The sequence below is a fragment of the Physcomitrium patens genome, chromosome 1 (genome assembly GCF_059467195.1).
Source record: "Physcomitrium patens ecotype Gransden chromosome 1, ASM5946719v1, whole genome shotgun sequence".
NCBI lineage: Eukaryota > Viridiplantae > Streptophyta > Bryopsida > Funariales > Funariaceae > Physcomitrium > Physcomitrium patens.
This window is the reverse complement of record NC_143410.1, coordinates 2656258-2728346: the sequence shown is the minus strand read 5'-3', so window position 1 is coordinate 2728346 and position 72089 is coordinate 2656258. Positions and strand designations below refer to the sequence as shown.

General features: G+C 31.7%; 1 protein-coding gene across 1 annotated transcript; it reads right to left on the bottom strand.

The window, feature by feature from the left end:
* Positions 1-28355: 28355 nt before the first annotated feature.
* On the bottom strand, positions 28356-38913 carry LOC112283647 (chromatin-remodeling ATPase INO80). Its single transcript, XM_024522668.3, has 23 exons — positions 38779-38913; positions 38354-38651; positions 37273-38135; positions 36953-37135; positions 36654-36854; positions 36321-36431; positions 35570-35979; positions 35323-35431; positions 35034-35114; positions 34693-34865; positions 34466-34591; positions 34056-34217; positions 33627-33684; positions 33103-33330; positions 32792-32938; positions 31896-32531; positions 31432-31689; positions 31046-31153; positions 30734-30828; positions 30336-30492; positions 30009-30215; positions 29493-29693; positions 28356-29278 (listed from the first exon to the last, which is right to left on the bottom strand). The coding sequence occupies exons 2-23, from the start codon at positions 38445-38447 to the stop codon at positions 28895-28897; spliced, it is 4992 nt and encodes a 1663-aa protein (XP_024378436.1). The 5' UTR covers positions 38448-38651; positions 38779-38913; the 3' UTR covers positions 28356-28894.
* Positions 38914-72089: the final 33176 nt, after the last annotated feature.

The following is a 72089-nucleotide window of genomic DNA, read 5'->3' as shown; positions in this document are numbered from 1 at the left end:
TGTTATTTGATCATTATTGAAACCTTCATAACTTCCTTCAGACAGAGCATTTGTAACATCATTAGGAATTGTTTCTACCTCCAATGAAATCACCAAACATCAAAAATTTCTACCTAGGTCGTCATACCAAATGTATTGTATCTCACCATCTATTTGAGGAAGAACATATTATTCTTGAAGGTATCAAGGATATGAATCTTGAAGAAAGAAAATCCTCAATATATTCTTGTATCACTGAAAAGTGATATAATGCTAAACTAGAATGGTTGTTGCCAAAAACAATAAGACTAGAAAGACTTGGAATAAGACCAAGGACTAAAAAGGCATTGATAAGAGTGAAGAAGGCTTTATACTTACCTCCATATATACTCTTAACTAAGAGCTATGTGGCAATGTCCTATAGGACCTCCAAAATGTGTTGACTTTACAAGACACATATCTTAACTTGCAAGGCAAGTTTTTTAGATGTGTGCTATATAATTAGTTTGTTTTGCTGTCGTGATGTAAGACAACCAATAAGTGAAAGAGTGTAGAAATTATTATAATGTAAGAGATCTTAGTTCAAAGTATTAGAGAAAATTATCTTAAAAATATAATTAATAGTCAAAAGGGTAGTAAAACTAAAAGGTACCAATGTTGCCTTTTTAGAAAGGTGACTTCTATTTATTTTTTAGGACCATAAATAAAGCAAAATAAAGTAGATTGAAAAAAATAAAGATATAGGCATCTTTAGAAAGAAGTTAAGAGTAAATTCTAATAAAAATTACCTAAAAAAATTAGATGTTGATACCTAAGGAGGGCCGGTTATCAACTTGGATCAAAATCAAACCTTGAGGCACAAAACCAAGCACCTATAGCAATTTGGAGGTTCTTTTGTAGATTAGAGAGTGGGATTTGATAGCAGATTAGATAAGGTTTTTATAAGCATTGGTTTTGGATGATTTGGATTCATAATGACTTTGTAAGAGCTTTATAAAGTCAAATTTGTATTTTGATGACTTGAATTTTGTGAAATAGAATAGGTTTAATATTTCTAGTGATTTCAAGAGTTTTGTAAAAGATCTATATAAGAAATTTTGTGGATTAATGGTCATAGTTGTGCTTAATATGTGTTGTAAATCTTAGCTTGATGAAACAGCTAAATTGAGGGTTATTGAGGTTTAAGTAGGTCAAGGTGTCAGAAAATAGAATTTTAATTCCAATGAGGATTTTTAAGATTTCTTGCAATCTACTAGTTGAATTGGAGTGAAATTTATGGATAAAGATAATGTAATTTTTTTTCTATGTATATAAAAAATTTGAGATGAATCAAATTGTGAAAATGAGAGATATTGACTCTAGGAGATTGACATCAAGGTTGGAAAAGGAGGCTGGCCAATACCCGAGCACATTTTTGAGATTATCATCTATTGGATAATTTTGATCATTTTAAAAATTTTTTTGCTTGTTTTTAACTTAATTTTTAAGAAGTGTGTAAAATTTGAGTTAAGATCAATGATTCATTTATTAATTATTGAAGTTTAAATTTGTTATAGAAATAACTAGGATTTGGTTAGGGTTTGGTTTAGGGTTTAAGATTTAGGATTTGGTTAGGATTTGATTTAAGATTAGGATTTGGTTAAGATTTGATTTAGGCTTAGGATTTGGTTAGGATTTGGTTAAGATTTGATTTAGGCTTAGGATTTGGTTAGGATTTGGTTTAAGATTTAGGATTTAATTTAGGATTTAGGATTTGATTTAGGATTTAGGATTTTATTAGGATTTGTTTAAGATTTAAGATTTAGTTAATTTTCGGCCTAAAGTTTGAATGAAGTCCAATAGGATTTTAACTAGGATTATATTAAGATTTAATTGAGATGTATTTTAAATATATTTTTAATCATTCTAATATTTTTTTAAGATTTTTTATTATTTTTTTATAATTCCTTTGAGGTTTCTTTGAATTTGATTAAAGCTTACTTAACATTATTATGGTCTAATTAGAGTTTAGTTAGTATTCTATTAGAGTTAGGATTTTATTGTAGTAATTTCCATTCTACCTTCCACAACCAGGTATTCGGAGCATTCTCAAGTAAGACTTCACGTATTACAACATATTTTGTGAACCTGACTTAAAACGCTTAAGGTAGAAGGAATTTGGTTTTCTTAGATTATTTGAATTTTGAAGAAAGAAGGCAAGAGGATGGAAGGAGGAATTTTTTATTGTGCTTCAAGTGGAGTTGGAAGTGGTTCTTCAAGTAGAATTGTAAGTGGTGCTTTAAACGGAGTTGGAAGAGGAGCTTTGATTGGAAGACAAGGTATATATTGGATCCTAACTCTAGAAGCATGTTTGAGACTTTTGTCTTATTTATATAATAGGAATAGCAAAAAATTAAAGATCGCAAAGAGAGTATGGCTAACAAAGCATTACAAGCGGTTGTGGATAAGCTCAATCAATTTGAAGGAAAGAATATTACAAAATATTTAAGATGTTATGTAAAAGAAATAGAATTGAAGCATATTTCAAAAAGAGAGATGGTTCAATTATTTGAATTAGCTTCTACACAAGAGATAAGAAATCAAATAAAGTCTCTTATTGGATATTTTGGAGGTTCATGGGAGAAATTTTCTGAAGCATTGAAAGATGAGTTCTTTTTGGAAGATAGTTATAGGGTTACAAAAAAGTCTTTTTTTGAATGGATTGAAAGGCTAGAAAAGGGTCTTCTAGCAAAAAAATTATTAAAGGAATTTAAAAAGTAATATTCTTCTTTATCAAAGAAAAAAAGATAATTGTTGGATTCAAGTAAGGTAGAGCTCTTTCTTCAAGCAATTGATGGAGAGTTGCAAGAGAAGTTGGAAATCTTACTTGAAGATAAAGAAGAAGATGAAGAATTGACAACAAATTGGAAAGAAGTAGAAGAGGCAATAGGGTTGTTGGCAAAAAGAGAAAGAGAATAGATAGGGTGGGTATTCAAAGTCCATTATAAGCATCTAAGGTAAATGTGTCTAGTATCCATCCAACATCTTTGATTCAACCTTCAATGGCTACATCAAAGAAAGAAGAAATAGGCATATTGATGAAATTATACGTGGAATGAGAGATTTGCAAATAAAATTTGTAAAACTTAAAGAGAAGGGTCAATCATCAAGAGTATCGACAAAACAAAGACTAGGGCCAATAGAAGGTGTAGTACATAAGTGCATGTGGTATGATAGCATAGATCATTCAAGGAGGGAATGTAAAGATTTTACAAAGGTATTACGTAAAAGAGTTATTTTTTTAAAAGATAGTATGATACACTTAAAAAAAAGTAGAGAAAAATTAGAAACAAATTTTGGTAAAGGAGGAATGAAGTTATATGTCCGAGGTACTTTTAAAGTGCATACAATCTCAAGTAATGAAGCATCAATATATGGGCTAGAAATAAATCCTAGTAAATATTTAAGTATAAATCTTGAGTTTCTAGGAGAATTTAATTCTTTGTGGACAAGTGCAATGAAATATGCTGAAAGGAAAAAATTTACTCGAGATGATTTAAAACGTGTTGGTAATAACATTTGATAAATTACTGGATAAGATGATCTTGTAGATAGATTATCTTTGTATGCTCATATTACAAGGAGTCAATATGAAGCATTAATAGAAGAAAAACAAAGGAAAGATTTTAACTATTTGTACTAATTATGAGAGAAATTGTGATAAGTTGAGAGAGAAGCCATTATCAAATGAAAAATTTGAAGACCTTGAGGGTTTTTACCTCACACCTTTGTAAGGCGGATTTGCAATGGATTAGAGAAAGAAATACTCTTGCTTAATTTAGAAGAAGAAATATTATCTATCGGACTTATTCAGGATTTATTAAGATGAAAAGGATGGACAAATGTCATATTAAAAATATTCAGTAAAACTTGAAAAAAATAGAGAATTGATTGAAAATGAATTTATTTCAAGAGCATATGAAGAAATAGGTTTTGCAAATACTATGGGAGAATTAAATTATCTATTACAATGTGGGTTACAAGTAGAGAATAGAGTTATTAATGTTTGTTCTAAAGAATTTTATGATGAAATTTAAGGATTTATAGAAAATTTAAGTCGCCAAGAGATATGTATTGAAGCTAAGTATAAACCAGTAGCAAGAAAGGTCAAACGAGTGGCTTTGCCACTGCCATCAAATTATGAAGAAAAAATAAGTGGAGCATCGATACAACCAAATTTAAGGGATCCAAAGAAGATAGGTCATAAATTTATGGATGTTACATTGGATAGATTAAATGTTGGATGCGATGGATTTTTGACAAAATGTGAAGAAAAATATTTTAAGAATATGCTTTTATGTCATGGAAAAGCTTTTGTATTTGAAGCACATGAAATTAGGTGTGTTGATCCAAGTATTATAGCACCCATGGTTATTTTTACTATTCCTCATGAACCATGGAATATGCGACCAATTCCAATACCAAGAGCACATTTATCTAAGTTAATAGATTTATTCAATGAAAAGATTAAAATAGAAATTTTGGAACCATCTATGGAACCTTATTCTAATTGATGGTTTACAATACTTAAGAAAAATGAAACAATGAAATTTATACAAGACATGCAATCCATAAATAAAGTAACTATTAGAAATATGGATTCAAGTCTAATTGTAGATGAAAGAAAAGATGAGACTTTGGATTCAAAAGTATGTAGGAAATTTGTGGCAGATCATGTTGAAGATTGTAAGAAGATTTTGAAAAGGTTACAAGAAGTTCATTTAATCTTATTGGAGGCAAAATCAATGTTTGGAATAAAAGAAGTTTTGGTGGTAGGACACATGTGTGATTCATATGGATGCAAGCCAACTATAGAAAAGATTGATATTATTAAAAAGATGAAAGAATGTATAAATAAAATGAAAGTGAGAAGTTTTTTAGAAGCATGTATTTTCTATCATATAGGGATACCTCACTTTGCACATATAGTACACTCATTGTATGAATTGTTAAGAAAGAATCAAAAATTTCAATGGAAAGAAGAACAATGGAAAGCTATGGAAAAGTTGAAAGAACTTCTTTCTTCATTTTTAACTTTGAAGAAAGTAAATTATGAAGGTGGAAGGCCAATGGTATTAACAGTTGATACTAGTCCAATTGGAATAGGTTGGGCAGTTGGACAAGATGATAAATAAGGGAATAGATATATAGTAAGATTTGGAGCAAAGGTATTGAATTCCAAGTAAAGAGTATATGCACAAATCAAAAGAGAATTATGACGTGTAGTAATAGCTATGGAAAATGAAAAAGAGTACTTGCTTGAGGCATCAGTAGTTATAGAAATAGATTGTCTACCTTTGTTAGGTATGATTACAAGTTGTTCAACTCCTGATATTGCTATGTTGAGGTGGATAGCATATATTAAATCTATAAATCTAGAATTTAAGCATATTTCAAGGAAAGAAAATTCAATTACAGATATGTTATCAAGAGCAAGGTATAATGATGAAGAAGAGATGATTGATTTAGAAGATGATATGGGTACAAAATTTTATACTAATGCATTATGAAAGGAAAAAGGTATATGTTTGAATATACTATTGGAAATAATTTTAAGAGATTTATATGAAAATAAATGGAAAGATATTGAAGAGTATTTGAGCACATTAAAGCAACAAAACGATTGGACAAATCAAGAATTTAAGAAAATCCGTAAGAAAGTCTATGGATATTTTTTACATGATGAATATTTATGGAAGCATCCAAAAAAGAGAGAAGAAGTACCACAAAAGGTGATATGAGGTTTAGAAGCTCAACAAAGGATTATTAAAGAATTTCATAAAAATTTATGGGTAGGGCATTGAGGTATTTGAGCAATATTTACTAAGTTAAGAGAAAAATATTGGTGGAAGGAAATATACAAAGACAGCAAATTTTGTAGGATCTTGTGAGACTTGTCAAGTATATTCAAATATTTGACATCAATATGGATTACATCCAACATATTTTTTGGCTTTACATTATAAGTGGGTGGTGGATTTAGTGGCAATGTTAGGGACATAATCCTTAGAACCTTCTAGAGACAAGTTTCTAGAACCTTCTAGAAGCTAGTCTCTAGAACCTTCTAGAAGCTTTCTAGTTGGTAGAAGATATTAGGAACATAGATCTTAGAACCTTCTAGAGACGAGTTTCTAGAACCTTTTAGAAGCAAGTCTCTGGAACCTTCTAAAAGCTTCCTAGTTGGTAGAAGATATTAGAGACATAGTCCTTAGAACCTTCTAAAGACAAGTTTCTAGAACCTTCTAGAAGCTTCTTAGTTAGTAGAAGTTACTTGAGAAGCTTCTTAAATAGGAGTATATATTGGAATCAAGGCTAAAGAGTTCTTCAGTCTCAACAACACATCTCTTGGAGCTCTAGCTCACATCTCTAGTGTTGTTCTTGTATTCATCTAATTAATCTAGTTCTTGCTAGTTCTTCTTGAACTTCTTCTTAGATCTCGAGCCTGTATTTCTATGTCCATGACAGTTTGTTGAGACTTCATTCACCTCAGATATTAGAGCTTGTTTCTTCCTCGTTGGAGTGTGGATTATCCCTCTACTTGGAAGTGTACTAGCATTTTAGAGGTTGCAGATTACCCTCCTCTAAATTGATACTTCTTTTGTTCAATATTGGAGTCTTATTCTTCTTGGAGAGAGTGGATTATCTCTTTTCTTGAAGCTCTTAAGGCATTTTAGAGGTTGCGGAGTACCCTCCTCTAAACCAATATTGTCTTCTTGTAGAATCATTTCTGTCCTTCTCTTAGAATGGCTGGAGGCCAAGACATTAGTATGACGGAAAGTTTGGAGTCTAAGTTGGATGCTATCATGAATGTCCTCGCTACATTATCACAAAAAACTTTAGAGATTGAAGGAGTCGTGGCAAGGCTTCATAATGATGGAGCATCTAGGATGGCACAATCTAGGTTGCACTAGCCTCAAACTTCTGCACTTGGAGAAGCAACTTTGCCTCAGGTTCGACAAGCACCACTGGTTCTACAACATAAGGAGCCCCGAGTTAGCCTTTCGGACAAGTTCGATGGTATCCATTCCAAGTTTCGAGGATTCATCAACCAAATGAGGTTGATAACAGTTTTACAGCCCGAATGCTATCCAATGGAAGAGTCACGTGTTGGGCTTGTTGGAACCTTACTTACAAGACAAGCTCTATCATGGTTTGTTCCTTTGTTTGAAAAACGATCGTTCATACTAAACAACTTTGAAACCTTTTTGGAGGCGTTTGCGGAAGCATTTGGTGAATACAATAAGGTTCGATGGGCTACAACAAAGATCTGGTCACTACGACAAGGGATGCACTCTACATCAGTCTATGCATCAAATTTCAAGCAATTAGCATGCGACATCAATTGAAGCAAAGAAGTGTTGATGAGTCAATTCTATTGGGGTTTAAGAGACGATATGAAGGATTTGCTGTTAATTCTTTCTAATCCACAAACGCTCCATGAAGCTATTAGTCAAGCTGTGAAGTGCGATAACCGCCTATTTCAACACTGCCAAGACCAATGTTCAAGACAACATACGGTTTGTCACTCCTCAATTATGTCGGCAAGCAGCATGAATTCACATTCAGAGGTAGAAGACATGTAAATTGATGCGATACGTGTCAAATCCCTTACTCTAGAAGAAAAAAAGTGATGTATGGAGGAGGTCTATGCTTATATTATGGTGAAGAAGGCCACAAAGTTGGAAACTGTCCCAAGAAGCAAAATCGACGTATTGTCAAGACTAGGGGCATGTTTATTTAGGAAAACAAGGATGCCCAGCCACAATAAGAACTGTGCAGTTCGATAGTGAAATATCGCTATAACAACCAAGTTCTTTTCTTTCCGCTCAAACTGCCCTTTGCTTTACAATCCCTTTGTTTATTGGCTCTTTGAAATTGAGAACCTTAGCATTATTAGATTCAGAAGGATCTACTTGTTTTTTAGACGAAGAATTTACGAAGCGTCATAAGATCCCTTTAGTACAAAAATCCAAACTTGTTCACGTTGAGGTCATAGATGGATGACCTTTATTGTCTGGTAGTATCACCCATGAATCAAAACCTATAGAAGTGATGTTTAAGGACCATAGTAGTCATATTAATTTCAATATTATTAGAACCCCATCAAATCTTGTTATTCTTGGTCTTTCCTGGTTGGAAAAGCATAACCCATCCATAGATTGGAGGTTGCGGAAGGTGACCTTTTCTACAAAACCACCCAAGAGCAAGCCTAGTAGAAAACCCCGAATAGAGAAATTCTTATTCATTGGAGCAAGAGCATTCATAAGATCGTCCAAAGAAGGCACACCATTTGTCATTTATACGACTCCAACTACCGGAGAGAAGATCTTGACAGCAAGTATACTGGAGCAATATAAGGATTTTAAAGACGTGTTTCAAAAGAAAAATGCTGACATGCTTCCAGAACACCGACCATATGATTGCACCATAGACTTTTAGAAAGGAGCACAACCGCCTTTTGGTCCAATCTACAATCTATCGCGGACGGAGTTGGCAAAGTTGTGAAAGTACATCGACGAGAATCTAGCCAAGAACTTCATCCGTCATTCAAAATCGTCAACTGGAGCACCCATCTTATTTATGAGGAAGAAAGATGGCTCATTGTGCATGTGCATGGACAATCGAGGCCTCAATAAGATAACAAAGAAGAATCGTTATCCGTTACCCTTGATTTCTAGTCTCTTAGAACAACTTGGACGTGCAAGGATCTTTACAAAAATTGATCTAAGGGGAGCTTACAATCTCGTACAAATCAAGGAAGGAGATGAGTGGAAGACAGCGTTCCGTACAAGGTATGGCCATTTTGAGTATAATATCATGCCTTTTGGTCTTATCAATGCTCTAATGGTCTTTCAATATATGATGAATGACATTTTTCGAAAGCACCTTGACGATTTTGTTGTCATCTACTTGGATGATATTCTGATATTCTCCAAAAATGAGGAAGAGCATGAAAAGCACGTTCGTTTGGTCTTAGAGAAACTACGCGAGCGAGGACTATATGACAAGTTGGAGAAGTGTTTATTTTACGAAATAGAGATGGAGTTTTTGGGATTCATTACGACTACGAAAGGCTTGAAGATGGACCCTAAGAAGGTGGAAGCAATTGTGTCCTGAGAGGTTCCGAAGATGGTTAGAGACGTATAATGCTTTCTTGGTTTTGCCAACTTCTATCAGATCTTTATCAAGAATAACTCTCAAGTTGCTGCCCCTCTCACTTGGTTGACATGCAAGGATAAGCTGGAATGGGGACTTCTAGCGGAGAAGACATTTCAAGCCCTGAAGATTGCATTTACTACGGCTCCAATCTTGATACATCCAGACTTTACAAAGGCCTTTTATTTAGAAAGTGATGCTTTAGATTTTGCTTTGGGAGTTGTACTTTCACAAATGGGAGAAGATAAGAAGTTCCATCTGGTTGCATTCTATTCTTGAAAGTTCTCTGCTATTTAAATCAATTATGAGATCCACGATAAGGAACTTCTTGCTATAGTGGATTATTTCTAAGAATGGCGTCATTTTCTTGAAGGAACTGTACACCTAGTGACCGTATACACAGATCACAAGAATTTGGAGTATTTCATGTTGACTCGAGTTCTAAATCGACGTCAAGCTCGGTGGAGTATGTCGCTATCTTGGTTTGATTTTGTTATTACTTATCGACCAGGAAAGCAGCAAGGACTATGTGATGACTTATCGAGGAGATCGTATCTTGTATCAAAGGCTGGAGAAGCAGCGTTTGATCAACAATGTACGACGTTATTGAAGCCAGAGCAATTTCAACTTTGTGCTACTATTGTACCAATTGTTAGGGACATAGTCCTTAGACCTTTCTAGAGACAAGTTTCTAGAACCTTCTAGAAAGAAGTCTCTAGAAACTTCCAAAAGATTCCTTAAATATTCTCTTAGAATATTCTTCAAAGATTCCCTAAAGATTCTTTGAAGATTCTCTAAAGATTCCTTTAGAAGGTTCTAGAAGATTCTTAGAATATTCTAGTAGATTCTAGGAAGTTACTTGAGAAGCTTCCTAGCTCTTGGGTAGTTGCTCGAGAAGCTTCACAATTCTTGGGAAGCTTCTTGATGCGCTTCCTTAGAATCATAGGCCAGTAGTATATATAAGAGTCGAGGCTGAAGAGTTCTTCAGTCTCGACAACACATCTCTTGGAGTTCTAGCTCACCTTTCTGGTGTTGTTCTTGTACTCATCTGTTTAATCTAGTTCTGCCACTTCTTCTTGAACTTCTTGTTAGATTTCAAGTCTATATTTTGTGTCCGTGACAGTTTGTCGAGACTACACTAACTTGAGATATCAGAGCTAGTTCTTTCTTAGTAGAGTGTGGATTACCCCTCTACTTGAAGGTATACTAGCATTTTTTAGAGGTTGCGGATTACCCTCCTCTAAACTGATACTTCTTCTGTTACAATATTGGAGTCTTATTCTTCTTGGAGAGAGTGGATTACCCCTCTTCTTGAAATTCTTAAGGCGTTTTATAGGTTGTGGATTATCCTCCTATAAACCAATATTGCCTCTTATAGGGTCATTTTTGTCCTTGTTTTAGAATGGCCGGAGGTCAAGACATTAGTATGACAGAAAGTTCGGAGTCTAAGTTAGATGCTATTATGAATGCCCTCGCTACGTTATCACAAAGAACTGCAGAGATTGAAGGAGTGGTGGCAAGGCTTCATAATGATGGAGTATCTGGGATAGCACAATCTAAACTACACCAGCCTCAAATTTCGACACTTGGAGAAACAACTTTACCTCAGGTTCGATAAGAACCACTAGTTCTACAACATAAGGAGCCTCGAGTTAGCCTTCCACATAAGTTTGATGGAACATGTTCCAAGTTTCAAGGATTCATCAATCAAATCAGGTTGATAACAGTTTTACAGCCCGAACGATATCCAACGGAGGAGTCACGTGTTGAGCTTGTTGGAACCTTACTTACGGGTCAAGCTCTATCATGGTTTGCTCCTTTGTTTGAGAAACGATCATCCATATTAAACAACTTCGAAACCTTTTTGGAAGCATTTGCGGAAGCATTTGGTGAACACGATAAGGTTCGATGGGCTACAACAAAGATCCGGTTGCTACGACAGGGGATGCGTTCTACATCAGTCTATGCTTCGGATTTCAGGCAATTAGTATGCGACATCAATTGGGATGAAGAAGCGTTGATGAGTCAATTCTATTGGGGTTTAAGAGATGATGTGAAGGATTTGCTGTTAACTCTTCCTGATCCACGAACGCTCAATGAAGCCATTAGCCAAGCTGAGAAGTGCGATAATCGCCTATTCCAACGTCGCCAAGACCAACTCTCAAGACAACATACAATTCGCCATGCTCCAACTATGTCGGCAAGCGGTGTGAATTCGCATTCAGAGGTGGAAGACATGCAAATTGATGCGGTACGTATCAAATCTCTTACTATAGAAGAAAAAAAACGACATATGGAGGAAAATTTATGCTTGTATTGCGGTGGAGAAGGCCACAAAGTCGGAAACTGTTCCAAAAAGCAAAATCGAGGCATAGTCAAGACTAGGGGAGTATTTGTTCAGGAAAACAAGGATGCCCAGCCACAGTAGGAACCGTGCGGCTGGACAATGAAATATCCCAACAACAATCAGGTTCCTTTCTTTCTGCCCAACCTGCCCTTTGTTTTACAATCCCTCTGTTTATCGGCCCTCAAAAACTGAGAACCTTAGCACTACTAGACTCAGGAGCATCTGCTTTTTTTTTAGACGAAGAATTTGCAAAGCGTCATAAGATCCTTTTAGTACAAAAATCAAAACCTGTTCATGTTGAGGTCATAGATGGGTGACCTTTATTGTCTGGTAGCATCACCCATGAATCAAAACCTATAGAAGTAACGTTTAAAGACCATAGTAGTCATATTATTTTTAATATTATTAGAATCCCATCAAATCCTATTATTCTTGGTCTTTCTTGGTTGAAAAAACATAATCCATTGATAGATTGGAGGTTGCGGAAGATGACTTTTCCCACAAAACCACCCAAGAAAAAACCTAGTAAAAAACCTCGAAAAAAGAAATCCTTATTCATTGGAGCAAGAGCGTTTATAAGATCATCTAAGGAAGGCACTCCATTTGTCATTTATGCGGCTCCAACTATCGAGGAGAAGATCTCAACAGTAAGTATACCGGAGCGATATAAAGATTTTGAAGACGTGTTTCAAAAGAAGAACACCGACATACTACCGGAACACCGACCATATGATTGTGCCATAGACTTGCAAGAAGGAGCACAACCACCTTTTGGCCCAATCTACAATCTATCGCAAACGGAGTTGGCAGAGTTACGAAAGTACATCGACGAGAATCTAGCCAAGAACTTCATTCGTCATTCAAAATCATCAACTGGAGCACCCATCTTATTTGTGAAGAAGAAAGATGGATCATTACGGATGTGTGTGGACTATCGAGGCCTCAACAAGGTAACAAAGAAAAATCGTTACCCATTACCCTTGATTTTTAGTCTCTTAGAACAACTTGGACGTGCGAAGATCTTTACAAAAATTGATCTAAGGGGAGCTTATAATCTCGTACGAATCAAGGAAGGAGATGAGTGGAAGACAGCATTCCGTACAAGGTATGGTCATTTCGAATATAATGTCATGCCATTTGGTCTTACTAATGCTCCAGCGGTCTTTCAACACATGATGAATGACATCTTTCGAGAGCATCTAGACGATTTTGTTGTCATCTATCTAGATGATATTTTGATATTTTCTAAGAACGAGGAAGAATATGAGAAGCACGTTCGTCTGGTACTCAAAAAACTACGGGAGCGAGGACTCTATGCCAAATTGGAGAAGTGCTTATTTCACCAAACTGAGATGGAGTTTTTGGGATTCATCGCAACTACGGAAGGCTTGAAGATGGATCCAAAGAAGGTAGAAGCAATCATGTCTTGGGAAGTTCCGAAGACGGTTAGGGACATACAATGTTTTCTTGGATTTGCTAACTGCTATCGGATCTTCATCAAGAATTATTCTCAAGTTGCTGCCCCCCTCACTCGGTTAACGTGTAAGGACAAGCTCAAATGGGGACCTATCGCAGAAAAAGCATTTCAAGATTTGAAGATGGTATTTACTACAGCTCCAATCTTGGTACATCCGGACTTTACAAAGGCCTTTTATTTGGAGACAAATGCGTCGGATTTTGCTTTGGAAGCTGTACTTTCACAAATGGGCGTAGATGAGAAGCTCCATCCAGTTGCGTTCTATTCTCGAAAATTCTCTGCTGCTGAGATCAACTATGAGATCCACGATAAGGAACTCCTTGCTATAGTAGATTCTTTCCAAGAGTGGCGCCACTTTCTCGAAGGAACTGCACATCCAGTGACCGTATATACGGATCACAAGAATTTAGAGTATTTTATGTCGGCTCGGGTTTTAAATCGGCGTCAAGCCCGGTGGAGTATGTCGCTATCCAGGTTTGACTTTGTTATTACTTATCGACCTGGGAAGCAACAAGGGTTGTCCGATGCATTATCAAGGAGATCATATCTCGCGCCAAAGGCTGGAGATGCAGCATTTGATCAATAATGCACGACATTGTTGAAGCCAGAGAAATTTCGGCTCAACGCAGCTATTGTACCAATTGATGCTGACTTCCTCGACCAGGTACGGGCCGCAACCATTGAAGATTCTCTAGCCCTTGATATCAAGCAACATGCTAGTGATGATAAATTCAAGATGAAAGGAGATCTAGTATATTTCGAAGAGCGGTTGTATATCCCAAAAGGGCCAGCACGACTCCGAGTTCTTCAATCTCGTCATGACTTTCCAACTGCGGGACATTTTGGATTCAATAAGACCTTGGAACTTATTTCTCGCGATTTCTGGTGGCCTCAAATGTGGAAGGATGTGAAAGATTTTGTTGTATCTTGTGACATTTGTTCAAGATCCAAAAACCGTCGACATCGGCCTTATGGACTTCTACAGTCATTGCCTATTCCACGCCGACCATGGTCTTCGGTTTCCATGGACTTTATTACGGATCTACCACCATCGAATTCATTTGACAGCATTTTTGTTGTCGTAGACCGGCTTAGAAAGATGGCACATTTTGTCCCTTGCAAGAAGACATCGTCAAGCGAAGACACAGCAAGATTCTTTCTTGATAATGTGTATCGATATCATGGTCTACCAGATGATATCGTATCGGATCGAGGAACCCAGTTTGTGTCAAAGTTTTGGAAATCTCTTTTTGAAATATTGAAGGTGGATATCAAGCTTTCTTCGGCATTTCATCCTCAAACGGACGGCCAAACAGAACGGGTGAATCAAGTTTTAGAGCAATATTTACGTTGCACCATCAACTATCAACAAGATGATTGGGTCGCATATCTATCGCTAGCCGAGTTCGCATATAACAACACCCTTCATGCGTCAACTCAACAAACGCCATTCTTTTCCAATTATGGATACCATCCGAAGCTTGACTTATGGAGTTCGTCAACAATTAACAATCCGGCAGCTGAAGGATTGGTGAAGGAGATTTCGCAACTTCAAACTACATTGAAGCTTCAATTGCAAACTGCCCAAGAATCTTACAAGGCGTCCGCGGATAAATTTCGGAATTAGGCACCTAAATTCACGATTGGAGACAAAGTTTGGCTGCTTCGACGAAATATTAAGACCAAGTGGCCATGTGACAAATTGAACTATCGGAGATTGGGACCATTTGTTATCCAGAAGCAGATCAATCATGTAGCGTATCGTCTAGAGTTATCAGCTACTATGAAGGTACATCCTGTCTTTCATGTTTCTTTGTTGGAGCCTTATCGAGAATCGTCTTTTCCTGGAAGAGTACAATGTCCACCACCTAGCATAGAAATAGAGAACCACAAAGAATACGAGGTGAAAAAGGTCCTGGATTCACGGCAAAGACGGGGTAAATTAGAATACTTTGTGCATTGGAGCGGTTACGATATTAATGAACGAACATGAGAGCCGGCCGAAAATCTCGCGAATGCGCCACAAAAGGTACAGGAGTTTCATCGACGATATCCTGAGAAACCCAAGTCGGTTCAACGATAGCTTCTTACTGAAGCTTGCTCATCCAGAAAACAGAAAAGAAGAGAGAGCACCACCAAAATCCATAGTTGATGTAGTCATTCTCTCCAAGATAGCGTAGAACTTTGTTAGTAGCCCAAGTTTGTTCTTATTGTTTTAGCCTTTGAATATGGATAGCCAAGATACTACACTTGTCATGTCATCTCAAGCAACTAGCTCACGAAGACGACCGCGAGATGAAGAACCGCCTGCACCACGACGACGTCGAAGGATTTCGAGCAACAGATTGCTGGTGATTGTATTTGAGGTCGAGCCTGCCTACAATGGTCAGCCAGAAGGAGTGTTTGCAGGACAATTTCACAATGAAGACACGGAGGTTCATGCTTGGTCAGAAGTTGAAGGCGTGGGCCACTACCGTTGGCTTCAAGGACCATTGAATCACTTGCCTCATGAACAACAATTGGAGTTCATAGCAGAGGTTATGCGACAGATCTTCATTTTCTTGCGTTGGTATTGACTGACGATAACATTGCTTCTCGGAGACCTCGAAGCTAAAGAAAGAGGTGATGTTAGGGACATAGTCCTTAGACCTTTCTAGAGACAAGTTTCTAGAACCTTCTAGAAAGAAGTCTCTAGAAACTTCCAAAAGATTCCTTAAATATTCTCTTAGAATATTCTTCAAAGATTCCCTAAAGATTCTTTGAAGATTCTCTAAAGATTCTTTTAGAAGGTTCTAGAAGATTCTTAGAATATTCTAGTAGATTCTAGGAAGTTACTTGAGAAGCTTCTTAGCTCTTGGGTAGTTGCTCGAGAAACTTCACAGTTCTTGGGAAGCTTCTTGATGCGCTTCTTTAGAACCATAGGCCAGTAGTATATATAGGAGTCGAGGCTGAAGAGTTCTTCAGTCTCGACAACACATCTCTTGGAGTTCTAGCTCACCTTTCTGGTGTTGTTCATGTACTCATCTGTTTAATCTAGTTCTGCCACTTCTTCTTGAACTTCTTGTTAGATTTCAAGTCTGTATTTTGTGTCCGTGACACCAATTGATGCTAACTTCCTGAATCAAGTACGAGCCATGACCATTGAAGATTCAATAGCCATTGATATCAAGGAGCATGCCAATGACAACAAATTCAAGGTAGAGGGAGATCTTTCATACTTTGAGGAACGGTTGTATATCCCAAAAGGACCAGCACAACTCCGAGTTCTTCAATCTCGCGACGATTTTCCAACTGCGGGACATTTTGGATTCAACAAGACCTTAGAGCTTATTTCTCAAGATTTTTGGTGGCTCCAAATGTGGAAGGATGTGAAAGATTTTGTCCTCTCCTGTGACATCTATTCAAGATCCAAGAATTCTTGGCATCGCCCTTATGGACTCCTATAGCCATTGCCAATTTCACATCGACCATGGTCTTCTGTTTCCATGGACTTCATTATGGACCTGCCATCATCGAACTCATTTGACAGCATCTTTGTCGTGGTAGATCGGCTTACAAAGATGGCGTACTTTGTCCCTTGCAAGAAGACATCATCTAGTGAAGTCACAGCAAGGCTCTTTCTCGATAATGTGTATCGATATCATGGACTACCAAATGATATCGTATCAGATCGAAGAACCCAGTTCGTATCAAAGTTTTGGAGATCTCTCTTTGAGATATTGAAGGTGGATATGAAGCTTTCTTCGGCTTTTCATCCTCAAATTGACGGCCAAATGAAACGGGTGAACCAAGTCTTGAAATAATATTTACGATGCAGCATCAACTATCAGCAAGACGATTGGACCGCATATCTATTGCTAGCCGAGTTTGCATATAACAACACCTTCCATACGTCGACTCAATACACACCATTCTTTTCCAACTATGGGTATCATCCAAAGCTTGATTTATTGAGTCCGTCAACAAATAACAATCCAGCAGCTGAAGGATTTGCAAAACAACTATCAAAGCTTTAAAATACGTTGAAGCTTCAATTACAATCTGCTCAAGAATCCTACAAGGCGTCTACAGATAGATTTCGGAATCAAGCACGTACTTTCAAAATTGGAGATAAAGTATGGCTTCTTCGACGGAATATCAAGACCAAGCGACCATGTGATAAATTGGACTATCGAAGATTGGGACCATTTATCATCCAGAAGCAAATCAATCCAATGGCGTACCGTCTGGAATTACCGACTTCTTTGAAGGTACATCCAATCTTTCATGTTTCTCTGTTGGAGCCTTATCGAGAGTCGTCTTTTCCTGAAAGAGTGCAATGTCTGCCACCTAGTATTGAGATCAAGAACCACGAGGAATACGAGGTTGAAAAGGAGTTGGATTCATGGCGAAGGTGGGGCAAGTTGGAGTATCTTGTTCATTGGTGCGGTTACAATATTAATGAGCGAACGTGGGAGCTAGCTGAAAATCTCGCCAATGCGCAACAAAAGGTACAAGAGTTTCATCAACAACATCCTCATAAACCTAAGCTGGTTCGATGATAGCTTCCTTCTGATGCTTGCTCACCCAAGAATATAAGAAAGGGAGAGAGCACCACCAAAATTCGTAGTTGATGTAGTTATTTTTTCCAAGATAAAGTAGAATTTTTTCAGTAGCCATAGTTTGGTCTTCTGATATGGATAGCCAAGAGATAGATACTATGTCAGTCAGATTATCTCAACCAACTAGCTCACGAAGGCGACCCTGAGATGAAGAACTACCTATACCACGATGACGACAGAGGATACCGAGTAACCAATCATTGGTGATTGTATTTGAGTTTGAACCTGCTTACGATGGTCAGCCAAAAGGCGTGTTTGTAAGATAATTTCACAATGAGGACACGGAAGTTCATGCTTGGTCAGAGGTCGAAGGCGTGGGCCACTACCGTTAGCTTCAAGGGCCAATGAATCACTTGCCTTGTGAACAATAGTTGGAGTTCATAGCAGATGTTATGCGACAAATCTTCATTTTCTTGCATTGGTACTGATTAACAACAACATTGCTTCTCAGAGACCTCGAAGCTAAAAGAGGGGGTGATGTTAGAGACATAGTCCTTAGAACCTTCTAGAGACAAGTTTCTAGAACCTTCTAGAAGCAAGTCTCTGGAACCTTCTAGAAGCTTCTTAGTTAGTAGAAGTTGCTTGAGAAGCTTCCTAAATAGGAGTATATATTAAAATCAAGGCTGAAGAGTTCTTCAGTCTTGACAACACATCTCTTGGAGCTCTACCTCACATCTCTAGTGTTGTTCTTATATTCATCTGATTAATCTAGTTCTTGCTAGTTCTTCTTGAACTTCTTGTTAGATCTTGAGCCTATATTTTTGTGTCCGTGATAGGCGATGCCTATGGGACTTGAACAAATGAAGTATTTGGTACTTGCACAAGAAGATTTATCAAATATGGTTGAAGGACGAGCATTAAGAACAAAGGATACTAAAGGTGTATGTTGATTTCTATTAGAAGAGGTTATTTGTTGCTATGGTTGTATTGGAAAAATCACAGCGGATAGGAGTGAATTGGATGTAAAGAAAGCACAAGAATTCTTTAATAGAATAGGAATTAAATTTTCTTTAACAACATCATATAACCCAGAAGATAATGGTAAAAGTAAGCATGGGCATTCACCTTTTGTTAAGGCATTAGTAAAGGCATGCAATGGCAAAGCACATGAATGGCCTAGATTACTACCATTTGTACTATGGATAGATCATACAATTCATAGTTCAGTAATAGGTTATATACCTTTTGAATTAATATATGGACAAAAACCAGTAATGCCAATAGAAGATATAGTACCTACATGGGGTGTATTGCCTTGGAAGAATGATCTCAACAAAGAAGAACTTTAAGCATTATAGATTCAACAATTAGAAAGAAGACTTAATGATATTGAGGTAGCAATGGAAAAATTAAAAGAAGTAAGAGAAAAGAATAAGGAAAGATTTGATAAAAAAACATTGACCACGATGTAAGATAATTAAAGATGGTAATTGGATATAAGTTTATGATAATAACTTAGACAATCAACATAGCACTATGAAGAAACTTACAAAGAGATGGTTTCGGCTTTATATTGTCAAAAAGGCATATAAAAATGAAACATATTTATTACAAGAACTTGATGATATAGAATTGAAGGTACTCATAGCAAGCAAACAAATAAAGTTATTTAAAAAAAGAAATAAAGATATTTATTTTTATGCAAAAAAAACTCCAATACAAGATATTGAGATTGGAATAGAAGAACATATTGAAGGTCGAGAATTAGACCAAGATGAAGAACATTCTACATCAACATATTGAAGAATTTTTGGCACATGTCAGAAGATGCACAGATTCAAGGAGGGTGGATGTTATGATATAATATGACTAATAGGTGAAAGAGTGTAGAAATTAATATAATGTAAGAGATCTTAGTTCAAAGTATTAGAGAAAATTATCTTAGAAATATAATTAATAGTCAAAAGGGTAGTAAAACTAAAAGGTACCAATGTTGCCTTTTTAGAAAGGTGACTTCTATTTACTTTGTACGACCATAAATAAAGCAAAATAAAGTAGATTGAAAAAAAAAGATATAGGCATCTTTAGAAAGAAGTTAAGAGTAAATTCTAATAAAAATTACCTAAATAACTAGATATTGATATCTAAGGAGGGTCGGTTATCAACTTGGATCAAAATCAAACCTTGAGGTACAAAACCAAGTACATATAGCAATTTGGAGGTTCTTTTGCAGATTAGAGAGTGGAATTTGATAGCAGATTAAATAAGGTTACTATAAGCATTGGTTTTGGGTGATTTGGATTCATATTAACTTTGTAAGAGCTTTACAAAGTCAAATTTGTATTTCGATGACTTGAATTTTATGAAATAGAATAGGATTAATATTTCTGGTGATTTCGAGAGTTTTGTAAAAGATTTATGTAAGATATTTTGTGGATTAATGGTTATAGTTGTGCTTAATATGTGTTGTAAATCTTATCTTGATCTAATGACTGAATTGAGGATTATTGAGGTTAAAGTAGGTCAAGGTCTTAGAAAATAGAATTTTAATTCCAATGAGGATTTTTAAGATTTCTTGCAATCTACTAGTTGAATTGAAGTAAAATTTATGGATAAAGATAATAGACTTGTTTTTTTATGTATATAAAAAGTTTGAGATGAATCAAATTGTGAAAAGGAGAGATATTGGCTCTAGGAGATTGACATCAAGGTTGGAGAAGGAGGCTGGCTAATACCCGAGCACATTTTTGAGGTTATCGTCTATTTAATAATTTTGATCCTTTTTTTTAAAAAAAAAAACTTATTTTTAATTTAATTTTTAAGAAGTGTAAAAAATTTGAATTAAGATCAATGATTCATTCATTAATTATTGAGGTTTAAATTTGTTATAGAAATTACTAGGATTTAGTTACGATTTGATTTAGGGTTTAGGATTTGGTTTAAGGTTTAGGATTTGGTTTAAGATTTAAGGTTTGATTAGAATTTGGTTTAGGATTTAGAGGCTGATTAGGATTTGATTTAAGATTAGGATTTGATTAAGATTTGATTTATGATTAGGATTTGATTAGGATTTAGGATTTGATTTAGGATTTAGGATTTTATTAGGGTTTTTTTAAGATTTAAGATTTAATTAATTTTTGGCCTAAAGTTTGAATGAAGTCCAATAGGATTTTGACTAGGATTAAGTTAAGATTGAATTAAGATGTATTTGAGATATATTTGTAATCATTTTACTATTTCTTTAAGATTTCTTATTATTTCTTTATAATTTCTTTGAGGTTTCTTTGAATTTGATTAAAGCTTGCTTAGCATTATTATGGTCTAATTAGAGTTTAGTTAGTATTCTATTAGAGTTAAGATTTTATTGTTGCAATTTCTATTCTACCTTTCACAATGAGGTGCCCAAAGCATTCTCAAGCAAGACTTCATGTATTACGACACCGTAAGCTATTAATACATGGTTAACTTGTTGACTAAGTTTTTAACCTACCAATCAACTACAAATACATATAAAGTCAAAGTATTGTCTATAAAGCTTCTAGAAAACTAGATTAGGTCTTATGAAATTAACATACTTTTATCTTCTTTTACTTATCTCTATTTAATCATATAGGTATTTATTAGAGTACCTATGAATATCCGTGATATTACCTCCCTTTTAAAGATGAGTTCTACAAGAAACAATCTTCATATATTGAAAAAATCTAAGATGCAATGAATTGTATTTGCTACATGCTTTGATCTTTGTTCTCTTTGAAGATGGTTGATAGGTCCTCTTAGCCATTGATAATATTTTATATCAAGGCAAAAAAATCACCTTATTATTTGATTGTTATTGAGGCCTTCATAACCATTTCAAATAAAACATTTGGAATACCATTATGAGTTGTTTCAACCTCTAATAAAATCACCAAACATTGGAACTTTCTTTCAAGGTCGTGATATTAAACATGTTGTATCTCGCCATCTATTCAAAGAAGGATATGTCATTTTTGAGGATCTTCATCTCGATTTTTTTGGCTTGAAGGTTGTGACAATTGTAAAGTCTTGTTTAATAAGACTGCAAATAAAAATTCTTGAGTCAAATCTTTTGCTTCTTGGTTTCTCATCTCTTTAGCATCACAAATACACAAAAACTATAAAGATAGATAGAAGGTAGAATATTATCTTCTTTTGAACTTGAGCTTCTAATAATTGTGCCTTTATTGTTGCATATAGCTCTAATAAATGATTTGTCAAATCTTTTGTAGCAAGATTATTGATTTTTGAAAAGTCAAAAGTATCAAGTTGTAAATGATAACAATATTTGGCAAAGAAAGATGTTTATTGAATAAAATAATGTACTAAATTATTGCATGCAAACTCTGCCAATGGTAAAAGACTTGTCCAATCATCTTGATGATAGTTGATGGTACATCTTAAATATTGCTCCTAAACTTGATTCACTCATTTTCTTTGCCTATTGGTTTGAGGGTAAAAAGTCAAAGAAAGCTTTATATCCACCTTTAAAATCTTAAATAAGGTTCTCCAAAATCTTAATACAAATTGAGACTTTTTATCCAATATAATATCTTTTAATAATCCATAATACCAATAGATATTTTCAATAAAAAGCTAAGCTATTTTTTCACCTAAAATAGATTTTATACATAGTACAAAATATACCATTTTAATGAAGCAATCTATGATTACAAATATAGAGTCATATAAACTTGAACTTAGAAGATCTATAATAAAATCCATAGAAATAGAAGACCATGGTTATTCGAATATAGGCAATGGTTGGAGAAGTCTATAGGATCGATGATAAAGAGTTTTCGATCTTGAAAAAATGTCATATGATTAGAAAAATTCTTTTACCTCCTTCCACATTTGTAGCCACCAAAAATCTCTAGATATAAGCTCTAAAGTCTTGTTGCATCCAAAATATCTTGCTGCTAAAAAATCATGACGTGCTTAAAGAATACGCAAACATACTTCTCCTTCTAGAATATATAGGCGTCCTTTGAAATAGAATAGGTTATTTTTGAACTCAAACTTTGAAACATCATAAGACTTAAAAGAAAGTTTCTTGATATCATCAACAAGAGGATCAGAGGACATACTTGATTGAATTTGTTTGCAAAACGTTGAATCAATAGTCAATGTTGATTTCATTGCTCAAAGATGAAATTACTCAAGCTTCAAGAGGATTATTTTTTATTGATTAAAAGATATGTCTCTTTCTTTTGATGTAAGATAAGAGTGTCTAGAAAGAACATCTAATAAACCTTATTTTTTTTTAGATCAATATGTGATCTTGAAATCAAATCTTGATAAAGACATGCTCCAACAAATTTGGCAACAATTCAAAATAAGTGCCAATATGAAATACTTGAGGTTCTTGTAATCTGTATATATTATAACTAGACTTAAAGCGCCTTCTAGATAATGATACCATTCTTGAAATGAATACATAATTGCAAGAAGTTCTTTGTTGTAGATCTCAAACTTAATCTTGGCTGCTAAAAAATTCATGGAATAGAAAGCTATTGGATGGAATTTGTCATTGTTCCCATTTGTGATAATATTGCATCCAAGACAAAGTTTGATGCATTTGTTTTCACAAAGAATGGATTAAAAAAGTCGACATGATATAAAGTTAGTACAAAAGTAAATTCCTTCTAGAAAGTAAAAAATGATGCTTTGGCTTCTTTATTCCACTGAAGTTTGTCTTTACAAGTCAAACGTATAAGTGGAGCTATAACTTAAAAAAAAATCTTTATAAAGATTCGGTAATAATTGATAAAGTTCAAAAAGTATTACACATCTCTTATTATTTTTGAGATCTTTCAATCTATGATAGTTTGGACATTCTTTGAATCAATCATAAGGCCTTCATTGGAAATAATATACATCAAAAAGTCATATTAAGTAGTGAGAAATACACACTTTTCCATCTTTATATATAATCCTACATCTCTTGGTTTTTATAACATACAAAAAACATGAACTTTATACTCTTCTATATTCTTTGAATAGATTAAAATATTGTCCAAATAGCAGACGACAAAATCATCAAGAAACTTCCAAAAGACATCATTCATTAAATATTAAAAAATAACTTATACATTTGTGATTCCAAAAGGCATGACATTATATTTAAAATGTCCATACCTAGTTTAGAAAGCAGTCTTCCATTCATCTCTTTCTTTGATGCGGACCAGGTTGTATGCTTTTTGTAGATCTATTTTTGTATAGATCTTTGCTTGATTTAATTGGTCAAAAAGTCCTAAAATCAAAGACATAGGATATCTATTCTTCATGGTGATTTTATTGACTCCTTGATAGTTCACACACATCCACAAAAATCCATCTTTTTTCTTTACAAATAAGATAAGAGCCTTGATTGGAGATTTAAAATATCATATAAAATTTTTAACCACATTTTCATCAATGTATTCCTTGAGTGCAACCAACTTATTTTGTGATAGGCTATAGATTGGTCTAAATGATAGTTAACCATTTTCATGAAGATTGATAGAACAATCATAAGGACAATACTCAAGAAAAATATATATATATATATTTTTTTTCAAAAAATGTCTTGAAAATCTTGATACTGACTAAGAATATTACTTGATATCTTTTCACTATTAGAAATGGGCGTGGCATATAAAGCAAAAGATAATCTTTATTTTGTGGCATGCATAAAAGCTTTTGTACCTATTAGTAAAGGTTTGGATACACTAGACTTATATATTTCTACTTGACTAATGGAATTTTGGATTAAATCATCAAAAAAATTAAAATTACAAGAAATCTAATCTATTTGAATTATGTAAGATTCTTACAGCATGGTCTCTATTGCAACTAGAGAAACTTGTTTTTTGATACCTCATCTTCTTTAGCAACCATGCTTTTTATTTTGTAATTATATTTTTTCTTTGAACAATATTGAATAATATGTTTAGTTTCTCCATAATATAAGCATAAGACTTCTTGATGTCATTGATTCTTTTCTTGCTTTGTGAAGAATTTAAAATATATTGTATCAATTTGCATTGATTTTGGCCTTGATGAATATGTTTTTGAAAACAGAAGAGTTTTTGTCATTATTTGATTTATTCTTTTTCAGCCAAATCTTTGTTCTTGATGTCTTTCAAATAATCGATTGTCACATGCAATGGCTTTGGCAATAAATTGTTTCAAAGATTCTACCTTTTGTATTGTTAATAACAAGTCTTTGATATTATCCTTCAACTCATATCGAAATTGATTGATAAGGGCTTTGTCATTCCAGTCCACATTGCAAGTAAGGTTTGGAATTCAATAGCATATATGGTGGCTGACTGTGATCCTTACCATAAAGATAAGAGTTTGATCTCTGCTACTCTTTCTTAATCACTTTTTTCAAATGTGGCTATAAATACTTCTAGGAATGAATTCAAATCATAAAGAAGTCACAATTTTTTTTCCATTAAAGGTGATATTTTTACAAAGAGAGGTAATTCACTCTCTTTAAGGAAAAGATTAGTATTAAAAAATAAGATTTTTTGTTTAAAGGTAGATAGTCTACAACCTTTAAAATATAGCAATAAAAGTAAAATAATCTACTTACTTCTAAAATAAGATAAAAATAGTAAGTTAGCACTCTTGTCAAATTTTCAAAGATATTAATCTTGAAGAAAGAAAATCCTCAATATAGTCTTGTGTCACTGAAAAGAACTAAAAAGTCACCGAAAGGTGATATAATGGTAAATTAGAATGACTGTTGCTAAAAATAATAAGACTAGAGAGACTTGGAACAAGACTAAGGACTACAAAGGCATTGATAAGAAAGAAGAAGGCTTTATTCTTGTCTCCATATATACTCTTAACTAGGAGCTATGTGGAGATGTCTTATAGGACCTCCAAAATGTATTGACTATGCAAGACACATATCTTAACTTGTAAGGCAAGTTTTTTTATGTGTATGCCACATAGTTAGCTTGTTCTGTAAGCTATTAATACATGGTTAGCTTTTTGATTAAGTTTTTAACCTATCAATCAACTACAGACACATGTAAAGTCAAAGTAGTATTTATAAAGCTTCTAAAAAACTAATCTAAAAGGTCTTATGAAATTAACCTACTTTTATCTTCTTTTATCTATCCCTACTTAATTATATAGGTATTTATTAGCGTACCTATGTATATCCGTGACAGAAGTTCTTCACCTCTATTATGTCATCTTGAAGGCTCTAATAATTATAATATTACATTTAATTAGTCATCAATTAATGGCTCTTGAGTTGAATTTGCTGGTTGTTGGTTCTCCATCTTTTTAATGTCATAATTACATAGGAATTTACTTCCAAAATTTCTTAGATATTGTTCAGTTTTTCTATTGGAGCTATAATAGGAATCTTATTACAAACATTCAATGTCCATAGTTACACAAATGTCATAACTACATAAGAATTTATTATTTTTAATGGTATTTTAACACTTGCCACATTGATGTAATATCTAAAGGCATACATGCCACAATATGTATTAGCTTTTGTACAAAGAGGTTTTGATAATTTATACATATCCACATTGATATCTTTATGAACATCTATTGCTTCTTGGATGTTATTCTAGATCCACTTTGATAATAAGAAAAGAGCCGCCCATTTTTTTAAAAAAGACAACAATTATCTTCTTTCTTATCTAAGACAACATTGCATAAATCTCATTTACGCCTTGTGGTCTTCAACATACTCTTCATAATGTATGTAAGAAATTTAAAAAAAATCAAAAATCAAAAATCATATTTTTGTTATAAGTCATATACAAGGTTTTGTTTCTATTACTACTCTTTTTAGTATTATATATTATATAACCTTCTAAGTATTCCATACTTAAGTTCAAAAAAGTCAAATACTAAGATGCATTCACTTTCTTAAAATAATTGATAATAATATAAATATAAAAATTACTATTTTTAAATCTTTTAATATATTTTAATTATACAAATTTTTAAATGTCTTTATTATAACTTTATTATTAGAACTATCTATGTCATACAACTTCACTATATAATACAATATATTTACGTTGATAATCTTCAAACATAAAATCCAAAATATATATATGTCCAAAAATGATGACATATAAAAATAAAAACTCATACTTTGTGTTCTTCTAATTTTTGTACATTATTGCAAATAAAACTATAAATCTAGTACTTTAACAATATAGACATTGTTTTTGTAGTCATTTTTCTTCTAGGATTTTTGCAACCAATGTAGGATCTTCATCATTATCTACTACATGCCTTGTTGTAGCATTATATTTTGTCATATGTTTGGTAATGTATTTTAGAGGCTCTTTGATTTAAAAACCTAATGCTATCCATTCTTTTGATTGTGCCAAATTTGTCATATAATTCTTGAGAGCTTTCATATACCTTTCAAAGAGGTACATCTATTGTATGTAGACATAACTATGGATGTATAATTCTTTAGTAAGATGGTGGGTAAGATGAAAAATTATGCTAAGAAATAATGTTGGCATTTCTTTCTCAAGAATTGCCAAAATCACTACCACATTTAAAAGCAACTCCGCTCCAAAAACTAGATCCATAGCTTTTGCAACAATTTTCTAAAATATTTTACTCACTCTTAAGATGATGCCAACAACTATTTTATTTTCTATATTCCAAATAAACATTGGCAATATCTATATAAAAAAGACATGGTAATTGTAAGACTTCAATCTAGACAGTTTTTCTTGTAAAATCTTTATATGTAATTTAGAAACATACTTCTTTAGTGGTTTGATCAACTATAGAGTCTCAAATCTCTTTCTTTTCATCTTTTGATATTATAAATATTATGTTTGATATGATCAATCTTTCTTTCTTTAGATTAGCTATTTATAGCCACAATTATAAATATAAATATTTTATTTGTAGATTCTTCTTAATATCTAAGATATCTTTATTTCAAAGAAGAATTCTCATAATATTCTTAGAAAAATTCTTCTCAAAATACATAACATCTAAAACATGACATTCTAAATAGAATTGCTCAATTCTATGGCAATAAAAACACGTCTATTAATTTAATGTGTGAAATTATACTTGAAGTTCAATGGACATATATCACTTCATGGACATATTTCATTAACATGCTTCACTACATAATTATTGGTGACTTTTGCCATATTCAACTTCACTAATATATGAATGTAGGAATTTGGAGATTACCTTCTAGTATTCTAGGTTGTATAATATGTTGACTCAAGCCATGGTCAAATATATGATCATAAAAACCATCCTTAATCCCTCCCAACTTTAGGTAATTTTATCTATCTCTCTTCATTTGATATATTTCTTCAATTGTAGTTCTAACTAGCGATAGGCAATTTTTAAATCCATTGTCCTTCAAAATTGAATTGGTGACTTAAAAAGACATAAATTATAGCAACTAGAAACTCAAATACAACCAAATTAATTTGGTTAGTAAGTTGGCTAGAAAGTAGCATGATAAAAAGTAATAGAGGAGAAGATTCTTTATCAAGAGGCCTTGTGTTCAAAAAAATTCAAGTATAGAATATAAATACAATGGAGTAGATGTGTTGGTTCTTCAAAAAACGAAGTAACCAGACAATCAAAGATGAAGAATCCAAACTGAACACAGCACACAATTGATGAGATTATGAGACGTTTGTACAATCCAGTGTTCAATAGAGGACATACTTACAACCTGCATTCCAAGTGAAATGATAAATAACGGCAAGCACTACTCTAAGTGATAAATTCTCCAACTAGCAGTCCAGGGCAGCAGAGGTTTACTAGCTCGCAAGTATTCTATATTCATTGTGAGTATGCACAAATGTCGATAAAATTACTTTGATGCACCAACCCAGAGACATCAAGGGTCAACATGGAGACATTCCACATGTCCCTGTTCAATACAACTTTCCTACAGCAGGCCTGCTAATGCCATGCTAACTCCAATCATGCCTAAGCTTCTCGCATGGCATGAAAACATATTGTAGCCAAACCGAGGCCACGAATACCTTTCTCAATCGTAAGACATGGGCAGCTCAACTCTCCAATTGAGTGCTGTATACGTTACATAGAATCTTTGGGTTTCAGACACTAACACACAAACACCTATTTGGTTTAGATGACGTGGTTTACAAGATCCAAGAGGCTGCGGCTAGGCCTTCAAAGCAGCTCTGATGATAAACCTCTAGTAATCCGTTCTCACTATGTGTCTAATTCCACAAAGATGCAATCCACCTCATTCCAAATAAGAATCTGCTGCAAGGTGGTGCCTAGTCTTGCAGAGAATACTTTCTCTTCTAGACCTTTCAAGACGGCCAAAACCGATCAGGTGTCTTAAACCACCTTGTCTAAAGAATCATTGCTACCAGTGCTAGGCCTAGAATTACCTGCACGATCACCATTAACTCTATGATTTTCACCTCCGTCTAACGAGTAGCCATTTTCTGGTACAGACGACCCAGCACAACCATCCCCATTCTCCTCTCCAGCAAGAGAAGGTGATGGAAAGTTACTTTCACTAGGACCTAATGACCCTTTCTTGAATCGCTGTCTAGGTTTGGTTGTAGGATCACGAGGTTCTCTAGGTTTTCTCTCTCTAGGCTCTTTCGGAGGCCTCACTGGCTTAGGTTCTTTGCGAGATCTTGGAGGCTTAGGCTCCTTCGCAGGCTTTGGCATTTTGGGAGGTTTGGGTGGTTTTTCCTCTCCATTTCTTCGTCTCTGAGAAACACGACACAACTCTGTCAGAGTCTAAGCCTAGACCAAGGCGAAGGACAAGATGGCCGATAACCCTAGAAGAACAGCAGGATGGCTAAATGACTTGACCAAGAACACGCGTACATTTGGAAACAAGGACACTGCTCAAATTCTACTTCTCTCATCAAAACCACGGGAAGATGGCATCATCGAGACAGACAAGAATCATGTCACTGACCTTTCTGCCATTAGCAGGTACTGCCAAAGCATTAGAATCTGGCGCAGCATCTGGTACTGTGGCTGCCCCGCCACTTTCAACAATACCTGTCAAAGCTGTGTTAACATCGTCAAGTGAGGCACCACCGCCCTCAGCATCCAACCGTACTCCTTTTAAAGAACCAGCTACAGCCCATCCTTTCTTCCGTCTCCCGTGCTTATCCTGTTCTCAAATAAAAACACATATAATTCTTCAAATTCTATTCACTGAGTTAGAATTGATTCAATACTTATGAAGCTGAGATGAGAAAAAGCTAACTCATGATAAGAGTAAGTACACAAACATGAGAAACTCAAAGTGCACTATAAAGCATGAATTTCTTTCGCAGTTCCAAACTTAAATTGAACTTCTCTATCAAGCATCGTTTGAGTACATTTAGAACCTGCTACTAAAACTCATCATGAAAGATCATACACTCAATCATGTCGTTCGTAATTGAAATCAAATACAAAAGCCTTACGAAACAGAACAACTTACGACTTGCTTAGAGACTTGCTCTTTCATCTTTGCTTCCAGCTCTGCATCGTCCAATAAGAGTGAGACCACCTCTTCTGCCTCCAAGACATCACCTTGCGAAGCATTATTTCCAGTCATAACCAATTGTTGCACAGTGTTCTTCTGGCTAGCCCGTTTCATTATCTTCTCTTCAACCGTACCTGTGCATATTAACCTGTACACTGTAACCTGCTCGAACCCACCAGATACATTAGCATATTATTGGAATATACAGGTACAAACAGAAGCATTTCTAAAAGAAACAGAAAGTTAGACACTGGTTAAATTGTTTAAACCAGGGTATCATACCTCCTTCGTTTGCCCAAGACGATGGGCTCTATCCATGGCTTGAAGATCCATAGTTGGATTCCAGTCACTTTCATAAAAGATAACTGTATCAGCAGCTGTTAGATTGATTCCAAGTCCCCCAGCTCTCGTGCTTAACAAGAACACAAAAATGTCCGACCTGCACACGCATAGAAGCCTCAACTTTTACATTCTCTAGGCGCTTACTAAGGACAACCAAAGAGTGTATGCAAGCTGACTAGTGCATTCCAAATGCTCAAGGTAGACATGGACAAGACAATCATTTCAGCCGCATATATGATAAATGAAGAAATGGAACGCATCACACAGTCGTTCAAATTACAACCAAAGAAAATACAATGTCACCCTAGAGTGAAGTAGCAATGCAATGATTTGCATACCGATGTTGAAAGTCATTAACCATGTCACGACGGTCCATAATGGTGGATGAACCATCTAGTCGCAAGTATTTGTATTTTCGATAGTTCATGTAGTCCTAGACATTTGCAAGCCACCATTAGTATGTACAGTCCAGAACGATTTCAATTGATGAACTTCCATCAAAGATCTCATACACTGAGCTTTTGCAATGTGGGAAGACAGAGCCACTGGGAATTCCGGGATCCAACTCAACACCACACAGAAGCACAAAAAGAGTTCACAATCGAAAAGCGCTTCAAAACCAGATGCGAGCTCAGTCAGAACTAACTAACCTCCAGAATATTAAGCATCTTGGTCATTTGAGCAAAAAGAAGCACCCGATGGTTTCCAGCCCGCAAGCGCTTCAGTAATATATCCAAAGTTTGCAGTTTCCCAGAATCCTGTTTATGAAAACAGATCAATAATTTGTAACTGATAATGACAAATAGTTGCTAGAATAATTGAAATCAAATATGCTGATTGATCGCGCAAAAATAAATTCAAAAAACTAAAAGTAAGTCATTCAAGCAGAGACAACGACTAAAAGTTTGATATGAACTTGTTTGCCACCATAATTGCAAGAAACAGCAGAGTTCTTCATGCAAAAAAAGAAAAAAAGGCAGTAATATCACCAAATTACAAATAAAATTCCTTCGCACAGTCGCACCTAGCTTCTTACCGTGAGCATCTTAGCGAAATCGAAACTCTGCAATGGAGGAGCAGAGCCGAATATTCGAAAAGGTATTGCTGACAAAGGCTGTATAAGACGGGCACGAACATCACTTTCTTCAATGGGTGCAGACAGAGGAAGAGGCATCGAAGGTCCATTGTTTTCCGAAGTGCGACCAAACCCTACTAAGAACCGTTTCATTTTTGGGTTCTCCAGCTCCTCAGTTCTTTGCAACATAAATCCTCTATCTGAACACGATACATCGATCTGCAGCCAAACACGTCAGTTGGTGAGCAGAAGCATCACTACAGAAAGTAGCACATCACAATCACACAACTATAGACAGCTACAAAGAATTGTTCCCATGTATAGTAAGAAAAATCCTTGATTGAGACAAGTTAAGAATCACAACTCTAGGGTGCAAAAACTGCAGACTCTTTTCTCTAATAGGTTGGAAGTGCCGCGTCGCATACCTGTGGTGCTCGCACTGGTAGCATATAGTTGCGTACGGACCGTAACAGTTTGGTAGTACCAAGTAGTCTATCCTGATGTAAAACAACGAGTGATTCAAATGGTTTTAATTCTGGACCTGATGGATGCTTTGTTCTCAAAAAATGTGAATCCGCTCTACTAGGTAACATTAACATCCTCTGCACACATCTCGTCTTTGCATCCCTGCTGTCATCATTATCGAATGAATCCATAGAACTTCTCAAGTGGTTCCCAGCTGAGGACCCATTGCTATGAACAGCTGTTCTGTGTTCATTTAATACTTTAATCTTGCTCAGGTCCCCATAACATTCTACAGAAAATGATTCTTGTAATTGTAATAAGGCAAATAAGCAACTTTCTAAACAGGGTGCCCTGGCTAGGAATGAAGTTTCCGCAGCTGAAAGACCGAGCATTCGAATAAACCCAAACGCTCCACTGCGAGATGATCTCTCATCAAAATCAGTTCTTTTACTGTCCCCCACAGAAGACGAATATACATAGTCTGGTGAGAAAACACTTAAACGAGCTTTAAGCCATTTCTCAACGAAGCCTTGAGTAGATCCAGAGCTCTCGGTAGGCAAGCAGCGCATTCCATCTCTATACAGAAGTTTGGGAATCTGCAAGACAATCGAGCATCTCTACATATCAGCATTTCTGACAAATTGCAATAACTATGGGTAGTACTCTATAAAAGAATTCAGTCCATCAGTATTCCCCATGAAATGACCTTGACAATAAAGAAAAGTATCAGGCCTATAAAAACTAAGTGTATGCGAAATCCATCACAAAATGCCTTTCGCGATACATCTCAGGATGAAAAATCTCTAATGATGAGCTCGAAAAAAAATTGAACGATCTTCAGGAACAAGACTAGTACCTTGAATGACACGGGGTTGAGGCCTCCTGCATAATGGACATCCTCCAACTCTCCAAAAGGAGGTGGAGGAAGAGAATGTGGTACAGCTGCAAAGTGTACTGAAGACTGTCCTTCATTCCGTTCAAATAACTCTGGGTGGTTACAAACCTGACATGTAATAACCAAAACAATAACCACCCTCGGCAGCCTTAGAGCGCATGTTAAGTTGAGAGGAACTGAGGAGACATCAAACCCAGCCATCAGAAGAAAAAATAAAATAAAATAAAAAAGTCTCTCAAAACGATGAAACTACTAATAAGTTAAACCCGCACCTTTCGTAGCTGAATGACAATATTCATAAGATTGAGAACCTTCTTGTCATTGAGCTGACCCCCATTCCCAAAGAGGTCAGCGACTGATATCTTATTCTTGATGGCTCGATAAAAAGCCTGTTGTCGGGAACTTAGATAGCACGGAACCATTACTTCTTTCTTACTGGTCATTTCTGTAATCACATCCTTTTTCACTCGCCGCAACATGAATGGTTTCAAAATTGAGTGCTGCAATGAGGTATAATGAGAGTTAGCAATCTTAATTCCACAAACATCAGTATGTCGCTTCAGCAGAAGAAAATTTAAATCAGCCTAAATCCGCTAATGAAAAATCATTACGTCCATATGTGAGTTCTAATATCCCAACTTGAAAAGACACAAGTAGACTACTTAAATGCGAAGTAATAGTACAAAAGATCATTCTAATATCACAACATCTAACTGAATTCATCTTGATCGAATAATCTATCCCTCTTGCAACTCGCATAAAAGAAACTTAACCCAACCTAAGGAATGGGATGTACCAGGCGAGTGAGTTGGTGCTCGTTAAGTGTTCCACCATGCTCTGCATGTCCTTCGATCCTGCACCCAAAAATATGCAGTTGTAGGTCAGCATAATCAAAGAGTTAAGACATATCAAAAGGTTAAAATTTAGATTCAACAAACTTCAATCCTCTTAACGCTACTTTTATAAAATCACCAGATACGAGAAACATGATATATCCATTGAATATAAAAATAGAATACAACCAAAACAGTCACCACAAAAGTTTTATACATCTAATGCACGCTTAATCCAAGTACAAAGTTACACAAGCTCTCTGCCACAAAGATAAAGCATACGTCATACTGAACCTATCCTTGCCAAAATAAGAATGGCAGCAACCATATTAACATCATCGCTGAGAATATGAAGTTTTAACACGTGTATTAAAAGAAAGTTCAGTGTTTACCCCTTCGAAAACCATTCATTGAACTGATCATGGCTATCAAAAAGAGTAGGCATGATAAAATGCAAAAGGGCCCAGAGCTCGGCCATACTATTTTGAATGGGCGTTCCCGTCAAAAGAAGACGATTTCGACAGTTGAAACTAAGAAGGGTTTTCCATCGCAAACTGTAACATTCCAATTAGAACACATGTAAGGGTATGTTAAGGATCATAACTACAGCAACTCCAATCATGTTTGGACACATGCTCGTCTCTGGAGACTGCCATCATAGGACCTTTGACGAAAAGACCTTGACCACAAACAAGTTGGAAGTGGACAAGCATACAGTCACGATGTACCAGAATGCCATATCGAGGGTTGACTTTAGATATATTTCGTCACAATCAATTCCCACTGCACAGTGACACCTCACCTGCTGGCGCTTTTAATTGCCTGAGCTTCGTCAAGGACCATGTATTGCCATTTCACGCGTCGAAAGTATTTCTCATCCGACACAAGAAGTTGATAGCTTGTAATTAGCACGTGAAATCCTGCTTCCCTGAAATACGAAAAACCCATCATAAATTTCTTGTCACAAAGGCCGTGAATTCTCATTCCAAATCACATGAAGAATAAATCCATCAATAGTTCAGTCCTTGCCTGCGATAAAGCCGATTAGGATTCATGTTTTTTCGAAGCACAATCCTTTCATTTAGTGCTCCCCAGTAAGGAAGGATCCTCAAGTCAGGGCAAAAACGGTTCAACTCGTCTGCCCAATTGTTCAGAACAGATGCTGGCGCCACTACTAGGAAAGGACCCCATATGTTTTTCTCCTGCACAGCAGGTCACGACACAACATAAAAATCTGCGTGCAAATTTCATTCGCCGACACTTCTCACATTGTGTTTACAAATAACGAAATTCTGTATGACAGATTCTGATTATAACAATAATAATAATTAATTGAACTAAACGTATTCATTGTGAATCAAGATCATTACCTCCGCTAAATGTCCAAGAAAAGCCATAGCTTGAATTGTTTTGCCAAGACCCATCTCGTCTGCCAGTATACCATTTAGGCCCTGGTTCGAACAAGACACGATCAGTAGACAAGCAACAAATGTAGATAAGAGAGAATAAAACAGCTAACTGTCTGCAAAATTCCAACCTGAACATTTCAAAAACGACGAAGCCAAAATAACACGAGTTAATACAGCAAAGATATTCAGGATAGCACTCCAGCACATAACAAGTTAGCTTGTAATAAATTACACAACCCAGACTTCGAACCTGTTCATAGCAATTAACAAGCCACTGCAAACCCTTTAGCTGATACTCTTTCAAAATGCCTTGGAACATTTTGGGCTGCTGAACGGAGGAAGTAGTTGGCATTGTCGACCTACGTAACCATGATAAGAAGAAAAAGTTAGAGAACACAAATAACAATTCCAGCTGTGCCCATTGACTCCTAAACTATGTGAGCTTTTTAACAAATTCAAGCTAGAAGGTAATAGCCAGAGTGCAAAACAGCACGTACGGGTGTAGAAGATCCATGTCTTCAGCTCCTTCACCCGCCTCATCTCCACCAGCGGCTGTACGAAGCCTTTCACTCTCACTATCAAAATCATTTGTTCGATTTCTCTGCTGAGCAGCAGCTAATTTAGCTGCTCTCACGGCTTCCTCTTTCAAAGCGGCCTCCTCTTCAGCATCCTCGACACTCAGAGAACCTTCCTCCGAATTCATATTCGTATCAAGATCACGCAGAGCATCCTGGGAAGCTTGTGCAGCAGTCGTGTTAGACGTCTTGTTTTGCATAAAATGACTGTAGAGCTCCGTTTGTGTGAGAAGAAAGTTGAGTCGCTGCTGTTGACGCTTAGCTTCCCGGAGCTCTTGGTCACGTTTGAGAGCTTCAGCAGCTTCCTTCTCCTCCCTTTTCCTAACTTCAATCTGGGCCCAAGAGAATTTCAAACCCATCAACAACTCATCAAAAACGCACGTAAAATAGAAACCGCAAACCAAACCCATTTGCATCGAACAACATGTAACTATAATCACTGCAGGGCACAATCAATCAGTGGTGTATAAAATTAGACAACATCGAAATCGAGCGGAAGAAATCACCTACAATCAACAAGATCACAAATGCTCAATATATAAATCTTCAAAGGCAGAACACATAATGCAAGGTATCATATTCTTTCGTACTTAGATTAGTTTCGCGGACTATGTAATCGCCCATCCAAGGTAATACAACAAATAAAAAGCAAAGAATGCTGAGAACTACAGACCTGTTCTTTGTCCCACTTCTTCCAAAAAATGATCATATCACGAGCCAGCCTCCTCGTTCTGACGGGAGCAGCTTTCATTACTTTCAATGACCGCACATTGCGACTTTTGACCTAAGAACCACAGACTAGAGAGGTTAACAATCACCCTACATTCTAGAATAAATTTCAAATCCCTACATTCAATAAAATTCTAAAATAAACGTTCTTAAGAGATGGTGTCACTTTCGTTGTGCAAATAACTCCAAAATTGAGAAGCAACGAATGAATCAGAATTAATCTGACGGTAGGTAATCACATCAGACCAAAGATTACCATAGCCGCCTCATGTCTTACCTCTCTTTGGCAGATTTCTGCTACTCGCTTTACATCTTGTATCTGCTTTTTGTAATAGGCTACAAAATACTTGTGATGCCTCGGCAAATCTTTTCTGACCAGATTCACCCAATACCTTCCGATTTTCTCGGAATCTTCTAATGCTACCTCCTCGGGGTCTCGTTTCACAGGTTCAATCTTGGGCTTTCTTCGCTCCACGATCTGTTGCATGTCATGCAAGTTGTTATTTCCGAATCATATATCCCTCCTAATAAAAGAATCTGAATAAACACAGAGCGTTAGTAAACATGGTACAATACCTCATAGCCGTCGCCGTGTTCAAGAACTTTCACTTCACACCGTCTGCTTTGACCACTGTCGGTTGATATTTGACGATATATGACTAGAGATTCGCCCAGAGACCCAACCTCAGAAGTAACGCCCACTTCTTCATCGTGGTATTCCACTGGCGGTGGGTTCATCATCACACTTGAGTCGATCACCTAAACTTTAAACGACTCCGTCAAAAATTGGTATTCAACCAGACTTTACAAAACGCAGAACTACCTAAAATCCACGGGAAGGCGTATTGTAGCTACGCAAATAGGTGTGTAGTTTCACGAGGAAGAGAAGGGACCACCTGTAATCCGAATCTTCTCTTCTCAAGCAACCTCCGCTTATTTTCCTTGTCAAAACATTTACCCCGGCACTCCCCCATCTCATACTGTTTTCGCCATAGCTGTGCCCAGGGATCCGCATCCATAATTGCGAAAAAAGCAGTTGCTTTGAGTCGGCCATACACAACCTTCTCTTCAATTTGCAGTGCGTTAAAAGGAGGAAGGTGAAGGGACAGAGCGAGTTCGTCATAATACTGAGGAATTTGAAATTCAACGCCATCCTCTAAGACCAAATAAGTACCCGGTCCTTTCTCCATGTTACTAGGAAGTGATGCAGCACTCTTTAAATGAAATGCTTTCTGATGCGACTGAGGCCGTTGTGGTCCTATTTCGTGATCAGAACCTCCAGATTGTTCGTGATAGGAACGTTCTTCAGATTGATCCCGATAGGAACCACCTTCAGATTGTTCACGATAAGAGTGCTCGTCAGAATGCTCGCGATAGGAATCTCCTCCAGACTGCTCATGGTAAGAACCCCCTGCGGATTGCTCAAGATATGAGCCCCCTTGATAGTGCTCTCGATAGGAGCCTTCTGCGGAAGGCTCACGATATAAACCTCCGCCAGATTGATCATGATAAAAATCTTTTGCAGGTTCGTCATAGGAATCACCACGATTGGGATGGCTCTCTTCATAGTAATCCTGACGAACATCATAATCATCTTCTTCTTCCTCCTCATCATTGCTGTCCGCATCATGTCTGGGGGCAGAATTAGAACCTGCGTATGCTTCTATTGGCACTCTCTTCCTCTTCAGGGTCATTTCAGGCCGAATCACAGCGTGCCTTTCAGCCTCCAGTTCAGCGTGTCCATTGATTCGCCAGTCATCTGAAAATCCAGATTAATCATCAATCATCGAAATTATTCGGGGCAAGAAGGAACAACATCGAAAAAATTGAAAGCCCGCAAAACTCCGAACTCCGCGACGACAACAGAAGCCCAAAAGCGCCATTATTGAATACAGACCCTAACGAAAAATAACAATTAAGACCAATCAAACCAAAAACATAGCAGTATTTATTCGACGCTGAATAAAACGCACAAACCTTGGCTGTAGTCGGTTTCATCAGAAACCTGACTCCGACTTGGAGAATCGTATTCCTGCGCGGGAGATCCATTCTCCGGCGACCGCACCCACATTGTGTGCAAAAACTGATGCTTACACTCCACAGCCACTTCTCATTCCCGCCCTCAAACAAGCAGCCCTCTTCCACTTGGCTTTCCACCTCCCCTCGCAACCGGCGCAAAACGCTGTTTGCCACTACTTCCCTCAATGTCGAAATCCAGTGCTGATCACCTCTGCACTTCCCCTCCGCCCTTTTCAATTCCCTCGAAACCGCTCACCTGTCAGTCAAAACCCTAGTCACCAACCTAAAATAATCTCCAAGCTCTCTCGCAAACACACCACCCATTCCATGCTATAAAAGTCCGAGATTGCGTCCAGAGGCACAGACGCGCCAAGTAGCCTCACATTTGACTCTCGCCCCAGTGATGTCCGCCAGCACATGAACGAAGGAGCAACATCCAGAGCGCGAGGACAAAAGAAGACACAGTCTAGGGTTTGGAGCAGAGAAGATTAATTGAGATTGGGGTGGAGGGTTGGGTTGAGGTCGGGGATGGGAAAAGTTACAGGGGGCACAGGGCGTGGCAGCAGTAAACAAGTTGATGAGGTCAGGGAAGAAAAGCGGCGAGGGAAAATAGAGTGAGTGCGGTAGCAGAGAAGGAGGAGCTTGGCATTGGTTGCGGGTGGTGGTTTGATGGTTGTGTCCATGGCGGGGCATGGACATAAGCAAGCATGCGAGCAAGCAATGGAGGAGGAGGAGGGAAGGCAGGCCAAGCTTGGGCTTATTTGCTTAGCTGGTCCTTCATTTCCTCCCTTCGTCCCTTCCTTACTTCCTCTTCTTCTTCCTCCTCCTCGTCCTCCTATCTTCTTCCTTCCAGCAGGCAGCCAGCTCCGGGATGCCATACCATGCCATACCCTCCCTGCCTGGCTTGTTACACTAAAGTCGAGGCTCTCAAGGCTCCACTGGTAGTTGTGGTTCTTCCCTCTTCCATCTCCCTCCCTCTCACTCCCTCTCACTCCCTCTCTTCTCTCTCACTTGTTTCTTTCGCCCCTTTTGGAATTTTAGGTGCCGCGTTTGCCTGCGTGAGATCATCATCGCCCCCCATCGCCTCCACCTCTCCACCTTTCTTTCCCTTCCCCTTCTTCCCTTCCCTCTCTCTCCTTCCCTCTCTCTCCTAGGTTCCCCTGCTCCTTTCCTTCCCTCTCTCTCCTAGGTTCCCCTGCTCCTTTCCTTCCCTCTCTCTCCTAGGTTCCCCTGCTCCTTTCCTTCCCTTTTCTTCCCTTCGTCTTGCTTGCTCTTAGCGTCTCCCTGACCCTCTCCCTGCTGACTTGGCGCATCTCTCAGCCGCCTGTCTACGTGGCGGCGCGCCTTGCCGAGGTGGCGCTCCGGTGCTGAGGCTGGCTGGCTTGCATGGGTTCGTTTGGGATGGTCCCCCCCCCTCCTCCCCCTCTTTCTTGGGCCCTCCCTTTTCCATGCTTTGGAAGAGCCTCACCGAATACCAGACATGAGCATTCATTGCTGATTTTCATGCGCTTTCATGCTTATCCAAGTTCATCTCATTCTACAATTTCATCATAGTTATTGCATAAGTTGTTCAAATTATCCTTTATGAAACTTAATTTGATGTCTCCAACTAATGTAGTCACATATAATTACTAATAAGCACATAGATGACAAAAAATTTGATAAAAAATATTTTATAATTTTCTATAAAAAAAAAACGACGTGAAATTAATTGTAACATAAATTCATGTTTGACATAATAGGTATTATTTTTAGTATTTAATAGTCAATAATTCTAAGGAATTTTTTATTAATCAAATTGATACATAATTGTTTGCAATGGGAGAATCATCATTATTTTAACTTTTATAAATGTTTGTTAATCACTTAAAAAATGAATATGGGGATTTTAAGCATAACCAAATACAACACATTCAAGACTTTTGATGTAAAAAAAAAAACACCTCACATACCATGTACACTCATTTGGCTCAAAAATAATTTCAATTGTCCTAAGAAGAAGAAGGCCCAACATATTAAGAAGTCTACGAAAATAAAAGAAAAAAATGGCTAAGGTTTGAAATAAATCTTAAAAATAAGTAATTAAAATTTATTCATTGTAGTAAATTTGATTGTGCTTTGAATGATTGCTTTATCTTATATCCAAATAAGTGATATGTTTAGGATAAGAAAAGTGTACTAGAAGCTAAAATTATTAAAATAAATAAAAGGTTTAACAATGTAAATTTAATAGGCTAAATTACTAGATTACATGTAGATTTTAAAATTAGAGCAAATTCTTCTACTTAAGATATTCATGAATTTAGAGCATCAAAACAAATGATAGTTGCAACTACTATCTATATCCAAAAAATGGCAAAAAAAAAAATGGCATGTATTTATTAAGAATATGAATCTCAAAGAACTAAAAGATTAATATACTCTTATGTCACTGAAAAAGACTATGAAATCATTTAATGGTGGTATAATATTATACTAGAATGGATATTACCAAAGACAAGAAAACTTGAAGGTTTTGAAATAAGACTAAAGACTAAAAAGATATACGCAAGAGTAAAAAAGACTTTACTCTTGTCTTTATATATACTATTTAACTAGGAGCTATGTGGCAATATTCTATAGAACCTTCAATATGTGTTCAACTTATAAGACACATGTTTAATTTATAAGATAATTTTTTTATATGTGTGTCATTCAGTTAGCTTATTTCACAAGTTATTAGTGCATGCAATATGTCGCTAATTTACTGGTCAAGTTTCTAATCCATCAATCAACTATAAATAGAAGTCTATGAAGCTTTGCCACAAAATAATATCAAATCTACATACATTTATCTTCTACCTAATACTTCTTATCTAAATAAATATGTATATCTATGACATTATCTCCTATTTCTAGAGATGAATTCTACAAGGAATGACAATCGCATGTTAAGAAAATCCAAGATACAAAAAATTATATTTAATACATATTTTGATCTTTGTTCTCTTTGAAAGTGGTTGATAGGTCCTCTCTATTATGGATACACTATACAAGAAATCAAATAAGAAATTATACAAAAGAATTTCAACAAAAAAACCAACAAAAATTTGATTAAATCAGATAAATAAAAGATCAACACTAAGAAAAATAAGCTAAAACTCCTAAAGATGTATTATCAAGACTAATAATCCTCTCAATATTGACTCAAATATATACTCGGTATTAGGAAGCTTCTCAAAAAAAATTTATGTTGCTTGAAGATGAAGCAACCTTAAAAAACATCTTAAGAAGTTTCCATGTTGCTTGAAGATGAAGAAATCAGAGAAAGCTTCTTGAGAATTTATCATATTGCTTAAAGATGAAGCAACATGAAGAGGCTTTTTGAACAACTTTCTTAATCTTTTTAGAATTTTTTTAAATCTATTAGAATATTCTAAAAAAACTTTATAAAATATTTCATTAGAATATTCTAAAAATCTTTTTGATTCTTGTAAAATTTAATAAAATATTCTAAAAATATTTCTAAAATCTTCTTATTATTATGTGTATCGTTATTTTTTTTAATTCCAAGTTCTACAAAGAACATTCATTTCATATCTAATTTCTTCATTAAATATAATATTCTAGTTGTAGCTTTACAAAAAAGTCTATTTAAAACAAAGACAAGATTTTAAAGATAATTTTGATGAAATTCTTCTATATTTTGTAATAAGCTAATTATATATTTTATTAGTTTCTATAAAAATTCAATGATATTGTAGCTGCATTAATGAATAAAATATTCTAATTTGCTTCTTCTTTATCAAAAATCAAGAATCTTTTCTATTTTATATTCTACATGATTATCTAATTCAATGCAAGGTAGTAATGGTTGTATTCTTTCTAGAATAGTTGATTCAAAATAAGCCTCCAAGAAAAAAACATGAAAGGTTGGATGTACCTTCATAGATATAAGTAGTTCCAACCAATAAGCCATTAAATTGATTTATTTCTCAATACAAAATAGCTCCAATCTTTGATAATCTAACTTATTGTAAGGTCAATTGGTCTTGATATTTTGTCAAAGAGGCCATATTTTATTTCCAACTTAAAAAAATAGGGATTTGTTTTCTAAATTCATCTCAAAATACTTTATAAGAATCTTGAGCTACTCGTAAATAGAACTTCAAAGTTGTCTAGAGTTGTTGCAATTGTTTTGTAAGATCTTCAACTACTAGATTTTCATCCTTTGATATACCTAACAAATCAAGCTTTTGATGATAACTATTATTGGAATAAGATGGTATTTATTGAGTCAAAGCATGAAGGATATTATTATAAATAAATTCCACTAAAGATAAATATGAGGTCTAATCATCTTATTGATAATTGATAGTACATTGTAAATACTACTTCAAGACTTAATTTATTTGTCTATTTGACCATCTATTTGAGAGTGAAAGATAGAAAAAAAATTTAATATCCATCTTTAATATCTTGAAAAAAAGATTTTTATGACTTTGATATAAATTGAGACCTTCAATCAAAAACGATGTCATTAAGTAGGCTATGGTATCAATATATATATATATATATATATATATATATATATAATAAAAAAAAATCTTGTTATTTTTATTTTTTAAAGTTATTTTTTTACATAAGATAAAATATGCCATTTTTGCAAGTCGATCCACAACAATGTAGATAGCATCAAATATAGTTGATGGCAGCAAATCAATGATAAAATACATTGATATTAAAGACCATGGTTGCTTTAAGTTTAGTAGTAGCTATAGAAGTCTATAATGACAATGTTAAGAATTATTGGATCTTAAATAGATGTCACACAAGAAGACAAAGTCTTTTATGGTCTTTCATATTTGAAGCCACCAAAAATCTTAAGAGATAGGTTTTAATGTTTTCTTAAATCCAAAGTATCTTGTAGCTATAAAATCATAATAAGATTGAAGAACATGAAGTTGCATTAGTCGTTTTAGACTATATAAACAATCTTTAAATTATAAAAGGTCTTCCACAAATTTAAACTTATCATTATCAAGGTACTATTTGATATTACAAACTAATTAATCTATAGCTATTGTTGTACAAATTTATTCAAGAAATCTTAAATCAACATGTATAACCATAAAAATAGTACACAAACAAAATTACTTTGGCTTCAAAAAAGTGACATATTGGTGATTAAATGCTATTTTTTTAGTCTTTGGAATAAAATATGATCTCTTTGATAAAATGTTTGATAGTCTTTATTATTTTCTTGGTCAATATACAATCACAAAATCAAAACAAGATAATGACATATTTCAATGAGCTTGGCGACAATTTAAAATCCAAGCTCGCATGAAATACTCCAAATTCTTATTTTTTATATATATATATATATATATATATATATATATATATATATATATAATTATAGGATGTATAGCATCTTCTATAAGTAATGCCATTTTTGAAAAGAGTCTATAATTGTAAAAAGTTCTTTATTGTATATTTCATAATTGATCTTCATAGCTGAAAATTTTGTGGAATAGAATGCAACTAGGTAGAACTTTGCATCATTTTTTATCTATGATAGTACAACTTCTAATAAAAAATTAAAAGCATTATTTTTCAAATAGAAGGCCTTCATGAAATCTAGATATAATTAAATTAGAGTTGTAGTAAAAGTTACCTTCAAATCTTGAAAAGTCTTTTGTACTTGATGTCTCTTTTCTAATTTATCTTTGGATGTCAATCAAGTGAGAGGAGCAATAACTTGGAAGTAATTCTTGATAAATATCTAATAGAAATTAGCAAATTTAAGAAAATTTTATGCATCTTATATTGTCTTTGGAGTTGTCCACTTCATGATAGCTTGATTTTTTTTTAGATCCATCAACGAGCCTTCATTAAATATAATATATCTAAAATATTTTACTTTTGATTGATAGAATACATATTTTTTTAATTTGACATATAATCTTGTATATCATAATTTTTATAAGACTAACCTTATATGTTCTTCATATTTTTTAAGAAACTTTGAGTAGATTAAGATATCATCATGATAATAAATAAAAAACTTGTCTAAGAATTGTAAAAAACCATCATTTATTAAATGCTAGAATATAATTGGAGCATTCATTAATCCAAAAGATATGACATTATATTCAAAATGTCTATACTTTGTCTAAAATACAGTCTTTTATTCATCTCATTCTTTAGTCTATATCAAATTGCATGCTTTATGGAGATCTATTTTGGTGTAGATCTTAGCTTAATTAAGTTGTTCAAAAAGACTTGATATTAATGGTAATGGATAATAATTCTTCACTGTTATTTTGTTGAAGCTTTGATAATCAATATACATTTAGAAAGATCCATCTTTTTTCTTCACAAAAAGAATTGGTGCACATATTAGAGATTTGAAATGCTAAATAAAGTTCTTTGCAAGATTTTTATTGATATAAACTTTCAATGCCATAAGTTCATTCTATGATAGATTATAGATTGGGCCAAATGGTGGTCGAGCTTCTTCTCAAAGATTGATGGCATAAACATATGGCCAATGCTTTGACAATATGTCAACATTATTTTTTCAAAAGATATCAATTCTATGTCAATATTAGTTTTATTATGTTCTCCAAATGCATCCTCAAATGCTTCTAAAAAAACTTTTTGGTTGCTCAAGTTTGGAGATTTCTTCTTAAATAAAATAACAAACTATGATAAGGCTTGTCTTGTTATCAATGTTTGAATTAAACAAACTTACAACTCTACTATTAAATAGCGCTCAAATGATAGAAAATTTATCAATTTAATTTGGTTGATAAATCCTTAGAACTTCAAATGTGTACTATCAAATTTTTTTAAGAGATTAATTTGATGCTCTTTACATTGTTGAATAAGTGAATTTTCTTATTGAAGTATAAGTGCCAATGCTTCTTTAGATGTAGAAGCTTAAGAAAATAATTGTATTATAAGGTGATCTATTCTAAGTCTTACATCACTATAAAATCTTGCAAAAAATTCTTCAATTTCAGCAATTCTACGAACTAAAGCATTTAATGTGTTTATAATAACATCTAACTTAGACTCAAGAGACTCAATCATGCTAACATCTTTACTTCTAGCCATTCAAAAAAATCAAAAGAAAATTTCTAAATAATATAAGTTTAAAAGAAGGTATTTTATAACTTATAAAGTATATAGATGCTTTTAAGAAGATAAATAATTCACTCTCTACAAAGAAGGATCAAGCTTTGGTTTTAATAAGAGAGCAATCTTAACAAACCTTCCCGGATATATTATATAAGAGACCAAATAAAAAATTGAATAAAAAAATTTCAATAAGAAAGCTAATAAAAACTTAATTAAATCAGATGAATATAAGATCAATACCATAAAGGTAAATTGGAGCTTCAAGAGATATATTTTTCAAACCAAGGATCACCTAATCATTGAATCTAATATATACTAGGTATTAAGAAGCTTCTTAAGAAGTTTCTATATTACTTAAAGGTGAAGCAAGCTTAAAAAGCTTTTCAAATAACTTTCTTAATCCTTATGATTCTCTAATTTCTTGATAATACTAGCAAATATTCTCAATTCTATGTTCATGGTTAATTTGTATAGATTTACTTAATATGTACTTTAAACATCAAATAAAAGAAACAAAATAAGATTTCAAAAGTCACTAGGGACTTTTGAAGATCAGATTGTATAATTGAAAAGTTAATTTAAAGGACTATATTTTACATATGAAAATCAAAAGGTTTGAATTGATTTGGAGGAACAACGATTTCTTGAAGATAGTACTTCCAAATTGAGGTTTATTACTAAACCAATTTTATGAAGAATTTGATTCTAGCCATATCTCGGGCATTTGGATAAATCTCTAGTTAAAAGTTTCTACAAATATATATATAACTATGTTATAAAGATATATATCAAATTTTGTGATGTTTGAATTTTAGATTTTTGAGATATAAAGAAAATAATACTTAGATGCTTGTACATTAGATTTTAGAATACTTGCTAGTATTTTCAAGAAATTAGAGAATCATAAGGATTAAGAAAGTTGTTTGAAAAGCTTTTTTTAACTTGCTTCAGCTTTAAATAATATAAAAACTTCTTAAGAAGCTTTTTAATATCTAGTATATATTAGATTCAATGATGAGATAATCCTTAGTCTGAACAATATATCTCATTATCACGGACATATTCATGTAAGCAAGTAATTACATATATAAATAGGTAGAAGTAAATAAAAGTAGATAAAAGTAAGTTAATTCTATAGTATTTGGTATGAAAGCTTTCTAGAAGCTTCATAGACACTGTTTTGACTTTATAGGTATCTTTAATTGATTTTTTGGATTAGAAACGTGGTCAACAAGTTGGCCATGTGCCACACATGTTGTTAGCTTGAAGACCAAGCTAACATTGTGGCCCACATGTAGAAAAACCTACCTTGTAAGTCAAGGCATGTGTCCTACAAAGTCAACACATATTGGAGGTCCTACAGAACATCGCCACATAGCCCCTAATTAGATAGTGTATATAGAGTCAAGAGTGAAGTCTTTTTCACTTTTGTGAACTCCTTTCTTGTTTCTAGTCTAGTTTCAAGAATCTTCATGTTTTCTAGTCTTTGGCAATAACCATTTTAGTTTCTCTTTCAATATACATACTTGTTTATTTATATTTTGTTACCTTTCTTTGAGTGAAGGCTTACTTGTCTGAATTACTTTTTCATCGAGTTCTTATCCTAGATAGATTGACAAGAGTACACTCAAAATATCAAAGCTTTGTCTTTTCTTGATTAAAAATAGATTATCTATTTTTCTTAATAAGACATAAGTGTATTGCGAGTTGTGGATTATCTTATTTTAAACTGATGTTATTTTTAGTATTTTCTTTGTTCTTAAGTCCGTTCTCTTACTTGTCTTGAGCAATATTAGACATTTTTTTTTCTAGGTGTTACCATGGCAGAGCTTGTCAAATTGAAGAGTGCAATGACATTAATGCAAGAATAATTGAGGCAATTAATGCTTGTGATACATCAACTTAATTCACCAACAGAAGGAGGAACAAGAATAACAGAAAGTGTAGATGTAGACATGGTCAGAGTTGCCTCAACATCTACATCGAATCATGCCCCTTCTCTTATGGTGGAACACCATTCAAATGCTAGAGAACCAAAAATTATCTTATCCGAGAAATTTGATGGTATGAGATCAAAGTTTCGAGGATTCATCAATTAAGTACAATTGACAATCGAACTTCAACCCCAAAGTTATCCAACTCCAAGATCATAAGTCAGGTTTATTGAAATACTACTTTTCGGTTCTGCATTATCATAGTTTTCATCTTTTCTTGAACAACAAGATCCAATATTGGATAATTTAGAAGCTTTTTTGGTAGAATTTTGATCTATGTATGGAGAATATGATACAATTCATGTTGCAATAAATAAGATCTGTATCTTGCGACAAGAAAATTAATTTGTAACAACAAATATTTCATAATTTTGACAACTTGTGATTGATACCAAGTGGAATGATGCTGCACTCATTAGCCAATTCTTTTATGGACTACAATATGAGGTAAAAAAATTAATGCTCAATTTACCCGATCCTCAAACATTAAGACAAGTAATTGATTTTGCTATAAAATGTGACAATCGACCTTATGAATTTCGATCAGAGAGTCATATAAGGAAGCCTCAACATTATTACAATTCAATGGCAACACCTACGTCTTCTCAAAACATATCTTCAGAAGTAAAAGATATGCAAATTGATGCAATACCTTTCAAACCTCTTACTGAACAAGAAAAGACTCGTTGTCATCAAGAAGGATTATGCTTATATTAAGGAGAATCAAAATACACTGCTCAACATTATCCAAAGAAATGACGCAACCACAAAATGAGGATTATGGCTGTTAAAGAAGACAATATGTCAGAAAATAAGTTTGTTCACCTACAATAGAGACTGTGCGATTGGAACCTTGCACAATATTTAGTAAAGGTCATATTCTCTCTTCAGAACCCTCTCCTTGTTTTACATTAAATGTTATTTTAGGACCTCAACATTACAAAGCCTCTGCCTTGTTAGATTCAAGAGCCTCAGTGTATTTCTTAGATGAAGAATTTACTAAAAGACATAGCATATCTTTAGTAAAGAAAACTAAACTTGTTCATATAGAAGTCATAGATAGTCATATATTGTCTTCTACAGATATTACTCACAAAATCCTTCCTATAGAAGTAATAATCAATGGTCATAATAGCTTTATAGTATTTAATATCATTAAATCTTCTTCTAATCCAGTCATTTTAGATTTATAGTGGTTAGAAAAATACAACCTTCAAATAGATTGGATTTCTTGAACTCTTACTTTCTCTAAAAGTATAACTACCAGTATAGTTAATCAAGTAGAGAATCATAAGTCCAGTTCAATTAAACTCATGTTTATAGGTGCAAAAGCTTTCTTGCATGCTGCTATAAAAGAATCATCCTATATTATTTATGCTATACTCGTTTCTAATGGTACAAAGACTTCACGTGGCATTCCAAGCCAATATCAAGAATTTTAAGATGTATTTGAAAAAAAGAATGTGGATACACTCCCAAAACATTGTCCCTATGATTGCACAATTGACCTTCAAGAAGGAGCACAACCGCCACTCGGACCAATCTATAGTTTATCACAAAATGAGTTGACTGAACTCAAGGAGTATATTGAAGAAAATCTAGCCAAGAATTTCATACACCATTCTAAATCTCCAGCACAAGTTCCAATTCTATATGTGAAGAAAAAAGATGGATCATTGCGAATGTGTATTGATTATCGAGGACTCAAGAAGATTACCATCAAGAACAGGTATCCACTACCTTTAATAACTAGACTTCTTGATCAGTTGAATCAAGCTAAAATCTATACAAAAAAAGATCTCCGGGGAGCATACAATCTAGTACGCATCAAAGAAGGAGATGAATGGAAGACTGCATTTTGAACTAGATATGGATATTTTGAATACAACGTTGTCATACTGTAAATGCTTATAATATGTAAAAATTAGCTAAAACATATTATATGTTGATAAATCTAGATATATGTTAGAGTGGCTAGTAGATTAAATTAAAAGGAGTTGATATAAGAAACTTTACTTTGTTTCTTTACTTCTTTTGATTTTGATATTAAAATATATATGGAAACCTAAGGATGAAAATTTAAACTAGTAGGAGGCTAATTGAAAGGGATGAAAGCAAAGCATAGTTGGATGAAGGCAAGGAATGGAAAACTTCATCCCTATTGGTCGAATACCATGTCCAATGGGCTTTGAGGAGGCTGCCCACGACCTTAAGAAGGGTTTTGGCGACTTCAAAGAGAGCATTCAGAGATTACAAGCTAGGATTGTAAAATTTAGGATTTGGGGTACAATTTGTATACAAAAATTAGAGGATTTGGAGTTAGGGTGAAAAAGTTATAGCCATTTGAAGTTAAGGTATTTATTTAAGACATACTGTTACTCTTTTGAGAATACGAGGAGTTTTACAGCAGCTTTTGAAGATCGGAAGATGCGACTGGAACGGCGATTTTAAGGTCTACATCTTTCACAACAGAATTATTGCTTTTGGAGTACATATGAAGGAATTATAAGGAGTTGAAGGCGGCGCTTCCAAATCAAAGGCAGTAAGTAAGCGGGTTTGTTTGTAGTAATGGTTGGAGCCATAACTTGAGTATTCGGATGAATTTTTGGCTCAAACTTTTAGAGAATGTAAATTTTTGTGTTAAAAAGCTATATATATAAATTTCGTGGCATTTGAGCTTATATTTTGTGAGATATGAAGAAAATTGCATGCGAATGTATAAAGACAAGGGTTTGAATCGGCTATTAGGGTTTTCAAGATATCTCAAGATCTGCAATGAATTTGCAGTTGAAATTTGTTATTAAAGTTAATAAGAATACATCAGTACCTCATGTAAAATTTGAGTTTTTTTGGACGGTCGGATTAGGAGATATGATGTGTTGAAGTTCGGAAAAATCTCCACATAAGAATAAACAAGGTTTTAGAAGATTTTATCATATTTTGGAAGTTGTGGGTTACTTGAGGATTGTGTATTTGGTGTAATTACTCAAAAGAAAAAAATTATATATAAACTTAGGGCTTCTCTTATTTTCAAGCTTGATTGAATAATTAGTGACAACCAAAAGCCCAACATTTTCTTGAGGCAAACTCTCTCTACTTCGATAATGTCATGCCTTTTGGACTTACAAATGCACCAACAGCTTTTCAATATCTAATAAATGATATTTTTTGAGATTTTTTGGACGATTTTGTGGTCTGTTATCTAGATGACATCTTGATCTATTCTAAGAATCCAGAGGAACATGAACTTCATGTTCGTCGTATGTTACAAAAATTAAGAGATGCAGGACTCTATGCCAAGATAAAAAAAGTGTGTATTCCACACTACTCAAGTCAATTTCTTAGGTTACATCATTTCAAATGATGGACTTATGATAGATCCTAAGAAAGTTCAAACTATTATAGATTAGAAGATCCCAAAAATGATAAGAGATGTTCAATGCTTTTTGAGATTTATCAACTACTATCGGATCTTCATCGAAGAATTCTCTTGAGTTGTAGCTCCACTTGCACGTTTGACTTGTAAAGACAAATTTCAATGGAATCAAGAAGCGGAAGTTGCTTTTGAATCTTTGAAGACACTATTTGTTTATGCCCTAATCTTGCATTGTGTTGATTTTTTTAAAGCATTCTTTATGGAAACAAATGCATTAGACTTTGCTTTGGGTGTGGTATTGTCACCAATGGGAACAGATGACAAACTTCATCTAGTAGCCTTTCATTCAAGAAAATTCTCAATAGCAAAAATCAATTATGAGATCTATGACAAAGAACTTCTTGCAATTGTGGATTCTTTTCAAGAATGGCGTCATTATCTAGAAGGCACTTCTAGTCTAGTCACCATGTATATGGATCACTAGAACCGATGATTGAGAGGCCCTATCAGACATCTTCAAAGAGAACAAAGATCAGAGTATGTGGCAAATATAATTCATTGTATCATAGATTTTTTCAACATATAATGACCACTCTACGTGGAATTCGTCCCAAGAAGGAGAGGTAATGTCACGGACATACTCATGTAAGCCAATAATTATATTTATAAATAGGTAGAAGTAAGTAAAAATAAATAAAAATAAGTTAATTCTATAGTAGTTAGTATGAAAGCTTTCTAGAAGCTTCACAGACGCTGTTTTGACTTTATAGGTGTCTTTAATTGACTTTTTGGATTAAAAACATAGTCAACAAGTTAGCCATATGCCACACATATTGTAAGCTTGAAGACCAAACTAACAATATGGTCCACACGTAGAAAAACTTACCTTATAAGTCAAGGCATGTGTCCTACAAAGTCAACACATATTGGAGGTCCTATAGAACGTCGCCACATAGCCTACTTATCTGAATTACTTTTTCATCGAATTCTTATCTTTGACACTCTTGAAGCTCCAATTTACCTTTATGGTATTGATCTTATATTCATCTGATTTAATTAAGTTTTTATTAGCTTTCTTATTGAAATTTTTTTATTCAATTTTTTATTTGGTCTCTTATATAATATATCCGGGAAGGTTTGTTAAGATTGCTCTCTTATTAAAACCAAAGCTTGATCCTTCTTTGTAGAGAGTGAATTATTTATCTTCTTAAAAGCATCTATATACTTTATAAGTTATAAAATACCTTCTTTTAAACTTATATTATTTAGAAATTTTCTTTTGATTTTTTTGAATGGCTAGAAGTAAAGATGTTAGCATGATTGAGTCTCTTGAGTCTAAGTTAGATGTTATTATAAACACATTAAATGCTTTAGTTCGTAGAATTGCTGAAATTGAAGAATTTTTTGCAAGATTTTATAGTGATGTAAGACTTAGAATAGATCACCTTATAATACAATTATTTTCTTAAGCTTCTACATCTAAAGAAGCATTGGCACTTATACTTCAATAAGAAAATTCACTTATTCAACAATGTAAAGAGCATCAAATTAATCTCTTAAAAAAATTTGATAGTACACATTTGAAGTTCTAAGGATTTATCAACCAAATTAAATTGATAAATTTTCTATCATTTGAGCGCTATTTAATAGTAGAGTTGTAAGTTTGTTTAATTCAAACATTGATAACAAGACAAGCCTTATCATAGTTTGTTATTTTATTTAAGAAGAAATCTCCAAACTTGAGCAACCAAAAAGTTTTTTTAGAAGCATTTGAGGATGCATTTGGAGAACATAATAAAACTAATATTGACATAGAATTGATATCTTTTGAAAAAATAATGTTGACATATTGTCAAAGCATTGGCCATATGTTTATGCCATCAATCTTTGAGAAGAAGCTCGACCACCATTTGGCCCAATCTATAATCTATCATAGAATGAACTTATGGCATTGAAAGTTTATATCAATAAAAATCTTGCAAAGAACTTTATTTAGCATTTCAAATCTCTAATATGTGCACCAATTCTTTTTGTGAAGAAAAAAGATGGATCTTTCTAAATGTATATTGATTATCAAAGCTTCAACAAAATAACAGTGAAGAATTATTATCCATTACCATTAATATCAAGTCTTTTTGAACAACTTAATTAAGCTAAGATCTACACCAAAATAGATCTCCATAAAGCATGCAATTTGATATAGACTAAAGAATGAGATGAATAAAAGACTGTATTTTAGACAAAGTATAGACATTTTGAATATAATGTCATATCTTTTGGATTAATGAATGCTCCAATTATATTCTAGCATTTAATAAATGATGGTTTTTTACAATTCTTAGACAAGTTTTTTATTTATTATCATGATGATATCTTAATCTACTCAAAGTTTCTTAAAAAATATGAAGAACATATAAGGTTAGTCTTATAAAAATTATGATATACAAGATTATATGTCAAATTAAAAAAATATGTATTCTATCAATCAAAAGTAAAATATTTTAGATATATTATATTTAATGAAGGCTCGTTGATGGATCTAAAAAAAAATCAAGCTATCATGAAGTGGACAACTCCAAAGACAATATAAGATGCATAAAATTTTCTTAAATTTGCTAATTTCTATTAGATATTTATCAAGAATTACTTCCAAGTTATTGCTCCTCTCACTTGATTGACATCCAAAGATAAATTAGAAAAGAGACATCAAGTACAAAAGACTTTTCAAGATTTGAAGGTAACTTTTACTACAACTCTAATTTAATTATATCTAGATTTCATGAAGGCCTTCTATTTGAAAAATAATGCTTTTAATTTTTTATTAGAAGTTGTACTATCATAGATAAAAAATGATGCAAAGTTCTACCTAGTTGCATTCTATTCCACAAAATTTTCAGCTATGAAGATCAATTATGAAATATACAATAAAGAACTTTTTACAATTATAGACTCTTTTCAAAAATGGCATTACTTATAGAAGATGCTATACATCCTATAATTATATATATATATATATATATATATATATATATATATATAAAAATAAGAATTTGGAGTATTTCATGCGAGCTTGGATTTTAAATTGTCGCCAAGCTCATTGAAATATGTCATTATCTTGTTTTGATTTTGTGATTGTATATTGACCAAGAAAATAATAAAGACTATCAAACATTTTATCAAAGAGATCATATTTTATTCCAAAGACTAAAAAAATAGCATTTAATCACCAATATGTCACTTTTTTGAAGCCAAAGTAATTTTGTTTGTGTACTATTTTTATGGTTATACATGTTGATTTAAGATTTCTTGAATAAATTTGTACAACAATAGCTATAGATTAATTAGTTTGTAATATCAAATAGTACCTTGATAATGATAAGTTTAAATTTGTGGAAGACCTTTTATAATTTAAAGATTGTTTATATAGTCTAAAACGACTAATGCAACTTCATGTTCTTCAATCTTATTATGATTTTATAGCTACAAGATACTTTGGATTTAAGAAAACATTAAAACCTATCTCTTAAGATTTTTGGTGGCTTCAAATATGAAAGACCATAAAAGACTTTGTCTTCTTGTGTGACATCTATTTAAGATCCAATAATTCTTAACATTGTCATTATAGACTTCTATAGCTACTACTAAACTTAAAGCAACCATGGTCTTTAATATCAATGTATTTTATCATTGATTTGCTGCCATCAACTATATTTGATGCTATCTACATTGTTGTGGATCGACTTGCAAAAATGGCATATTTTATCTTATGTAAAAAAATAACTTTAAAAAATAAAAATAACAAGATTTTTTTTTATTATATATATATATATATATATATATATATATATTGATACCATAGCCTACTTAATGACATCGTTTTTGATTGAAGGTCTCAATTTATATCAAAGTCATAAAAATCTTTTTTTCAAGATATTAAAGATGGATATTAAATTTTTTTTCTATCTTTCACTCTCAAATAGATGGTCAAATAGACAAATAAATTAAGTCTTGAAGTAGTATTTACAATGTACTATCAATTATCAATAAGATGATTAGACCTCATATTTATCTTTAGTGGAATTTATTTATAATAATATCCTTCATGCTTTGACTCAATAAATACCATCTTATTCCAATAATAGTTATCATCAAAAGCTTGATTTGTTAGGTATATCAAAGGATGAAAATCTAGTAGTTGAAGATCTTACAAAACAATTGCAACAACTCTAGACAACTTTGAAGTTCTATTTACGAGTAGCTCAAGATTCTTATAAAGTATTTTGAGATGAATTTAGAAAACAAATCCCTATTTTTTTAAGTTGGAAATAAAATATGGCCTCTTTGACAAAATATCAAGACCAATTGACCTTACAATAAGTTAGATTATCAAAGATTGGAGCTATTTTGTATTGAGAAATAAATCAATTTAATGGCTTATTGGTTGGAACTACTTATATCTATGAAGGTACATCCAACCTTTCATGTTTTTTTCTTGGAGGCTTATTTTGAATCAACTATTCTAGAAAGAATACAACCATTACTACCTTGCATTGAATTAGATAATCATGTAGAATATAAAATAGAAAAGATTCTTGATTTTTGATAAAGAAGAAGCAAATTAGAATATTTTATTCATTAATGCAGCTACAATATCAATGAAATTTTATCAAAATTAATAAGAAATCTAATTATTGTATTGTAAAAGCTTCTAGAGTTTCATTGTTGCTAGCATTAAAAAATCCGAACCTATTTTAGGATGACTTGTATATAAAAGTATTGCTTTGATTTTATATATATTGATAAATCAATGTTACTTGTGAAATTCAAAATTTAAAAGAGAGTTGATATTAATGAAATTCATTTAAAAGATTCTATGAATATTTTAAAAATATCTTATTAGATTCTTAAAAATTCCTAAAAAAATTTTAAAAGGTTGTAAGAGTTTTTTAAAATATTCTTATTAGTTTTAAAAAAATATTGAAAATTAAAGAAATTGTTTGAGAATCTTTTTAAGATTATTTCATCTTCATGAAACATTAAAACTTCTTGTGAAGCTTTCATATGTTACTTTATCTTCAAGGAATATGGAAAGTTCTTGAAAAACATTCTTAGACCTAATATATATAGCAGTGAAGGCAAAGAAGATCTTTAGTCTTGACAACTCCTCTTTTCTTTCTTGGTATTGATCTTATAATCATTTGATTTTATGAAATTCTAGTTGACTTTTATGTTGAAACTTTTTAATTTGGTTTCTTGTTTGATTTCATTTATATTATATTTGTGACAAGTGTAGGTAGAAATTAGTAGAAATTTTAGTTAATGCATTACAAAAGGTGTAAGAATTTCATTGATAATATCTTTAAAAATTCAAACATGTTTTAAGATGATTTTCTTATAAAGCTATTTCTAGGGTGTTGTATGTATTGAAAAAAATAGATATGAAATTGATGCTTGTTGTGAAACTTGGATTTAGAAGAAGAAGTGATATGATAGATGTTAAATAAGAAGATTTTAGGAATATTTTTAAAATATTCAATTAGATTTTAGAAGCTTCAAAAAGAATTTAAAAACTTTTTTAGAAGGTTTTTAGAAGGTTTTTAAAATATTCTTAGAATATTCTAATAGATTTTAAAAATTCCTAAGAGAATTTAAGAAGGTATTTTAGAAGCTTCTTAAAATTTCTTTATCTTCAAGAAATACAAAAACTTCTTGAGGATCTTCCTAAGATTGCTTCATCTTCAAAGAACATAATTTTTTTAAAAAAACAATTCTTAATATCAAATATATATATATATATATATATATATATATATATTATACAAGGTTAAAGATATTTATAGTCTTAATAATACTTTTTTTGGAGTTCTAGCTCACCTCTTTTGATATTGATCTTATACTCATTGGATTTAATGAAGTTTTAGTTGATTTTTTATTCAAATCCTTCTATCCAACTTCATATTTTGTTTCTTGTATAGTATATTGATGACAATAGTATTGATAAGAGAGTAGTTGTCATAAATTGTCATAGATATACTATATGGCAAATCAAACAAAAAATTGAAAGTAAGAATTTCAACAAAAAAGCCAACAAAAATTTGATTTAATTAAATGAATAAAAGATAAATACTAGGAAAGGTGAAGTATAGCTCTATAAAATATATTTTAGAGATTAAAGATCCTTTTAACCTCAATTTGAATACATACCAGGTATTAAAAAGCTTCTCGAGAAATTTCCTTGTTACTTGAAGATAAAGCAATCTTAAAAAGCTTCTCAGATATCTTCCTTAATCTTTCTAGAAATTTTTAGAACCTTTTAGAGTATTTTAAGAATATTTTAAGAATCTTATGAAATCTCCTAAAATCTAATAGAATATTCTAATAATATTCCTAAAAACTTTTTATTAAATATTTATAATATATATTTTTGATTTATTTTTTTAGAAATAGATGTTTGTTTAAGACTTCAAGATCAGAAAGCTTCTAATTTATTAATTTGAAGATCTTAGCTTTTTTTTAGATGAAATATTTTTTAAAAGATACATTATATCCTTAATAAAAAAAATTAAACTTGTATATGTAAAAGTCATAGATGATCATCTATTATCTTTTGGAGATATTATCTATAGAATATTTTTTTTAGAAGTAGTAATTAATGATTAAAATATATTTTAATATTTTATATAATTAAATTTCTTTCTAATATAATTACTTTATGATTATTATGGCTAAAAAAATATAATCTTTAAGATAAAATAGATTTCTTATGGTCTTGAGTTTTTTCCAAAGCATAACTAAGTAATCAAAAAGTCATAAGTCTAATTTAACCAAATTCTTATTTGTAGGTATAAGATCTATTTTTATGCTATAAAAAAGATCATCTTTAATTATTTATGTTACATCTATTTCTAATAGTAAAAAGACTTCAAGTGATATTTCAATTTAATAACAAGATTATTAAGATTTTTTCGAGAAAAAGAATGCAAATACTCTTTTAAAGCATCATGTTTATGATTGCTCAATTGATCTTCAAGGAAGAAATCAACTACCATTTGGACCAATCTAAAATTAATTACAAAATAAAGTAGCTGAATTCAAAGAATAAATTAGTGAGAATATGGCCAAGAATTTAATGTGTCATTTAAAATCTCTAGCAAGAACTCTTATCTTGTTTGTGAAGAAGAAAGATGAATCATTGCAAATGTATGTGGAATTTAGAAGAGTCAATAAGATTATCATCAAAAATAGGCACTTTTTATTTTTGATATTAAGACTTATAAATATGCCAATCACTTGTCAACATCTAATAGATGATATCTTTCTAAAGTTTTAAGATAATTTTATAATTTTATTATTTAGATAATATTCTAATATATTCTAAAAACACAAAAGAACTTAAACTTCATGTTTTTTATGTGTTACGAAAATTAAAAAATATAAGATTTCATGCTAAAATAAAAAAATATATATTGTATACTATTCAAGTTGACTTTTAAGATCTATCATTTTAAATGATGGTCTTATAATGGATCTTAAAAAAGTTTAAACTATCATGGATTCAAAGATTTTAAAAATTATAAAGTATATGATTTTATTTTTAATATTTACTAAATATTATCAGAATTTTATCAAAAACAATTCTTCAATGGCAACTTCACCTATATATTTGAATTATCAAGACAAATTTAAGTAGAATAAAGAAGTTCAACAAGCATATAAAGCTTAAAAGGTAACTTTTATTTTTACACTAATTTTGTATTACATTGACTTTTTAAAGATATTCTTTATAGAAATTAGTGCATTAGATACTACTTTAGATTTAATATGGTTAAAAATGGATAAAAATGACAAACTTCATTCAATAGCTTTATATTTAAAAAATTTAGCAACAAAAATTAATTACAAGATCTATAATAAATAACTTCTTATAATTATAGCTTTATTTTATCAATATTTTTATAATACAATTATGTAGTAAAAAATAAAAATATTAATTCTATTATAAAAGAATCTAATTGAATATATAATAAAAAATATAATAATAATTTTTATTATTATTAATACTTTATTTTTATAAAAAAGACTTTTATTTATTTTTTATAGCTATAAATAAATAAATTCAAATTATATTAAAAAAATAAATAATATAAACATTATTAGAAGAGATTTTTAAATAGTTTGTAGCAAAAATTATCTTAAGGAACTAAAAATTGATACTTAAAGAAGATTGGTTGTGAACTAGTATTGAAATCAAATCCTAAGGCACAAAATCACACTTCTATGGTAATGCTAGAGTTCTTTGATATATTAAAGATAAAATTTTGAGAGAAAACTAAAGATTGGATTTTTAAGCGTTGTTTTAAAGTGATTTAAGTTTATAATGAATTTATAAAGGATTTGCAAAATTAATTTTTTTTTTTTTAGTGACTTTGAATCATGAAAAATATAAAGAGTTTATAGTCATAAATATTTTCTAAGATTGATAGATAATCTTTAAGTAAAATTATATGAAAGTATGATCATAGTTGTATTATATATATATATATATATATATATATATAATAAGTTTGAACTTGATCAAATAATTCATTTAAAATATTATTGACTTTCAAACATATTGGAATCTTGTCAAGGATATGAATTTCAAAACAATCTTCAATATACTATTGTATTACTCAAAAAGACTAAAAAATCACTAAAGAGAGTAATATATTGAATTAGAATGGCTATTATGAAAGACAAGAAGACTAGAAAATCTTAAAACAAGAATAAAGACTAATAAAGCATTGATAAGAATAAAGAACATTTCAATCTTGTCTTTATATATACTATCTAATCAAAAGCTATGTAATAATGTTCTATAAGACCTCTAATATGTGTTGACTTTACAAAATACGTATCTTAACTTGTAAGATAAGTTTTTTACATATATATCACATAATTAACTTATTTTTTAAGCTATTAATATATAAAAAATTTATTGATCAAGTTTCTAACCTACCAATCAACTTTAAATATGTTTAAAGTCAAAACCATGTCTTTGAAGCTTTTAGGAAGCTTTTCTAGAAGATATTATAAAATTAATTTATTTTTATTTATTTCTATCTAATTACATGGATAATTATTGGAATAACTATATATGTCCATGACATTATCTTGTCTTCTAGAAATAAGTTCCACAAAGAGTGGTCCTTCATACATTGAAAAAATCCAAGATGCAATGAATTGTGTTTGCGACATATTCTGATCTTTGCTCTTTTTGGAGGTAGTTAATAGGTCCTTCCAAGCATTGATAGTATCCTATGCTAAGCTGAGAAGACCACCTTGTTATTTAATCATTGTTGATGCCTTTATAACTCCCTTCAAATGAAATATTTAGAATATCATGAAGAGTCGTTTATACCTCTAATAAAATCATCCAACATTAAAAATTTCTTCTAAGTTTGTGATATTAAATACATTGTATCTTACTATTTATTCAAAAGAAGACATGTTGTTTGTGATAATCATCATCTCAATCATGTCATTTTGAAGGTTGTGATAATTGCAATGTCTTATTTAATAAGTCATCAAAAAATAGCTTTTAGATTAAATATGCTAGTTGTTGGTTCACTATCTTATATGACTCAAAAAAAAATATGTGGAATACAAGATGGACTTTTATAGACTTTGGTAGATATAATCAATAAATAATAAAATTGACTTATTCACAAATAGGAAAAGATCCAAGCCTACAATATTCTAATTTATCACAAGAATAAGTAGTCTTAATGTTATGACAAAGTAGCCATACTTTATCACCTATAATAAATTGTGGTTGTTTCTTGCATAAGGCATATACATTAATCTTTTGTCATTTTGAGCTCCCTTTAAATCTGTCTTTATTATTGTACATAGCTCTAACAAACAATTTGTCAAATCTTTTGCCAGAGGATTATCAATTTTTTTTTAAATCAAAAGTATCAAGTTGTAAATGATAACCATAATTAATAAAAAATATTTTTATTGAATAGAAAAATGTACTAAATTATTGTACCTAAACTTTATCAATGGCAAAAGAATTTTCTAATTATTTTGATGATAATTAATAGTACACCTCAAATATTTTTTTAGAACTTAATTCATCTATTTTGTTTACTCATTAGTTTGAAGATGAAAAGTTAAGAAAAGCTTTATATTCATCTTTAGAATCTTAAAAAAAATTATCCAAAATCTTGATATAAATTGAGTCTCTTTATCTAATATAATATCTTTGGACAATCTATGATAGCAATAAATGTTATTAAGAAAAAACTTAGTCATTTTTTCACAAGTGATAGACTTTGTATATTGTACAAAATATTCCATCTTGATAAAAACAATCTACTATGATAAATATAAAATGAAAAAAACTTGAGATTACAAGATCCATAATAAAATCTATAGAAATAAAAGACCATATTTGTTCTCAAATAAGTAATAGCTAAAGAAGTCCATAACATGAATGACAAGGATTTTTGGATCTTAAACAAATATCATATGATTGTACAAAGTCTTTAAGTGCCTTATATTTGAAGCCACCAAAAATCTCTAGATATTAGTTTTAAAGTCTTGTTGTATCCAAAATGTCCAGCTATTAAAATGTCATGACAAGCTTGAAGAATATGTAATTATGCTTTACCTTCTAGAATATATAATCATCCCTCAAAATAGAGTAGATTATTCTTGAATTCAAACTTAGAAGTATCATAAGATATAAAAAAATTATTCTTGATATTATGAACAAGAGAATTAGAGGATATACTTGATTGAATTTATTTAACAAAGATTAAATCGACAATTAATGTTGATTTTATTGCTCAAAGATAAAAATCCAATAGCTTCAAGAAAATTATTCTTTGTTGATTAAAAGATATATTTTCTTCTTTTGGAGTAAGATAAGAATTTTTTTAAAAGAAAGTCTAATAAACCTTATTGTTTTTCAGGTCAATAAGTGAACTTGAAATCAACTCTTGATAAAAACATGCTCTAATGGGCTTGGTGACAATTCAAAATCATGTCAACATGAAATACTCAAGGTTCTTATCATCATTATATATAATAACTAGAATAGAAGCACCTTTTAGATAATGATACCATTCTTGAAATAAATCCACAATTATAAAAAGTTCTTTATTGTGGAATTTGAAATTATTTTCAATTGTTGAATGAAAAGCTATTGAATGGAGCTTATTATTTTCTTCCATTTGGAATAAAAAAACATCTATAGCAAAGTTTGATGGAGTTATTTACATGAAAAATGCCTTAAAAAAATCAATGTGATATAAAATTGGTACAAAAATAAATATTGTCTTCAAAGCTTCAAAAAATATTTTTGTTTCTTTGCTCTATTCAAGTTTGTCTTAACATGAGAGACTTACAAGAAGAGCCACAATATGAGAAAAGTTCTTGATGAAGATTCAATAATAATTAATAAATTCTAAAAAAATATTATACATATTTGATTATTTTTGAAACTTTCCAATGTATAAAAGTGTAGATTTTTTTAGGATTTATCATTAATCCTTCATTGGAAACAATGTATTCTAAGAAATCAACTTAAATATTGTAGAATCCATAATTTTCTATTTAGGCATATAATCTTGTATTTCTAAATTTTTATAACACATGATAAATATGAAGTTTATATTCTTTTATGTTCTTATAGTAGATTAAAATATTGTTTAAATAATAAACAATAAAATCATTAAAAACTCACAAAAGACATCATTCATGAAATATTGAAAAGCAATTGGTACTTTTGTGAGTCTAAAAAGCATGTCATTATATTCAAAATATCCATATATAGTTCAAAAAATAATCTTCTACTCATCTCTTTCTTTGATGCAAACTAGATTGTATGCTCCTTATAGATATATTTTTGTATTAATTTTTGATTGATTGAGTTGGTTAAAATTTTTTAAAATCAAAGATAGGGAATACCTATTCTTAATAGTGATCTTGTTAAGTCCTTGATAATTGTGAGGCCAAATTTCACAACTTGATGAAACCTATGCCACACAACAAGTCCAAGAAGTGGAATTGAAGAGCTCTCAATTATTTAATTGTTAGATTAATTTAAATCTTTATATTAAAAATTCAATTAGTTTTAGGCCTTCCAATTAATGATTACCAACATTAAATTAACATGTTAAATGAAATTTATTATGCAAACATAGTAAAAATAATTAACTAGGTTATTACTATTAATTGATTATAAGAATAAAAACTTAAGTTTGAATTAAAAGCTTAATTAAAAGTTAAGTTTAAAAAAGTTAAAGTTAAAAATTAAGATTAAAAGGTTAATTTAAAATTTAAAATTAAAAGGTTAAGTAAAAAAAAAGGTGAGTTAAAAGTTAAGATTAAAGATTAAGTGAAAAGTTAAAATTAAAAGTTTAATTTAAAATTTAAAGTTAAAAGTTAAAGTTAAAAGTTAAAGTGAGAATATTAAAGGTTAAAAGTTAAATTTAAAATTTATTAGCCAAAAAGTGAAATGTGGAGATTACAAGTCACTATGAAGATGATAGTAAAAATAAGTAAGAGAGGTGAAAGCAAAAGTACCTTGACAATACATAAGGATTGAAGGCAGCGACCCCCTTCTACTCCAAAATTTGTCAAAATTTGTAATCGGCCTCGATTTGAATGATTCTTCGCTTATTGCAAGGCTAACTTGAAGACGCTTTTGATCCAATAATCTTTGTTGCAATCTAATTATCCAGTCGTGATAATTCTTCCTTTGAAGTTCAATGATCCAAATTGCCACGGTGACCAACTCTCTTCACTTAGAAATTCACTAAAAATTCAGATTGTCTTCAAATTCAACAAAACTTTTGTTTTTCAGAGCTTAGCTTATAAAGCTTGATGCTCTCAAAATTTCAAATAAAGCCAATTATCAAGCACTGAGAAATGCCTTTCCAAACTCGATTGATTCAAACTGCAGAGGCAGTTGACTCCCTCAAACTCAAAAATTCACCAAAAATTTCTTCTTATTCCAAATCAAGCAAGTCTTATCTTTTCGGAAAGCTAACAAAAAAAGCTACGACTATTCAGAATCTCACATTGAAACAAAAGAAACTGAATGATTGATTGAAGAAAATCCAAGGCCATTGAAACCCTTGGAGTATTTGAAGGCCGAGGAGATATCTACTTCAATGAAACATATTTTAACATTTAATGACCATCCTTCACAATGCAAAATCCATACATACACAATCACAAGATTCATAATGAGAATTAAAATCTAAATAAAATTAAGATTAGGGTTTTGGCCAAATTTTGGCATGGCTCCGCCTTTCATCCAAAAGAGGAGAGAGAGAGGGCTTGGAAAACCAAGCCTCTCTTATACAATTGAGTGGAGGCTCGTAGAAGGGTGGCTACATCTTCACCCTTGATTTTTAAGATCCCTAATCTAGATCTACGGCCTTCATTCATCTAAGAGCCAATCTCGTTACCAAGGCTGATGGCTCTTATAAGTGGTCAAGAAAGCATTTTTTTGTAAATCTAACTGTACTATTATATTCAAAACACCTTTTTAAGCTAAGATCGACTACTCACATGCCTCAATCCATGCTCAATTATAATTTTCATGGAAGTTTTTACTTACAAGGATCTTGGCAATTTTTGTGAAATTCTTCAAAATGAGAATTTCATTGCTTTTCTTGTATTTTGAAGGAGAGGTTGCTGATCTTGTTTTCTTCACTCCACGAGATAAATCCAGTGCCACCATTGCATTAAAAGACTCCCATTAAGTAGAAGAACCACCATGCCGCTTGAATTTGTCAAATTTGGAGGAAAATCCAAAATTATCATTGCTAATTTCCCTAAATCTTTTAGAGAATTATAATTCCAATTCCTAAATCATGTGAATGATTATAGATGCATTCATAGGCTTTTAGTCAACCCTTATAGTAATGACTAACAACCTCTAAATTATTAAACTAACTAAGTTGCTATTCTAATTTTCTAATTCTTATCACTTTAGTCATAATTAACCTAATTCAAGGAATTAGGCTATAATATATACCATCAAAGGTTGTAATCCTAAAAATTCTATAAAACTAAATTCCACTTATATAAATCTTAATCTAACATGTTTAATTATCATAAAATAGAAAAATAAAAAAAATTTAAATTTTAGAATATAATTAAGAGCTCACGGTAATCTATATACATCCACAAAGATGCATCTTTTTTCTTTTCAAATAATATATGAGCTCTTGATAGAGAATTCAAATGGCCTATGAAGTTTTTAGCTAAGTTCTTCATAATAAACTCTTTTAGTATAGTCAACCCATTTTGAAATAATTTGTAGAGTAGTCTAAATGGTAATTGAGCTGTTTTTTGTAGATTAATTGAATAATCATAGGGTCAATGCTTTAGAAGAATATTTACATTTTTCTTTTAAAAAATGTCCTCAAAATCTTGATACTAGCTAAAAATATTACTTGATGTCTTTCTACTATTACAAATGAATGTGGCATATATAACAAAAGATGATCTTTTTTTTGCCACATACATGAAAGTTCTTGCACCTGCCAATAAAAATTTGAATATACTAAGCTTATCTATTTTTATTCTAATATCAAAATTTAGGATTAAATTACATAAAAATTTAAGGTTACAATAAATCTTATCTATTTAAGGATCATATTTTTTTAACTATTCTAATCCTAAAATAATTAGATTAAAAAAAGATCTTATCATATTAAATAGTACTATATTATTATGATCTTTAATTGCTACATTTAAAAAAAATAGTCTCATGAATAACATCTCTAAAAGACAAAAAACAACCATCTATGACTTTTACATGTAGCAATTTAGTTTTCTTGACTAAAAGTATTTTTTTGTTTCTTAATAAAATCTTTGTCTATAAAACAAGCCGAGGCTTTTGAATCTTATAATGCAAAGACTTTGTAATTTTTAGGTCCTAAATATATATCTATTATAAAATAAGATGAGAGGTTTGATGAGAAAATATGATCTTTATTAGGTATTTTATATAATTTTAGCCACATAATCTCTATTGTAATTTGAAAAACTTGTTTTTCAATACATTGTCTTTTTTGGAAATTGAGCTCTTTATTTTGTGATTGCATTGCTTCTTTGGACAATATTAAATAATATGTTTAGCTTTTCTATAATATAAGCATAAATCTTCTTAATGATATCAAGTATTTTTTTGCTTAAAGAGGAATTTAAAACGTATTTTATTAATTTATATTGATTTTGGTCCTAATAAATAAGTTTCTAAAAACTTAGAAGCTGTTGTTATTACTTGGCTTATTTTTCTCTAGTCAAGTCTTTGTTCTTGGCACCTTTCAAATAATCAATTGTCACATGTAATGGCTTCAGCAATAAATTATTTAAAAGATTTCATTTTTGATATTGTCAATAACAAATCTTTGATGTTCTTTTTTAGCTTATATTAAAATTAATTGATAAGAACTTTATCATTTTAGTCCATGTGACAAGCAAGATTTTAGAATTTAATAATATATATGGTAGTTGACTAAGATTCTTGTCGTAAAGGTAAGAACTTGCTCTCTACTACTCTTTTTTTAATTAATATCTTTCAATGTAATTATAAAGGCTTCTAGTAATGAATTCAAATGATAAATAAGTTATAAATCCTTTTCTATTAATAGTGCAAAGTAAGAGAGAGCACTTTTGGATAGAAGTACATCTATGAACTCAACTTGAGTAAATCCATTAGGATATTAAAAGTGATGCAATCTTAGATAAAGCTTGATTTATTGTAAAAGTGCTTGAAATTTTGATCTTATTCTATTAAACTTATTAGGCATACTAATCCACGTCCTTATCATACTTGTAGAAGAAAAACTTCTTGAATTTGGTTGTGAAGTCAATCTAATTGCTTTCTTCAAATATATAATTTTTTGACATAGATTCTGAACTTCTTCTATAGGTGTAGGATTAGCATTTTTATGGTTGATGTTAATAATATGTGAAATTTCTATTCTTAGAGTATTGAAAAGTTTTTAAAGATTTGTAATAGTTACAAATCTATTCTCACCTTTGCTAAATATGTTATTCATAATTTTTTCTTCTATTTTGAATAACTTAATAAATCTTCAAGTCAAATTAGAAGAACATAATCTGTAATCTCTAATATTGAATTAAAATTTCTACAAAGAAAGATGATTTACTTTCTTTAAAAAAAATATTATTAGAAAATTAAATAATTTTTTTAAAGATGGATAATTTACAACCTTCAAATTACAACAATAGAAGAGAAGTATATGAGTCATCAAATTGACTCACTAATTTTTTTAGAATAAAAAGATATATTTATAGTACTTAAAAATATAATATATAGTGATTAGTATAAAAATCCCTAAACAAATAGAAAACTAGAATATTAATTGTAAAAATGAAAACTTAGTAAGTTTTGGAAGTAATTATCTTAGTTGATTTAGTATTTTTATTTATTATTAAATATTAAAGATTATTTATTTAAATTAGCCTTATACTTATATGTATTACTTATAAAAAAAACTATAATTTTTAGTTAATAATTAGAAGAAACATAAAAAAGAACCTTATGACTTTTAATTTATTATATTAAAAGTAATATTTATAGTGGATTTAGATTGATTTTATTACTATAAAATATTATTAAAATAAAGAATTATATTTTGAAATTGATATTAGTATTATAAAACTATTTTAAGAATTTTAAGAATTTATTTAGAATTTATTTAGAAGTTTTATAACAAATTTTAAGACTTTTGATAAAAATAAGTTTTACCACTTGGAGAGCTATTATGAGGAAATGGAGTAAGATTTGAAGGTCGTCGAAGGTTTCTAAGCTAATTGGATGTTTTTAAACACTATGGTGAAGTAAAAAATATAAAAATATTAGTTTTACTAGTAGAAAATAGGAGAACAAGCAACTATTGTATTTTTTTTTTTTTTTTTTTTTTTTTTTGCTACTTCCACTTCATACCACCAATTAAAAGTAATTCTTAATTAAGGCCATCTTATAATTTGATTTGAGAGGTGAATTTTATCTTTATAGGATAATCTACTCACTTCTAAAATAAGACAAGAATAATAAGTTATTACTCTTCTCAAATTATTAAGAATACGAATTTCAAAGAAAACCTTAATACACTCTTATGTCACTCAAAAAGACTAAAAAATCACTAAAGACGATAATATATTAATTTAGAATAGCTATTTCCAAAGATAAGAAGATTAAAAAGACTTGAAACAAGAGTAAGGACTAGAAAGGTATTTTACAAGAATGAAAAAGGCTTCATTCTTGCCTCAATATATACTATCTGAGTAGAAGCCATATAACAATATTCTATTGGACCTCCAATACATATTGACTTTGCAAGACACAAATCTTAACTTATAAGGTAAGTTTTTTATTTAAGTGCCATATAATTAACTTGTTCTATAAGTTATTAATATGTGATTAATTTATTGATCAATTTTTTAACCTATCAATCAACTTAAAATATATTTAAAGTCAAAACTACATCTATAAAGCTTTTAGAAAGCTTTTCTTGAAGATATTATGAAATTAATATATTTTTATCTATTTCTATCCAATTATATGGATAATTCTTGGAATAACTATATATATCTATAATAATATTCTACAAGACCTCTAACATATGTTGATTTTATTAGACACTTGATTTAACTTGCAAGGCAATTTTTTTATATGTATGCCATATAGTTGGCTTGTTCTACAAGCTACTAATATATGTGTTATGTGGCTAACTTTTTGACCAAATTTCTATCCTACTAATTAACTACAAACACGTTTAAAGTCAAAGAAATATCTACAAAGCTTTTAAAAAATTCATTTAAAAGATATTATAAAATTAATTTATTTTTATCTACTTCTATTTAATTCTATAGATAATTTTTGAAATAAATATATATATCCATGATATTATCCTCTCTCTCCCTTTCATAAGATAAGTTCTATAAAGAGTGGTCATTATATATTGAAGAAATCCAACGTATAGCAAATTATATTTGCCACATATCTTGATCTTTGTTTTCTTTGAAGATGGCTAAGAAGTTGTTTCAACCATCAATAGTGTCTCATACTCAAGTGAACAGACCACCTTATTATTTGATTATTTCTGAGGTTTTTATAACTCATTTCAAATAAATATTTGAAATACTATTAGGAGTTTTTTTTATCTCTAATAAAATCACTAAATAACAAGAATCTCTTTCAAGATCATGATATCAAACACATAATATCTTGCCATATGTTCAAGGAAGGACATGTCATTATTGGACATTTTTTTCTTATTTATAGTATTTTGAAGGTTGCGACAATTGCAATGTCTCTTTTGATAAGTCAACAAATATTAATTCTTGAATTGAATCTATTTGTTGTTGGTTCTTTATCTTTTTAGCATCAAGAGGGCAAGCTTCCTCGGGAGAATATAAGGTCTTTGATTGCAAGTCGGTTATAAGAAGCACAATGTTACCTAAATGAAATTAAATATAAAAAGATAGCCAAAAGCTAAGTACAAAATTTAGACTAATTTCTTTCTAGTACCAAGATGTATCCAGCTTCTAACTCAAATCTTAAATCTATACCTCATCTTATTAAAATATGTATAATTTACTTATTACTAATTTAATTTAGAAAAAATTTAGATTATTGAGCTGAATTCAAGCTATAAACTTTAGATTATTAAGTTCATAAAGAAAAACTTGAAAAAATGATTTCCAAACCAAAGAAAAAAAATTAACTACTTGCTGTAGTGGCTCCTTTAAAACCTCCATCTATAAGTTAGCTTAGATCTCTCTCATCATAGCTCTTCTTTTTGTATGTTAAGGCTTGTTGGAAAGCTAACAATAAATTCTAGCTTCTTTAAATTCTCAAAATTATATATATATATATATATATATATATATATATATAAAATCCAATAAATGACATAAAAAGTTCTAAACCAGTTTTGAATTCTATCGCACAAAAACTCCAATAAACCCCTTCCAACATATTCATGTGAATCTCCCTCATTACAGCTCTTTTACTTGCATAAAATAGCTTGTTGAAAAGCTAACAACAAGATCCAGCTTCTTTCAAATTTTTAAAATAAAAAGATGAAAATATGTGAAATGGCATAGAAATTCCTAACCAATCTTGAATCTTGCCACATGAAAAACTCTAGTGACTACCCCTATTACAAATTTGCATGGTTCTCCATCTGCTTAGTATGAGTCCAAATTTTACCAATCGATGAAATTGACACCACACAATAAGTTCAAGAAGTAGAATAGGAGAACTTCCAATTGTGGAATTGCTAAGTTGATTTAAATCTTAGTATTAATAATTCAATTAACTTTAAGCCTTCCAAGCAATGGTTACCAAAATAAAATAAAATAAAATTTAATTAGATTACTATGGTCTTTAAGGCTATTTGTATGATTTCTACTTAAATTACAATAAATTATTCAAATTAATTTATATAATCCTTAATTATTAAATTTTATATGAATATAAAATTATAATTAATCAAAGTATATAATTAATTAATTAATTAATTGAAAATTATATATTATTATTCCTTAAATAATTTATGATGAAAATAATTAATCAAATTATTATCATTAATACATAGTAAAATTTAAAAATCTTAAAGATTGATTTAAAATTAAAAGTTAAAAATTAAAATTTAAAAATAAAAGTAAAAATAAAAGTAAAAAGTAAAATAAAAAATAAAATTTAAAATAAAAGAAAGAAGATTAAAGATTAAAAGTTAAAAATTAAAATCTAAAAGTTAAAATATGGAAGTAACGAATTATTGTAAAAATAAAAGTAAAAGTGGGACTAAAGAGAAATAAAAGCGAAGGTACGTTGGCAACACCCAAGAATTGAAGGCAACAATCCCTTTCTACTCCAAAATTTTTTAAAATTAGTAATTAATTCAAAAAATTTAGTTTATTAAAAATTTAACTTGAAGGCGTTCTAATTTTAATAATTTTAAATTCAATCCAGTACCTAAGCCGTGAGAATTACTCCTTTAAAGTTGAGTGACCAAGACTACTGCAGTAGGCAACCTCCCCCCACTTAAAAATTAACCAAAAATTCAAATTTTTCTTTGAATTCAATGAAATTTATTCCATTAAAAGCTTAGCTTGAAGATACACTTATTTCTAAAATTTCACAATAATCCAATTAAGAAGCACTAAGAAATGCCTTTTCAAAGGTGGTTGATCTAAACTGCCAAGGTAGCCGACCCCTTTGCACTCAAAATTCCACCAAAATTCTGCCTTTATTTCAAATTAAGAAATCCTTATCTTATTAGAAATCTAATACTAACAACATAATCTAACTTCTCTCAAAATTTTCAAATAAAAAGATGAAAATTTTATAGGTGGCCTTCAAAATCTCAAACCAAGCTTGAATCTCGTTCTTCTCCAAAAAATCCAGTGACTCTTTTTTCTCTCCTTTTGATTCCAAGCCCTTCAAAAAAAATATTAAAAAATAATAAAAATAAAAATCCTTGATGCCAAAAACTCCTATCTCTAACTTTCTTCCAATATCTATCTTAAAAGACAATATTGTCAAGCTTGAATAATCCATTTAAGATAAAAATTTCATATTCTAAACTCTATTCAAATTTCTAAATGTATTAGCATTATATTCTTCTTCCTTTCCAAGAAGTAAAATTAATTATTTTCTAAATATCTTTGATGCATTTAAATTAATTACATAATGATAGTGCTACAAATACAAAAATATTATAAATAAGAATAGAATGCTATCTTTTTTTTGAATCTTACTTCTTTTATAGCAAAGGTTTGTTGTTCTTCATTTTAGTTTTGATAGGTGTTGTCGATAAAAAGTGTCAACCACCTTTACTGTATTCACAAGATTTTTTATTGGCTTCCATGTGCATTTAGTAATATCATATTTGTGCCAATAAACAAGTTATTCTAATCTATTTTGGCACCACCTTAAATCTTAGACTTCTTTCACCTCAAACGTTTGATTGTTATCCACTTTTATGGAAAGAAGTGGTATTTGTATTTTCCTTGAAATATTCACCATCTTATATAGCTCAAGAAGAGATACATAAAATATGAAATGGATGTTTATAGATTCTAATAGATCTAATCAATAAATAATAGAATTTACTTATTCACAATTAGAAAAAAGTCTAAACCTATA

What these genes read in the sequence shown, in the direction of transcription:
- LOC112283647 (XM_024522668.3), bottom strand. Translation starts at nt 38,447, where the DNA reads ATGTGGGTGCGGTCGCCGGAGAATGGATCTCCCGCGCAGGAATACGAT. An exon ending in AGCACCAACTCACTCGCCTG is followed by an intron (nt 33,331 to 33,626) that starts GTACATCCCATT and finishes ACCTCATTGCAG; the next exon opens with CACTCAATTTTGAAACCATT. An exon ending in TTGTCATTCAGCTACGAAAG is followed by an intron (nt 32,939 to 33,102) that starts GTGCGGGTTTAA and finishes ATTACATGTCAG; the next exon opens with GTTTGTAACCACCCAGAGTT.